Raw genomic sequence first — 72,089 nt, 5'->3', positions numbered from 1 at the left:
TTTTTAAGGCATTGCACTAATTATAGTCTGCAATAGTTGTCATAACAATTATGTAATAAACATATGCTGAGCATTTAATAGAGAAAAATGTTTTAGTTGGTTGAATTTAGGAGAAACGTGTTCACGTCCTTATTGTGCAGTTTTATAACTATCTTTTTTCCCCCACAAAGTCAGATTCCTCATGGGAAAAAATATGATAAGGGTTGGTTAATGGGTCTCATACAAGGTGCCTGCACGCTGCCATTCACTCCTGTAGAGGTAAGTTGTTGTCTTTTTTTAACAATAGATTGAATAGTAAGAAATGTCTTTTTCATTTTATTTTCCTTTATAGTATCATTGTGATCATTCTCAAGCTCACTTCTATGTGGAAGATACTGCAGTTGCAAAAGCAATAAGACGGATCTCGCGGACATTCACTGACCGAGAAAACTACAAGGTATATATAGTGTAATAGGCAGCAAGAATTACATGGTGTGTCAAGCCTGTTGGGGGAAAAGGGACGGGGATGTAGATTTACCTATGGCAACCAAACTGCCCCAACGCTCCCTTAGCGCTAGTTTTGCTAAAACCCACCCAGTGTCAATATGTGCATAAGTAACTAGTTTTTGCACTTGCTGTGTATACTTTTGTGTGACAGGCATAGGACAGATACCTGTGATGTCATGCAGCTGTAGAAGTACAAATATGTATTTCTGTATGTACATAGTTTTCAGTATGCTCCGAAACTCATGAAAATACTTATGCATATAGAGACTGCTAGATCTAGGCTATCTCTTAAAGGGCCACTCCAGTGCTTTTTATTTCTTTTCTTCATTATGCTGTATCCCCCCTGTATATATAAGTGGGTTAGTGTTACCTTGGTTGTTTCTTTTTCTTAAAACGCCCAGCTTGTTTTTCCTCAGATGGTCTTGTGATCTCCGTTTTGACCTGCTCAGATCTATTTGTGGGTTATGGATTCATTTTCTAGTCCATTTCTCAGCAACTATGTTGAAGGGGAGACATGCACTCCAGTTACTATTACTGATGATGGTCACAGTTATAATAGAGGAGATCACCATTCATCATCCTGACTATATCTATGGGCTGTAGATTATTTAGGTGACTATAAATGGTAATGATTAAATTGTCCCCCCTGGGGTAGAATGATATAACCCTCGCTAATGCTGGCTCATTGCATCATTGGATAGAGGTGAAACAAAGTAAAAAAAAAATCTAACTCTCAAGATGGTAGCTGACAGAGGGCTACACTACATGAAAGTGGTTGGAATACATATAAGGCAGGCAACCTGTGGAGAGGGCAGGTATGGAAAAATGTGTTTTCGCCGCAGTGGCCCTTTAATTTTCTTACTAATTCAAGCTCTTCTTGTCATTTTTTTGTGACTAGGCTGCCATTCACAGTGTTGAGAGAGCTACGCTCCTATGCGGCAGGAGTCGGGACGGCTGAGAGAGCTGGGGACAGTGGCAGAGAGATGAGGAGTGTCAGCACGGTGGCCCCTGTTGGTGAAGTGCCGGCCAGGGGGCGGACCGGGATTAGGAGCAGAGGTGCAGTGGGTTCCAGGCAGCGGGATACAAGTGACAGTCATCGACAGATCCAAGTAGGATCCGCTGGGACTGGCGCTGGCAGGCTGAGGTCAGCTGTTGCCGTTCCGCAGCGGGAGCAAAGATGCCTGGAACAAGAAGATTCGGAGGGGACCGGGAGCGACGCGGATGTCCAAGATCTCGGAGGTCCGGCTGGCGGTGGCACAGCTTCCACACAGCCAGGTGAGCATGGCTCATTGTCTTGTTTTTCTAATGATGCATTTGTGGGTCAGTTAGGGGGAACAAGTGTTAATGTGGGGGAGGATAGTGTTTTAAGGGGGACAATTGGGGGTGAGTTAAGGGAATTAATGGGTAATGTACGGGAATTGTTACAGTGGTGTGAAGGGGGCCTGGGGGCGGGAGTTGGGGTCCTGTCTCCGGTGGCGTCGTGGGCACCGCAGGCCGTTAGACATGAGGTGGGGGTCGGCGGTAGCTCGGGAGTTACAGAAGGGTCAGATAGCGTGCGGAATACAGGGGTTACCGTAGCGGTCCAGACTGAAAAGGATGGGGAGGCTATTCGTCTTGACGATAAAGCGAGGGGAGAGGTTTATGTTTGCTTTGAGGGTCCTTTGGGGGCGCACCTAAAAAAAGAGGTTAGGGAAAAAATCTGGAGGGACGAATATGTTGAGATTTTTTCCTTATTCCCTTTAGAGAAGTTTAACTTGGAGAAGGGGAAGCGGACAGAGTCCAAGAAAGATGAAGAGGAGAAGAAGCGCTTGCGGTTTATTCCTCAGACATTTGCAAACTGGCTACAAGCGTTTCCAATTTTAGCAGGGGTGATTAGGGAGAAGGCGCCGGAAAATTGTTCCACGCTGTTTTGTTATTTGGACTCGATTGGGGAGGCGCATAGGACATATGGCTGTCAGGCATGGTTGAGATATGATGAGCAGTTTCGTCAACGAAAAGCGGTGCGTCCCAGAATCCGTTGGGATTATAAGGATATTGGGTTATGGCTGAAGGTTATGGCGCCAACGCGTCTCGGGCAGTCCTTTCCCGGGGCTGCCGGGTCATCCGGCTGAGCTAGTGGAGGAAGTTCTGCCGGAGGCAGAGGGACATCGGGGCAAAGAAAGGCAGATTTTTGCTGGCAATACAACGAAGGCCAGTGCAAGTTTGGGGCAAGTTGTTGCTTCAAACACAATTGCTCCATTTGCAGTGGGTCGTCCCATGGGACGTCCAAGTGTTTCCCGACAGATTGTCTCGTGTAAAAGCACCCTAAGAGTAGCATTTTAACCCTTTCCAATCCACTGTTAGACGTCTTTTCCGACATAAACACTGTGAAGCCTGTACAGCTCAGATGACGAAAGATGTCAGACAGTGTATACTTACTCTATTCTGCTGGCCGCTCTCGATGCATCCCATCATATAGCTACTGGCTATATCCAGCAGATGGCGCCGTTGGATAGTGGCAGAAACGGCAAGTTCCCCAGAAAACCATAAATCCAAAAATGTTTAAAGTGATAGGTTAGCTCTCCCATTAGCCAAAACAGTGCAATGAAATTGTGCTAATAGGTGCCATAGGATAAATAGTTGTGAGTCTGGTGCGTTAATGGGGGAGCGCTGCACTCATGAATACACTGGCTTGCTAAGTGTCTGCTGTAGTCTGCAATATCTTCTATTAACCTTCCCCCAGCATTATCAGCTGTTTGCTGAGTATGTGCTTCTATTATGACTGGTTGTCAGAATTCAAAATCAATTACCAGTGAAAGAAACCCATATGTGTACTTTATTTTTAATACCCACCCCATGTTAAACCTCTAGCAATCCTTATAGCCGTGGAGAGAAACAAGCAGGAGACAAAGGAAATCCCCATGGAAACACTTCTAGAGACTCTCTAAATCAGACTAAGAATGAGCCAAGAAAGGCTGGTTTAAGGTCACGGTAAGTCATTTTTTTTAAGGCCTTGCACATTATAGTCTGCAATAGTTTTCATAACAATTATGTAATAAACATATGCTGAGCATTTAATAGAGAAAAATGTTTTAGTTGGTTGAATTTAGGAGAAACGTGTTCACGTCCTTATTGTGCAGTTTTATAACTATCTTTTTTTCCCCCACAAAATCAGATTCTTCATGGGAAAAAATATGATAAGGGTTGGTTAATGGGTCTCATACAAGGTGCCTGCACGCTGCCATTCACTCCTGTAGAGGTAAGTTGTTGTCTTTTTTTAACAATAGATTGAATAGTAAGAAATGTCTTTTTCATTTTATTTTCCTTTATAGTATCATTGTGATCATTCTCGAGCTCACTTCTATGTGGAAGATACTGCAGTTGCAAAACCAATAAGACGCATCTCACAGACATTCACTGACCGAGAAAACTACAAGGTATATATAGTGTAATAAGCAGCAAGAATTACATGGTGTGTCAAGCCTGTTGGGGAAAAAGGGACGGGGATGTAGATTTACCTATGGCAACCAAACTGCCCCAACGCTCTCTTAGCGCTAGATTTGCTAAAACCCACCCAGTGACAATATGTGCATAAGTAACTATTTTTTGCACATGCTGAGTATTCTTTTGTGTGACAGGCATAGGACTGATACCTGTGATGTCACGTAGCCCTAGAAGTACAAATATGTATTTCTGTATGTACATAGTTTTCAGTATGCTCCGAAACGCATGAAAATACTTATGCATATAGAGACTGCTAGATCTAGGCTATCTCTTAAAGGGCCACTCCAGTGCTTTTTATTTCTTTTCTTCATTATGCTGTATCCCCCCTGTATATATAAGTGGGTTAGTGTTACCTCGGTTGTTTCTTTTTCTTAAAACTCCCAGCTTGTTTTTCCTCAGATGGTCTTGTGATCTCTGTTTTGACCTGCTCAGATCTACTTGTGGGTTATGGATTCATTTTCTAGTCCATTTCTCAGCAACTATGTTGAAGGGGAGACATGCACTCCAGTTACTATTACTGATGATGGTCACAGTTATAATAGAGGAGATCACCATTCATCATCCTGATTGTATATTTATGGGCTGTAGATTATTTAGGGGACTATAAAAGGTAATGATTAAATTGTCCCCCCTGGGGTAGAATGATATAACCCTCGCTAATGCTGGCTCATTGCATCATTGGATAGAGGTGAAACAAAGTAAAAAAAAAATCTAACTCTCAAGATGGTAGCTGACAGAGGGCTACACTACATGAAAGTGGTTGGAATACATATAAGACAGGCAACCTGTGGAGAGGGCAAGTATGGAAAAATGTGTTTTCGCCACAGTGGCCCTTTAATTTTCTTACTAATTCAAGCTCTTCTTGTCATTTTTTTGTGACTAGGCTGCCATTCACAGTGTTGAGAGAGCTACGCTCCTATGCGGCAGGAGTCGGGACGGCTGAGAGAGCTGGGGACAGTGGCAGAGAGATGAGGAGTGTCAGCACGGTGGCCCCTGTTGGTGAAGTGCCGGCCAGGGGGCGGACCGGGATTAGGAGCAGAGGTGCAGTGGGTTCCAGGCAGCGGGATACAAGTGACAGTCATCGACAGATCCAAGTAGGATCCGCTGGGACTGGCGCTGGCAGGCTGAGGTCAGCTGTTGCCGTTCCGCAGCGGGAGCAAAGATGCCTGGAACAAGAAGATTCGGAGGGGACCGGGAGCGACGCGGATGTCCAAGATCTCGGAGGTCCGGCTGGCGGTGACACAGCTTCCACGCAGCCAGGTGAGCATGGCTCATTGTCTTGTTTGTCTAATGATGCATTTGTGGGTCAGTTAGGGGGAACAAGTGTTAATGTGGGGGAGGATAGTGTTTTAAGGGGGCCAATTGGGGGTGAGTTAAGGGAATTAATGGGTAATGTACGGGAATTGTTACAGCGGTGTGAAGGGGGCCTGGGGGCGGGAGTTGGGGTCCTGTCTCCGGTGGCGTCGTGGGCACCGCAGGCCGTTAGACATGAGGTGGGGGTCGGCGGTAGCTCGGGAGTTACAGAAGGGTCAGATAGCGTGCGGAATACAGGGGTTACCGTAGCGGTCCAGACTGAAAAGGATGGGGAGGCTATTCGTCTTGACGATAAAGCGAGGGGAGAGGTTTATGTTTGCTTTGAGGGTCCTTTGGGGGCGCACCTAAAAAAAGAGGTTAGGGAAAAAATCTGGAGGGACGAATATGTTGAGATTTTTTCCTTATTCCCTTTAGAGAAGTTTAACTTGGAGAAGGGGAAGCGGACAAAGTCCAAGAAAGATGAAGAGGAGAAGAAGCGCTTGCGGTTTATTCCTCAGACATTTGCAAACTGGCTACAAGCGTTTCCAATTTTAGCAGGGGTGATTAGGGAGAAGGCGCCGGAAAATTGTTCCACGCTGTTTTGTTATTTGGACTCGATTGGGGAGGCGCATAGGACATATGGCTGTCAGGCATGGTTGAGATATGATGAGCAGTTTCGTCAACGAAAAGCGGTGCGTCGCAGAATCCGTTGGGATTATAAGGATATTGGGTTATGGCTGAAGGTTATGGCGCCAACGCGTCTCGGGCAGTCCTTTCCCGGGGCTGCCGGGTCATCCGGCTGAGCTAGTGGAGGAAGTTCTGCCGGAGGCAGAGGGACATCGGGGCAAAGAAAGGCAGGTTTTTGCTGGCAATACAACGAAGGCCAGTGCAAGTTTGGGGCAAGTTGTCGCTTCAAACACAATTGCTCCATTTGCAGTGGGTCGTCCCATGGGACGTCCATGTGTTTCCGGACAGATTGTCTCGTGTAAAAGCACCTAAGAGTAGCATTTTAACCCTTTCCAATCCACTGTTAGACGTCTTTTCCGACATAAACACTGTGAAGCCTGTACAGCTCAGATGACGAAAGATGTCAGACAGTGTATACTTACTCTATTCTGCTGGCCGCTCTCGACGCATCCCATCATATAGCTACTGGCTATATCCAGCAGATGGCGCCGTTGGATAGTGGCAGAAACGGCAAGTTCCCCAGAAAACCATAAATCCAAAAATGTTTAAAGTGATAGGTTAGCTCTCCCATAGCCAAAACAGTGCAATGAAATTGTGCTAATAGGTGCCATAGGATAAATAGTTGTGAGTCTGGTGCGTTAATGGGGGAGCGCTGCACTCATGAATTCACTGGCTTGCTAAGTGTCTGCTGTAGTCTGCAATATCTTCTATTAACCTTCCCCCAGCATTATCAGCTGTTTGCTGAGTATGTGCTTCTATTATGACTGGTTGTCAGAATTCAAAATCAATTACCAGTGAAAGAAACCCATATGTGTACTTTATTTTTAATACCCACCCCATGTTAAACCTCTAGCAATCCTTATAGCCGTGGAGAGAAACAAGCAGGAGACAAAGGAAATCCCCATGGAAACACTTCTAGAGACTCTCTAAATCAGACTAAGAATGAGCCAAGAAAGGCTGGTTTAAGGTCACGGTAAGTCATTTTTTTTAAGGCCTTGCACATTATAGTCTGCAATAGTTTTCATAACAATTATGTAATAAACATATGCTGAGCATTTAATAGAGAAAAATGTTTTAGTTGGTTGAATTTAGGAGAAACGTGTTCACGTCCTTATTGTGCAGTTTTATAACTATCTTTTTTTCCCCCACAAAATCAGATTCTTCATGGGAAAAAATATGATAAGGGTTGGTTAATGGGTCTCATACAAGGTGCCTGCACGCTGCCATTCACTCCTGTAGAGGTAAGTTGTTGTCTTTTTTTAACAATAGATTGAATAGTAAGAAATGTCTTTTTCATTTTATTTTCCTTTATAGTATCATTGTGATCATTCTCAAGCTCACTTCTATGTGGAAGATACTGCAGTTGCAAAACCAATAAGACGGATCTCACGGACATTCACTGACCGAGAAAACTACAAGGTATATATAGTGTAATAAGCAGCAAAAATTACATGGTGTGTCAAGCCTGTTGGGGAAAAAGGGACGGGGATGTAGATTTACCTATGGCAACCAAACTGCCCCAACGCTCTCTTAGCGCTAGATTTGCTAAAACCCACCCAGTGACAATATGTGCATAAGTAACTAGTTTTTGCACATGCTGTGTATACTTTTGTGTGACAGGCATAGGACAGATACCTGTGATGTCAGGTAGCCCTAGAAGTACAAATATGTATTTCTGTATGTACATAGTTTTCAGTATGCTCCGAAACTCATGAAAATACTTATGCATATAGAGACTGCTAGATCTAGGCTATCTCTTAAAGGGCCACTCCAGTGCTTTTTATTTCTTTTCTTCATTCTGCTGCTATTCCCCTTGTATATATAAGTGGGTTAGTGTTACCTCGGTTGTTTCTTTTTCTTAAAACTCCCAGCTTGTTTTTCCTCAGATGGTCTTGTGATCTCCGTTTTGACCTGCTCAGATCTACTTGTGGGTTATAGATTCATTTTCTAGTCCATTTCTCAGCAACTATGTTGAAGGGGAGACATGCACTCCAGTTACTATTACTGATGATGGTCACAGTTATAATAGAGGAGATCACCATTCATCATCCTGACTGTATATTTATGGGCTGTAGATTATTTAGGGGACTATAAAAGGTAATGATTAAATTGTCCCCCCTGGGGTAGAATGATATAACCCTTGCTAATGCTGGCTCATTGCATCATTGGATAGAGGTGAAACAAAGTAAAAAAAAAATCTAACTCTCAAGATGGTAGCTGACAGAGGGCTACACTACATGAAAGTGGTTGGAATACATATAAGACAGGCAACCTGTGGAGAGGGCAGGTATGGAAAAATGTGTTTTCGCCGCAGTGGCCCTTTAATTTTCTTACTAATTCAAGCTCTTCTTGTCAAAAATCTGGAGGGACGAATATGTTGAGATTTTTTCCTTATTCCCTTTAGAGAAGTTTAACTTGGAGAATGGGAAGCGCACAGAGTCCAAGAAAGATGAAGAGGAGAAGAAGCGCTTGCGGTTTATTCCTCAGACATTTGCAAACTGGCTACAAGCGTTTCCAATTTTAGCAGGGGTGATTGGGGAGAAGGCGCCGGAAAATTGTTCCGCGCTGTTTTGTTATTTGGACTCGATTGGGGAGGCGCATAGGACATATGGCTGTCAGGCATGGTTGAGATATGATGAGCAGTTTCGTCAACGAAAAGCGGTGCGTCGCAGAATCCGTTGGGATTATAAGGATATTGGGTTATGGCTGAAGGTTATGGCGCCAACGCGTCTCGGGCAGTCCTTTCCCGGGGCTGCCGGGTCATCCGGCTGAGCTAGTAGAGGAAGTTCTGCCGGAGGCAGAGGGACATCGGGGCAAAGAAAGGCAGGTTTTTGCTGGCAATACAACGAAGGCCAGTGCAAGTTTGGGGCAAGTTGTCGCTTCAAACACAATTGCTCCATTTGCAGTGGGTCGTCCCATGGGAGGTCCAAGTGTTTCCCGACAGATTGTCTCGTGTAAAAGCACCTAAGAGTAGCATTTTAACCCTTTCCAATCCACTGTTAGACATCTTTCCCGACATAAACACTGTGAAGCCTGTAAAGCTCAGATGACGAAAGATGTCAGACAGTGTATACTTACTCTATTCTGCTGGCCGCTCTCGACGCATCCCATCATATAGCTACTGGCTATATCCAGCAGATGGCGCCGTTGGATAGTGGCAGAAACGGCAAGTTCCCCAGAAAACCATAAATCCAAAAATGTTTAAAGTGATAGGTTAGCTCTCCCATTAGCCAAAACAGTGCAATGAAATTGTGCTAATAGGTGCCATAGGATAAATAGTTGTGAGTCTGGTGCGTTAATGGGGGAGCGCTGCACTCATGAATACACTGGCTTGCTAAGTGTCTGCTGTAGTCTGCAATATCTTCTATTAACCTTCCCCCAGCATTATCAGCTGTTTGCTGAGTATGTGCTTCTATTATGACTGGTTGTCAGAATTCAAAATCAATTACCAGTGAAAGAAACCCATATGTGTACTTTATTTTTAATACCCACCCCATGTTAAACCTCTAGCAATCCTTATAGCCGTGGAGAGAAACAAGCAGGAGACAAAGGAAATCCCCATGGAAACACTTCTAGAGACTCTCTAAATCAGACTAAGAATGAGCCAAGAGAGAAAGGCTGGTTTAAGGTCACGGTAAGTCATTTTTTTTAAGGCCCTGCACATTATAGTCTGCAATAGTTTTCATAACAATTATGTAATAAACATATGCTGAGCATTTAATAGAGAAAAATGTTTTAGTTGGTTGAATTTAGGAGAAACGTGTTCACGTCCTTATTGTGCAGTTTTATAACTATCTTTTTTTTCCCCACAAAATCAGATTCTTCATGGGAAAAAATATGATAAGGGTTGGTTAATGGGTCTCATACAAGGTGCCTGCACGCTGCCATTCACTCCTGTAGAGGTAAGTTGTTGTCTTTTTTTAACAATAGATTGAATAGTAAGAAATGTCTTTTTCATTTTATTTTCCTTTATAGTATCATTGTGATCATTCTCGAGCTCACTTCTAAGTGGAAGATACTGCAGTTGCAAAACCAATAAGACGCATCTCACGGACATTCACTGACCGAGAAAACTACAAGGTATACACTACCGTTCAAAAGTTTGGGGTCACATTGAAATGTCCTTATTTTTGAAGGAAAAGCACTGTACTTTTCAATGAAGATAACTTTAAACTAGTCCTAACTTTAAACAAATGCACTCTATACATTGCTAATGTGGTAAATGACTATTCTAGCTGCAAATGTCTGGTTTTTTGTGCAATATCTACAAAGGTGTATAGAGGCCCATTTCCAGCAACTATCACTCCAGTGTTCTAATGGTACAATGTGTTTGCTCATTGGCTCAGAAGGCTAATTGATGATTAGAAAACCCTTGTGCAATCATGTTCACACATCTGAAAACAGTCTAGCTCGTTACAGAAGCTACAAAACTGACCTTCCTGTGAGCAGATTGAGTTTCTGGAGCATCACATTTGTGGGGTCAATTAAACGCTCAAAATGGCCAGAAAAAGAGAACTTTCATCTGAAACTCGACAGTCTATTCTTGTTCTTAGAAATGAAGGCTATTCCATGCGAGAAATTGCTAAGAAATTGAAGATTTCCTACAACGGTGTGTACTACTCCCTTTAGAGGACAGCACAAACAGGCTCTAACCAGGGTAGAAAAAGAAGTGGGAGGCCGCGTTGCATAACTAAGCAAGAAGATAAGCACATTAGAGTCTCTAGTTTGAGAAACAGACGCCTCACAGGTACCCAACTGGCATCTTCATTAACTAGTACCCGCAAAACACCAGTGTCAACATCTACAGTGAAGAGGCGGCTGCGGGATTTTGGGCTTCAGGGCAGAGTGGCAAAGAAAAAGCCATATCTGAGACTGGCCAATAAAAGAAAAAGATTAAGATGGGCAAAAGAACACAGACATTGGACAGAGGAAGACTGGAAAAAAGTGTTGTGGACGGATGAATCCAAGTTGGAGGTGTTTGGATCACAAAGAAGAACGTTTGTGAGACGCAGAACAAATGAAAAGATGCTGGAAGAATGCCTGACGCCATCTGTTAAGCATGGTGGAGGTAATGTGATGGTCTGGGGTTGCTTTGGTGCTGGTAAGGTGGGAGATTTGTACAGGGTAAAAGGGATTCTGAATAAGGAAGGCTATCACTCCATTTTGCAACGCCATGCCATACCCAGTGGACAGCGCTTGATTGGAACCAATTTCATCCTACAACAGGACAATGACCCTAAACACACCTCCAAATTGTGCAAGAACTATTTACAGCAGAAGCAGGCAGCTGGTATTCTATCGGTAATGGAGTGGCCAGCGCAGTCACCAGATCTGAACCCCATTGAGCTGTTGTGGGAGCAGCTTGACCGTATGGTACGCCAGAAGTGCCCATCCAACCAATCCAACTTGTGGGAGAGGCTTCTAGAAGCGTGGGGTGCAATTTCACAAGCTTACCTCAACAAATTAACAGCTAGAATGTCAAAGGTGTGCAATGCTGGAATTGCTGCAAAAGGAGGATTCTTTGACGAAAGCAAAGTTTGATGTAAAAACAATGCTATTTCAAATAAAAATCATTATTTCTAACCTTGTCAATGTCTTGACTCTATTTTCTATTCATTTCACAACGCATGGTGGTGAATAAGTGTGACTTTTCATGGAAAACACAAAATTGTTTGGGTGACCCCAAACTTTTGAACGGTAGTGTATATAGTGTAATAAGCAGCAAAAATTACATGGTGTGTCAAGCCTGTTGGGGAAAAAGGGACGGGGATGTAGATTTACCTATGGCAACCAAACTGCCCCAACGCTCTCTTAGCGCTAGATTTGCTAAAACCCACCCAGTGACATTATGTGCATAAGTAACTAGTTTTTGCACATGCTGTGTATACTTTTGTGTGACAGGCATAGGACAGATACCTGTGATGTCATGTAGCCCTGGAAGTACAAATATGTATTTCTGTATGTACATAGTTTTCAGTATGCTCCGAAACTCATGAAAATACTTATGCATATAGAGACTGCTAGATCTAGGCTATCTCTTAAAGGGCCACTCCAGTGCTTTTTATTTCTTTTCTTCATTCTGCTGCTATTCCCCTTGTATATATAAGTGGGTTAGTGTTACCTTGGTTGTTTCTTTTTCCTAAAACTCTCAGCTTGTTTTTCCTCAGATGGTCTTGTGATCTCCGTTTTGACCTGCTCAGATCTACTTGTGGGTTATGGATTCATTTTCTAGTCCATTTCTCAGCAACTATGTTGAAGGGGAGACATGCACTCCAGTTACTATTACTGATGATGGTCACAGTTATAATAGAGGAGATCACCATTCATCATCCTGACTGTATATTTATGGGCTGTAGATTATTTAGGGGACTATAAAAGGTAATGATTAAATTGTCCCCCCTGGGGTAGAATGATATAACCCTCGCTAATGCTGGCTCATTGCATCATTGGATAGAGGTGAAACAAAGTAAAAAAAAAATCTAACTCTCAAGATGGTAGCTGACAGAGGGCTACACTACATGAAAGTGGTTAGAATACATATAAGACAGGCAACCTGTGGAGAGGGCAGGTATGGAAACATGTGTTTTCGCCGCAGTGGCCCTTTAATTTTCTTACTAATTCAAGCTCTTCTTGTCACTTTTTTGTGACTAGGCTGCCATTCACAGTGTTGAGAGAGCTACGCTCCTATGCGGCAGGAGTCGGGACGGCTGAGAGAGCTGGGGACAGTGGCAGAGAGATGAGGAGTGTCAGCACGGTGGCCCCTGTTGGTGACGTGCCGGCCAGGGGGCGGACCGGGATTAGGAGCAGAGGTGCAGTGGGTTCCAGGCAGCGGGATACAAGTGACAGTCATCGACAGATCCAAGTAGGATCCGCTGGGACTGCCGCTGGCAGGCTGAGGTCAGCTGTTGCCGTTCCGCAGCGGGAGCAAAGATGCCTGGAACAAGAAGATTCGGAGGGGACCGGGAGCGACGCGGATGTCCAAGATCTCGGAGGTCCGGCTGGCGGTGACACAGCTTCCACGCAGCCAGGTGAGCATGGCTCATTGTCTTGTTTTTCTAATGATGCATTTGTGGGTCAGTTAGGGGGAACAAGTGTTAATGTGGGGGAGGATAGTGTTTTAAGGGGGACAATTGGGGGTGAGTTAAGGGAATTAATGGGTAATGTACGGGAATTGTTACAGCGGTGTGAAGGGGGCCTGGGGGCGGGAGTTGGGGTGCTGTCTGCGGTGGCGCCGTGGGCACCGCAGGCCGTTAGACATGAGGTGGGGGTCGGCGGTAGCTCGGGAGTTACAGAAGGGTCAGATAGCGTGCGGAATACAGGGGTTACCGTAGCGGTCCAGACTGAAAAGGATGGGGAGGCTATTCGTCTTGACGATAAAGCGAGGGGAGAGGTTTATGTTTGCTTTGAGGGTCCTTTGGGGGCGCACCTAAAAAAAGAGGTTAGGGAAAAAATCTGGAGGGACGAATATGTTGAGATTTTTTCCTTATTCCCTTTAGAGAAGTTTAACTTGGAGAAGGGGAAGCGGACAGAGTCCAAGAAAGATGAAGAGGAGAAGAAGCGCTTACGGTTTATTCCTCAGACATTTGCAAACTGGCTACAAGCGTTTCCAATTTTAGCAGGGGTGATTAGGGAGAAGGCGCTGGAAAATTGTTCCGCGCTGTTTTGTTATTTGGACTCGATTGGGGAGGCGCATAGGACATATGGCTGTCAGGCATGGTTGAGATATGATGAGCAGTTTCGTCAACGAAAAGCGGTGCGTCCCAGAATCCGTTGGGATTATAAGGATATTGGGTTATGGCTGAAGGTTATGGCGCCAACGCGTCTCGGGCAGTCCTTTCCCGGGGCTGCAGGGTCATCCGGCTGAGTTAGTGGAGGAAGTTCTGCCGGAGGCAGAGGGACATCGGGGCAAAGAAAGGCAGGTTTTTGCTGGCAATACAACGAAGGCCAGTGCAAGTTTGGGGCAAGTTGTCGCTTCAAACACAATTGCTCCATTTGCAGTGGGTCGTCCCATGGGGCGTCCAAGTGTTTTCAGCGAAGTAAGGGAAAGGGTGTGGGTACTGAAGGAAAAACGGAGGACACCAGTGAAAGTTCACAAGATGGCCCCCTTTCTAAGTAGGTATCCGGACGCAGAAAAGGGGCGTTTGTTATTTCTGGGGTTTTCTGAGGGTTTTCGGATACCAGAGCCAGAGCATCGGGTCCCCCCTTCAGTTAGGAATTTGCGTTCAGCTAGGAAATTCCCATCAGTTTTAAGGGAGAAGTTGTGGAAAGAGGTTTCTTTGGGGCGTATGGCTGGGCCGTTTGCTGCTCTGCCGGTCCTTAGTGGTTTCCCCTTTGGTGGTGGTTCCAAAATGGGAGCCGGATAAGTTTCGGTTGATTCACCATCTTTCGTATCCAAGAGGTGAGTCGGTTAATGATGGAATAGCGCCCGAGTTGTGTTCAGTGGTTTACACAGCGTTTGATGCAGCTGTCAAGTGGGTTCAGAGGTGTGGACAAGGGGCATTGCTGGCCAAGACGGATGTGGAATCTGCATTCCGATTATTACCGGTTCACCCGGATAGCATTCACCTGTTGGGATGCATTTGGGAAGGTGAATATTTTGTTGACCAATGTTTGCCGATGGGGTGTTCAATTTCATGTGTTTATTTTGAAGCGTTTAGTTCCTTTTTGGAGTGGGTGGTTACGGACATGTCCGGATTGCAATCTATTTTGCATTAGCTGGACGACTTTTTGTGTGTGAGTCCGGCAGGTTCCAGAGTTTGTAGTTTACTTTTGTCAACGGTGCAATGGATCGCCAACAAATTTGGCGTACCATTGGCATCGGAAAAGACGGAAGGTCCGGTGACTTGTCTGAGTTTTTTAGGAATTGTCATAGATACGGACAGAATGAATGCCGGTTGCCCGAGGACAAGTTGCTTTCGCTGTGGCATGATTTGTGGAAGGCGAGTCAGGCAAAAAAGATTACCCTGCGCGACTTGCAGTCGTTATTGGGAAAGTTGAATTTTGCCTGCAGAATCATGCCAATGGGTCATTTTTTTGTAGGAAAATGGCGGAAGCAACTGCGGGAGTAAAAGCTGGACATCACTTTATGCGAGTTACTACTGAGATCTGGGCAGATTTAGCCGTTTGGGTTTCCTTTTTGGCACGGTACAACGGTCGGTCTTTGTTTATTGACTAGGAGGTGGATAATTTCGATTGGGAGCTGTTTACAGACGCAGCAGGGGCGACAGGTTTTGGAGTTTATTTTAAGGGACAATGGTGCGCTGGTTCTTGGCCTGAGGAATGGCGGCAAAGTGGAGCGGTATAAAATCTAGTTTTGTTAGAGTTGTTCCCTATAGTGGTTGCAGTCTCAATATGGGGAGAAAGTTTTAAGAACAGGAAGGTGCGCTTCCATTGTGACAACATGGGAGTAGTACAAGCGATTAATGGGGTGACAGCTCGATCACCGCCGGTGGTGAATTTGCTGCGGTATCTGGTGTTGTCCTGCTTGTCATTGAATGCGTTGATTGTGGCTGTGCATGTTCCCGGGACGGACAATGGTATAGCAGATGCTCTTTCTCGTTTCCAGTGGGAGCGTTTTCAGGCATTGGTGCCGGAGGCGGAGGAGGAGGGCCTGAATTGTCCATTGGAACTATGGAACGTGGCAGATGTGCGGCGCAACACCTGATTGAGAGGTCGCTGGCACAGGGTACGTGGAAAGCGTATGAGTTGGCCTGGGGTCAATGGCAGCAATGGGTAACCAAGTTGGGAGGAGTGGATTCAGAGAGTGTCAAGGTGGAAGCTTTGCTGTCATTTTTAGGTAACGCAATAGAAATTGGCTGGTCAGTGTCGAAGGTGGACCGTTTTATCGCTGGTTTGGTTTTTGGCTTGAAGCTTCGGGGGATGAAAGATATAACCAAGAGTTTTTTGGTTCGGCAAGCCCTACGGGGTTTTCGAAAGGGTCATGTGGTGAAGGATAGGAGGCGTCCAGTGACATTTTCTATTTTGGAAAGTATGGGTGCAGTTTTGGGTGAGATTTGTAGAGATGGCTTTGAAGAGTCTTTGTTCCGGTGCGTTTTTGCACTAGCATTTTATGGGGCATTTAAGTTGGGGGAAATGGTGTCACCCAATAGGGTGGTGCAAGGGAGTTTGGATTTCGGGGCTGTGTCTTTGTGCAAGAGGGTTTTGCAAATAGTGCTCAGGCAGTCAAAGACGGACCAGTATGGCAGAGGTAAAAGGGTCCATTTGGTTCGAGTGCCATGGGCAATTTTATGTCCAGTACAGTGTTTTGAGTTTTATAGCAAATTGAGAACGAATAAGCCGGGCCCGTTGTTTATTCATGGGAATGGGTCCTTTTTGTCAAAATATCAGTTTAACGGTGTGTTTAAGAAAGTCATGGTGAAGTTGGGTTTGGTGTGAGGGTATTCTTCCCACTCGTTCAGGATTGGGGCCGCGACAGAGGCGGCAGGTAGGGGTCTGGGTTCTGACATGGTGAAAAAAATAGGGAGATGGGACTCAAGGCGGTTCCAGCTTTATATTCAGCCTGAGTTAGTTGAATTAAAAAAAAAATATATATATATATATATATATAATTTTGAATAAGTATTACAATTTCGGTTACATAATGAGTTAAGAGTGGGGTGTAGAACTGGGATTGATACGTGGTTCTTTCTATCCTTTTACAGGACAGGAGCTACCGGCTCTGGTTTGGCTGCTGGGACACTCATACGTGTACTGGGCAGCGGAGCGTGCCAAGGTCTGACCAAACGGGAGGCAGTTGGGCTTTAGGAGGGAGGTTGCAGTTCTCCGTTGGTTGGGAATTAGGGGCATGAAGTGGGGGCATTTGCTGCAGGAAGTTGAGAGGTTTGGGCGCTTAGACAGGAGTCCTGATATCCTGGTATTACACGGGGGGTGGGGGGGAATGATCTGGGGAGTCGTCCTGCTCGGAAATTAAGGCAGGACATTCAGTATGATTTCCTGCGGCTTCGTAAAATGTACCCAAACATGGTTATTGTTTGGTCTGAAATTATCCCGCGTAAACAGTGGCGATTTGCCAAATCATTGGTAGGCATTAACAGGGCTAGGGTGAAGTTGAATAGGCACATCTCAGCTTTTGTTGCACGGAACGGGGGGGGGGGGGGGGGGTTGTGTGAGACATGTGGATTTAGAAAAGGGGGATGGAGAGTATTGGGCAGACGATGGAGTGCATTTGAATGATGTGGGCATTAATATTTGGGCAGTGGGGGTACAAGAAGGTATTGAAAGGGTATTGAGTTTGTTGGGGGCGGCGCTGGCTGTGGCGGGTCCTTGGAGTCATTGGAAATTGTGTAGGGGGGAGTTGGGTGGGCACGGTCTCACCCGTTAAGACTCCCTCCTGGGTAATCAGTATCGTGTCTGGTGCGGTGACTTGGCTGGTGGTGGGGGGCAGTAGACCCTCCTCCGGCCGTAAGTTGCAATAGTGGTAGCCACCTAAGGGCGGCTTGTAGTGCCCCTGAGCCTGTTTGCCGGCGGTGGGGCAGTGTTATTAGTTCGGTTGTGGTGGCACCAGATTTTTGTGGCTCCAAGGACTCCCCCCTCGTAATTTTGTTATAGCTTGTTAATAAATAGGCTGCTGTGCCCAATGTTATCCAAATTAGAAGTGTTTGTCTTTTTATTGGGAGACAGGGATGGTTACAGGAAAGGGGCATTCTGGCCTCCATGGGTCATGTTTTATCAGGCTGTTTCAGGTTACCATTTTGATAACTTCATGTCCTCCACCAGAGCTGTCAAATGATATGTCACAGGAAGAAATTGTACATTTAAAGGTATTTCAGACATACAGTATCATTGCTTTTGGTATTCCCTTTATTCAAAAGTATAAAGGTAGTCAAGATATTGGGTTTACTTTGTGCCATAGAAGTTTTTCCATTCTCATTTGGTTATTTGTCCCATAGAGCTGTATGCAGAAACGATATGACGGAGCTCAACAAGCTCTTAACATGAAGTCCATATGTTCAGATCCAGGTAAAAATGTGTTGATTTCTTCTTGTAGAAACATGGAAAATTAATGTCAGAAAAAGGCCACATGGTACATCCAGTCTGCCATTATATTATGTACTTTTTATCTGAGAATACGTATATGCTTCTTCTGGAGAGGAGAGAGGAGAAGACCCGCAGGGGATCGGGATTTCCCCATAGCGGGTGAGAGCGGGGCTATGGGAGATTCCCCCATAGCCCCGCTCTGTCTCTCCCTGCTATAGGTTATTCCCCCATAGCCCCGCACTCTCTTCCTACTATGGGGAATTAATACATAGCCCGGCTCTCTCTACCTGCTACGGAGATCCCCGAGGAATATACCCATAGTGCAGAGAGAGAGGGGGCACGGCTACAGGGGATCCCACAAGGGATATCTCCGTAGCCGACAGGGTGGGGCCAGAAAGGGGGCCAGGCTATAGATCTCCTCCCTGGGATTTTCCCCATTGCAAATTGAGAGGGGGTGCTCTCAGGGAAACCCTCAGAGAAGCCCTGTAACCCCGCCCCACCTCTCTCTCCCAACTATAGGGAAATCCCTTGGAATTCCCAAGCTGGGGGGGAGAGGTAGAGGAAGTCTCCTACTACGCCTTGCTGCTGGGAAATTGCCCAGCAGTGGGGTTGGAGGAAGTCACCACTGCTTACAGCGGGACATTTAAAACTTGCAGTCCAGAAGCACGTTTTAAATGTCCCGAGGTAAACTCCTGTTAGTTCTCGCGGGTATTGAGGGAACCCCAGGGGAGATGAATGGAACCCCCGGGGAGTCCCCTTATCCCACATTTAAAATGTGCTTCTGGGCTGCAAGTTTTAAATGTCCCGGTGTAATCCTCCTAATGACTTCTAATCTTCTTTTCATGCGCAGGAGTTTCCATAGACTCCTGCTCTCATAGGAGTGTATGGAAACTCCTGCGTAGCTCGCACCATAGATAGGTCAGGTCCTATCTTTACTTGCAGCACAGACTTTAGATGTGTGCATTGTAGCAATGCATGTTCTATCTTTGCTATGTGCGAGTATTTTGCGCATCTTATATTCTTTCATGTGAATGCTTCTATAGGAAACCATTGGTTCCTATAGAAGTGCTTTCTGTGCGCGCCAACAGCGCTCGTGTGAACAAGTCCTGAAGGTGAGTGCTCCAGAACTGTACACAGTATTCTGGATGTGGTTTCACTGGAGCTCTGTACAGTGGGATCACAATCTCCAGCTATGCAATGGAGCATCCTATTTGCTTTCCCTGCTATATGACCGCATTGTTGACTTATTTTCAAAGCTGTCAGAAATCATAAACACTAATTCCTTCTCTTATGAAGTCCTGGCTAACACAGCACAGCCGAGTGACACGAGGCGGGAGGGCCGATGATGGACACCCATTCTCCTGCCCAGTCAATCAAGTTGTGGGTGTTGGTTGTGGGTGTGCATTTTGTCTCCACCCATTCTTCCATTGGTGATGATACACTAGTACCATATGTACCTGTAAGGAGAGCGGGGTTTCCCTGGCCTCCATTTGGCAAGTCTTGGTGTGTGTATAAATAAATTAAAAATATACCTTTTTTCTATAGCGCCAACTTATTCTGCGATTTCAGGTAATTTACTTATTACCCCCCACCAAATTAGGTGCTCATTTTACCAACTTCAGAAGGATGGAACGCTGCTGAGTTAACCTTGAGCCGGCTACCTGAACTCGCAACCTTCAGGTCATGAGCGAGAGTTTAGGACTGCATTCCTGCTGCCTTAACACTCTGCGCCACACGGGCCTCTACATATATGTTCTACTGTTTCTATAAGTCCACTTCCACATGGCCGCGAAAATCGCGTGAAATTCTGACTTTGGTTTCTGTATTATGCTCTGTTACAACACAATAGCCTAATGATTACATGGACACTATGCAGGTATTTGAACAACTCCGAACAATAATCGTCTCATGTAAATGCACGCACTGACTGAACGACAAACAAGTAATTGTTCACTTCTCGTTCATTGTTCAGTTTATGCATGCATTTATGAGCGACTGCCTTCTTAAGGCACATTTAGACACGACCATTATCACTCAAAAGATGTCTTTTGAGCGATAATCGTCATTTACAGCACAATATGATCGCTCAAATGTTGAGCAATCACCTTGCACGTCGAGCGGAGGATGCAGAAGACAAGTGGGGCCGCTAGTCTTCTGCATCCAGCTGTACCCAGCTCGTAGCACATCGCTGTTATACAGCCGAGCGTTCCCAGTGGAGGATGCGAAAGACAAGCGGAGTGTCCCCGCTTGTCTTCTGCATCCAGCTATTCCTCGCTCAGAGCGCCCGGCTGTTATACAGCTGAGCAGGGTATGGAGAACAGAGCTGGACCGCTCTGTTCTTCATACCCAGTCTGTCATCATGGAGCGGGATACAGCTTAAACAATAGTATCAGCTGTATCCCACTGTGAATCCCTGATAAGGCTGATCATTGCATGCTGCTGAAAGACAACGATGAGCGACGGCATAACAAAAACTGCAAGATGTCCGTGCATTTACACACAACGATTATCGCTCAAAAGACGGCTTTTGAGCGAATTTTGAGCGATAATCGTTGAGACTAAATGGGCCTTTAGTGTGAATACGATTCCGTCCCGCTCTGAGTCCATTCACTTGAGATGATCGTTTCTCACGTAAAAACACAGGAGGTATCATCGCTGGTTATCCTGTGTGAAAGGGCCCTAACTGTATAATTGTAATCTGCCTCTGTTGTGTTTAGTTGCCATAGTGATGAGTGCAAGCAACCTTGGGTGATAACTGGCAAGGGTTTGGATGTGGAAAGTTGAGCGTTACAGAGACTAGCTGACGCGGAGTGGACAGTAAAGCACAAGGGGGATAGAGTGGGAGCACAGCGTTAACGAAAGGAAAGTATATAGACCATAATAGTCTTCTTCATGCATTGCCATACACAGCAGGACACATATGTCTGTAAAGAATGGGTGCAGGCACATCTTGGCACAGCGCCCTCTACTAGTATGCAGTTAGGTGAAGATGGATTTCTCACCCCTGTCTTCACTTAGCTGCTTAGCAGAAGAGGGTTTTTTTTGTTGTTTTTTTTTTAGGAAAAATGTACAAAATAGGCTGATAAAACATTGCAAAAATGCTTAGAATCACCTGTTCTGCACATTTACAGAAGAAAAGTTTGGGTACTCTTTAACCCCTTATTGCTATAGGACGTACCGTTACATCCTGCTGCGTTCGGGTATGTATGAAGGGAGATCGCGCGGAGGAAGTCGTGTGTGTGTCATGGCAGCCAGGGGCCTTCTGAAAGCCATGCCTGTGGGGTGGCTTGATAGAATGCCTGCCCGATCGCAGTATGATATAATGCTATGGCATTACCCCATACTGCAGGAGCAATTGAAGCATCGCAATTGTTGTCTCCTTTGGGGACTAAGAAAAAAAGTAAAAATAAGATTATTAAAGTTTTACTAACTATTAAAAAAAAGTAATGTTTAAAAAAAAAAAAAAATAAAAAAAAAAAAAAAACTTGTGCCATATTTATAATAAAAGAGTCTAAATGATAAAACACAAAGGCATGTTTGATATCACTGTGTCTGTAAAAGTCTGAGCTATTAAAGTAATGCATTATTTATCCCACACGATGAACGTCGTCAGAAAAAAAAGACGTCAGAAATGCGCTCTTTTGGTCACCCTGGTACCAAGAAACAATACAATAAAAAAGTAGTACAGAGCCCAGGCTATTGATCACATGATGGTGACATCGTCACAGGTCCTGTAAGCACACACAGCTCTGCCACACGCATGTCACAGATACACACAGCTCTGCCACATACATTGTTCATACCATAGAACAGAGAGCTCAACCAGCACAGTCCTGCACACACTGATCACCCCCTGGTCATGTCACCCAGGACTCCTCCCACACAGGTGACTGATCACATGACAGTGGCATCATCACGGGTCCTGTAAACACATGCACATGGATTAAGTACCTGTTATGACGTCACCGTCATGTGATCAGGGGCGGAGCTCAAAGCCCCGGTGACTGACCACATGATGTTACATCATCACATGGAAATCACACAGTCACTCATGGACAGACGGTTGTTAGTATTTTGATTAGGGAATCCATTGTGTCCTGCTGTGACCTGTGCAGGGTATGGGAGGGAAGTTGGTACGTGATCACCATCCTGCCTATGTCAGCAGAAACTGCATCATGTGGATAACTAGAATCTTAATTTGAGCTCTCTGGGCAGGATCAGTGGGGACGAACAACAAATATGTACATCATGTCACACCAGATAAGAACCCCTATCAGCTCTTCTGTGTACGCTTTAGTGTTTGCAGGGTAACAAAACAGCTGCTGCCTCCTTGCCTGGATGCAGCCAGAAGTGTTGGAAGGTCTAGTCAGCCAGTGGAAGTGCTGCTGTTAAAATTAAGGAATACTGTATAATCAATAGTCAATACGTGCTACAAAATCATCGCTACAATATGCATGTATGTGAAGCCTATGGTTTCCAATGGGATGTTTTGGTTAACAAAGTTTTTATTAGTTTTTTGGAAAGGTCAAAACATATTAAACATGGCTTTCAATATTACATTCATTTAAATAGTCAGGGGGTTACAAGGTTGGGCAAAATGCCCAAAATTACATCTCAGGTATTACTTCTTACAGAGTAGAATAAAGTAAAATTCAAAGTTTTATTCCTTTTATTAGATAAACCCCTACTGAATCAAAATATAATCGTCCCGAAGAGACCTGAACCAAGAGTAACATTAAGGGAGAAACAAGAACAGTAAACCCTTGAGTAGCATTGCTCTTAAGTAACACTGTTTTCAACTTAAGTCGATGTGTCAGGGCAGTGGCGGTCCCTCAAATAAAGTTGCATTCCTCAGATAAGGGCGCCGACCGCTCCATGACCCCGGGCGCCACTCAGTGAGCTGGCGCGCAGCTGATGCCAGGCACTTCCTGCTTTTTCTGCACCAGGGCGCGCCTACTCCTCCCCCCCCTCTCCACAGTGCACAGTGCCGGCTGAACGTTGCTGTCTTTGCCTGCCTCCAGACACAGTACAGCAGCTGACTCCCCAAAGTGCGGGCTGAACGCTGCCTGCCTCCTGAATCCCCACTGTACTGCAAAATGTAAGTACTGTACAGATGAGTACAGTAAAGAAACGTTTGCAAATAAATACAGTACTGCAGTCCTATGTCAAAGCAGAGATAACACAGTGATACATACTGCTAATGATGTCCCTGCAGTCCTATGTCAAACCACAAATAACACAGTGATATGTACTGCTATAATGATGTCCCTGCAGACTGTCAAAACTCTGTATGCTAAATGTCCAAAAACCTGTTAAATTTTAATTTATTCTTTACAGTTGTGTTTTATATTCATTCAGTATTGTTATTGTTTTTGGTATTAAAGACCAGAGTTATTATCTATTAAATGGGGTTTGGTGTGTTTTTTGGAACGTCTAGAACCAATTAATTGGATTTACATTAATTCCTATGGAAATAATGTCCTCAGCTAACATTGATTTCTACTAAAGTCCATTGCTTCCGGACGGATTAATGACATTAATTGAGGTTCTACTGTATAAAGACAGTAGGGAAAATACATAAGGGGAGGATCAAGGGGTGGGGGGTTAGGCTATGCTTGTAGCTTGTCATAAGGCCTCCTTCCCACGAGCGTGACGGGGTCCGCCGCGTAATATTACGCAGTGAAGCCCGTCACGGCGCCCCCCAGAGCCCCTATACTTACCTGCGGGAGATAGCGTGAAATCGCTTCCCCGCCCACCACCGCCGCGTCACCGCCCGTCACCGCCCACCGCCGCCACGTCACCGGCTGTGTCACGTGCACGGCCGGCCGTGTCACGTGACGCGGCCGGCCGCGTCATATGGCGTCATATGACGCGCGGCGGTGGGCGGGAAAGCGTTTTTTCACACTATCTCCCGCTGGTTACAGCGGGAGATAGCGTGAACGGACGGCTTCCATTGACTGCAATGGAAGCCGTCAGTGCGTACAGCCCGTCCTTACCCGCAGAAAATAGAGCATGCTGCGGGTGAGGACGGGAGAAATCGCGGTGCGTAATTCCGCGGTGGAATTACGCATCGTGAGCATTGTGCTATTAGGTTCAATAGAACCTAATAGCTGCGGGCAACGCAGCGGATTTTCGCCGCGAATTACGCGGCGGAAATCCGTTCGTGGGAAGGAGGCCTAATGGTGCACCTGAGTTGAAAGGGTACAAAAAACTCTTCTGTTGATTTAGCTCCATTAATATATACCCCATATATTTATTGGGGGAGCAGAGGATATACTTGAAGGTGAGCTAGAGACCCCTGGGAGGGTCACAGATCTAGCTGTTGGGTTCCATAGACACATAGTGAGCGATTATTGGTACCAAGGTGCCCAGATTCTTTCATATACCACTTCACGGTCTGCAAGAATAGCCATCAGTTTCTCATTAACCATAATCCATGACTGTTTTATTTTACCAACTCAACACTAACTGATATTTACCTCCAAGAGCGAGCGATTGCTGTACGTGCAGCTAGGAAACGATAAGATACTAGAGATGAGCGAGCACCAAAATGCTCGGGTGCTCGTTACTCGGGACGAAATTATCGCGATGCTCGAGGGTTCGTTTCGAGTAACGAACCCCATTGAAGTCAATGGGCGACCCGAGCATTTTTGTATTTCGCCGATGCTCGCTAAGGTTTTCATGTGTGAAAATCTGGGCAATTCAAGAAAGTGATGGGGACGACACAGCAACGGATAGGGCAGGCGAGGGGCTACATGTTGGGCTGCATCTCAAGTTCACAGGTCCCAATTTTAAGCCACAATACCGGCAAGAGTGGGCCCCCCCCCCCTCCCAACAACTTTTACTTCTGAAAAGCCCTCATTAGCAATGCATACCTTAGCTAAGCACCACACTACCTCCAACAAAGCACAATCACTGCCTGCATGACACTCCGCTGCCACTTCTCCTGGGTTACATGCTGCCCAACCCCCCCGCACGACCCAGTGTCCACAGCGCACACCAAAGTGTCCCTGCGCAGCCTTCAGCTGCCCTCATGCCACACCACCCTCATGTCTATTTATAAGTGCGTCTGCCATGAGGAGGAACCGCAGGCATACACTGCAGAGGGTTGGCACGGCTAGGCAGCGACCCTCTTTAAAAGGGGCGGGGCGATAGCCCACAATGCTGTACAGAAGCAATGAGAAATATAATCCTGTGCCACCGCCATCAGGAGCTGCACACGTGGGCATAGCAATGGGGAACCTATGTGCCACACACTATTCATTCTGTCAAGGTGTCTGCATGCCCCAGTCAGACCGCGGTTTTTAATTTATAGACACAGGCAGGTACAACTCCCTATTGTGAAGTCCCTGTGGACCGACAGCATGGGTGGCTCCCTGGAACCCACCGGCGGTACATAAAAATATCCCATTGCATTGCCCAACACAGCTGAGGTAGTAATGTCGTGCTTAATACAGGTGGGCTTCGGCCCACACTGCATGCCCCAGTCAGACTGGGGTTCTTTAGAAGTGGAAACAGATGCATTCATAATTCCCTGTGGACCCACAGCAAGGGTGGCTCCCTGGAACCCACCGGCGGTACATAAAAATATCCCATTGCATTGCCCAACACAGCTGAGGTAGTAATGTCGTGCTTAATGCAGGTGGGTTTCGGCCCACACTGCATGCCCCAGTCTGACTGGGGTTCTTTAGAAGTGGAAACAGATGCATTTATAATTCCCTGTGGACCCACAGCATGGGTGGGTGCCAGGAAGCCACCGGCGGTACATAAAAATATCCCATTGCATTGCCCAACACAGCTGAGGTAGTAATGTCGTGCTTAATACAGGTGGGCTTCGGCCCACACTGCATGCCCCAGTCAGACTGGGGTTCTTTAGAAGTGGAAACAGATGCATTTATAATTCCCTGTGGACCCACAGCATGGGTGGCTCCCTGGAACCCACCGGCGGTACATACAAATATCCCATTGCATTGCCCAACACAGCTGAGGTAGTAATGTCGTGCTTAATGCAGGTGGGTTTCGGCCCACACTGCATGCCCCAGTCTGACTGGTAATATATACCTTAACAGTAACCTCGTTGGTGGTAATGTGGTGGTGACTGCGGACCTGGTAGCGCGGTTTTATGTAGTTGGTTTTCGGAATGTGGCCAGGATTAAGTGGGCCGTGGTGGGGGGATGGTGGTGGTGCTCTCTTGTTGTGTCGTTAAAGGTGAAATTCTTGGACTGCCACCAGACGGACCAATGCAAAGGTATTTGCCAAGAATGTTTTCATTGTTGGAGGAGGAGGGGGATGTTTTGGAGGCACTATGTGTCCTCTACACGTGTCCGTGGTTATATGCACCTTAACAGTAACAGCGTTGGTGGGAAATGGCCTCGCCGCTATCATGTCTTTGTGAAGCCTCTGTTTCCACACCCCAGTGACATACCATTAGCAGCGGTATAGGCAGAGCCCACAATTATTAACATTTCAGCGGTAGCATTAGGGACAGGCCCCACTAACATATCACTAGCAGCAGTATAGGGGGAGCGCAGTCTTAGTTCCATTTCAGTAATAGTAGCACTCAAGACAGGCCCCAGTAACATTCCCATTGCAGCAGTTTAGGGAGATAACAGTCTCTTTCACATTTCAGTAGCTGCAGTATAGACAAGGCCCCAGTTACATTTATGTAGCTAAAGTGTAGGCCAACCCCACACACCTTTCTGTACCATGAGTGCAGGCGAAGAACATAGAAATTACTATGATTACACTGTAGGTGAGGGCCCAAAAAAATTGGTGTACCAACAGTACTAATGTACCTCAGAAAAAATTGGCCATGCCCAACCAAGATGGCAGGTGAAACCCATTAATCGCTTTGGTTAATGTGGCTTAAGTGGTAACTAGGCCTGGAGGCAGCCCAGTTGAACGAAAAATTGGTTCAAGTTAAAGTTTCAACGATTTTAAGAGCATTGAAACGTATAAAAATTGTTTAGAAAAATTATATGAGTGAGCCTTGTGGCCCTAAGAAAAATTGCCCGTTCGGCGTGATTACGTGAGGTTTCAGGAGGAGGAGCAGGAGGAGGAGGAGGAATATTATACACAGATTGATGAAGCAGAAATGTCCCCGTTTTGGATGGTGAGAGAGAACGATGCTTCCATCCGCGGGTGCAGCCTACGTATTGCTTAGGTATCGCTGCTGTCCGCTGGTGGAGAAGAGAAGTCTGGGGAAATCCAGGCTTTGTTCATCTTGATGAGTGTAAGCCTGTCGGCACTGTCGGTTGACAGGTGGGTACGCTTATCCGTGATGATTCCCCCAGCCACACTAAACACACTCTCTGACAAGACGCTAGCCGCAGGACAAGCAAGCACCTCCAGGGCATACAGCGCGAGTTCAGGCCACGTGTCCAGCTTCAACACCCAGTAGTTGTAGGGGGCAGAGGCGTCACCGAGGACGGTGCTGCAATCGGCTACGTACTGTTACCATACAGTGCGGCATGGGGTCCCGCGGTCGGCGCGCGTCGCTCCGGCTCCAGCAGCCTGGAGTCCTGTGTCGAGGTCATCCCAGCAGCTTGGGTTGGCCAGTGGGCGGCGGCGGCGTGGGCATGCCCGCCCGCACTCCTCTGTGCTTCTTATACAGCAGTGGGTGGAGTTGCCTCCTCCCACTCTCCGCCCCTGGGCGGAACCTTGTGGTTAAAAGACTGGCAGTGAACTGAGCTCATTGCCAGTTATTGGTTCTGCATGCACCTAGCCAGTCTGTCTGTGGTTCCCCTCAGTCAGTCCCTAGTTGTCGGTCAGCTCCCTCTGGTCCCCTATCACTCTGTCTGTTTTGGTTGGTTCTGTTTGCCTCTAATCTAGTCTGGCCCAGTCAGCACTAGTTGCTATCCAGCACCCTGCCAGTTTGCCTGTGAGTTCCATCTCCAGCCTTGTCAGTTTTGTTGGTCTGATTCATCTGCCTCCTCTGTCGGCACTCTGTTCCCCCCATTAGGTAGTTTCCTGCTTGTCAGCCGCCAGGTCCCTAGCCAGAGCAGGGACCGCCGTCCAGTTGTCCGCCTGGGGTTAGCCAGGGCCGAGGCAAGTAGGCAGGGACAGTGGGGTGCGGGAAGATCAGGGCATCCCACTTGGCGCTCGGGGGGCAGAGTGCCGTAACATAATAACTGGCCCTTAAAATATTGTTTTTCTTTTCATGGCGGCGATCAGCGCCCTTGCAAACCAGCTGCAAGACCTGGTGCTGGTGATCCGGGATTTGTCAGCTCGCATGGTGGCCCAGGAGCAGTGGGCGTTGTCGCAGGAGCAGAACGCCTCTACCTGTCCCGAACCCAAGTGCCCTCTTCCCGAGGTGTTCTCTGGGGAGAGGAACAAGTTTTTCGTTTTCCAACAGGCGTGTCGCCTGTTTTTTCGGATGCGTCCCCGTTCTTCCGGCTCGGAGGTCCAGAGGGTCGGGCTTATAATGTCCCTGCTGCGGGGCTCTGCCCAGACTTGGGCCTTTTCCATTCCCGAGGGTTCCCCCTCCCTGCAGTCGGTGGACTCCTTTTTTCAGGAACTCGGGGGTATCTTCGATGAACCGGACCGAGTGGGGTTGGCGGTTGCACGGTTGCTGGCGCTGCATCAGGGGTCGCTTTGTGTGGAGGATTATTGCTCCAATTTCAGACGCTATGCGGGTGATACTGCATGGAACGATAGTGCCCTGAAAGATGTTTTTATGCAAGGTCTCTCCGACGCGGTCAAAGAACTGTTGATCTCCCATCCCGTTCCCGGGTCCTTAAAGGAGGCTATGGAGTTAGCAGTGAAGGCAGATAGGAGGCTCAGGGCTGGGAAGCAAGATAGACCGACCCATAGAGTCAGGGAGTTCATTTGTCCTGTTCCCTCCCCGTCCGTACCAGTCTCTGTTCCCGAACCTATGGAACTGGACCCGCTGGACCCCAAGGAGCGACGCCGGATTCGGTTATTACATAATCTCTGTCTCTACTGCGGGAAAGCTGGACATCGGGTGATAACTTTCCCCTGGAGGCCTCAGCGCCCACAGTCTGAATCGGCAGAAAGACTTCCAGTCCTAGGCGACTGCAAGGAGAGTCGCCTAGGACCTCAGGTACGTCCTAGACTTCTGATACCTTGCCAGGTTAGATTCCGGAACTTCTCCCGCCTAGGGCAGGCGTTTATTGATTCCGGAGCAGCTGCTAACCTGATAAGCATGCGTCTCGTTGAGCCCCTGAGGGCTGAATTTGTGGCGCTGAAGACGCCAATTCGTTTTGCTAGCATTGATGCTACTCCTCTTGCTTCGGGCTTGGTACGATGGAGGACCCCAGTTTTACAACTCATGGTGGGGGGTCGCCATTCGGAAGGTCTATCATTCCTGGTGATGGAGAAAATGTCGGTAGACATGCTACTAGGGATGCCGTGGCTGGCGTTGCACAACCCCCAATTCGATTGGGCCACTGGGGAGCTAACCCAGTGGAGGCCGTCCTGCCATAGCCATCGTGCTCCCCCTCCCCCCTGCTCAGTCGAACAGAAGGGGTACCGGTCCTCTGGAAATCGCAAAAGGAGGGGTCGCACGGGGTGCCGTAAGTCTTTGTCGAAACCTGTTGTCTCTTCGGTGACACGTACTATCTCACCATCCTTTTACAGTGCTCCTGCCAACTCAGCCTTGACTGGGGACCGGTGACACAGTCTTGCTGGGGAGCCATAAAGCTGGCAAAGGCCTTGGAGAATGTTCCCCTGCCTGCGCTGTACATGCTGCCTGATCTCTGCGCCTCCCCTGCTACATGGCCCTCGGAACTGCGCCTTCTGCCACTAGCGCTGTCGGATGGGAAGTTTACCATCAGTTTGTCCACAAGCGCCCTGTGGTATAGCATCATTCTCGAACCCCTTTCCTCTTCGGGAATGAGAGTGCAAAGGCTCTCCTTATACCGTGGATCGAGCAGTGTGTACACCCAGTAATCCGTAGTGGCCAGAATGCGTGTAACGCGAGGGTCACGAGAAAGGCATCCTAACATGAAGTCAGCCATGTGTGCCAGGGTACCTGTACGCAACACATGGCTGTCCTCACTAGGAAGATCACTTTCAGGATCCTCCTCCTCCTCCTCCTCTGGCCATACACGCTGAAAGGATGACAGGCAAGCAGCATCTGTCCCCTCAGCAGTGGGCCAAGCTGTCTCTTCCCCCTCCTCCTCATGCTCCTCCCCCTCCTCCTCAACACGCTGAGATATAGACATGAGGTTGCTCTGACTATCCAGCGACATACTGTCTTCCCCCGGCTCTGTTTCCGAGTGCAAAGCGTCTGCCTTTATGCTTTGCAGGTAACTTCTCAAGAGGCATAGCAGAGGAATGGTGACGCTAATGATTGCAGCATCCCCGCTCACCATCTGGGTAGACTCCTCAAATTTTCCAAGGACCTGGCAGATGGCTGCCAACCAGGCCCACTCTTCTGTAAATAATTGAGGAGGCTGACTCCCACTGCGCCGCGGAAGTTGGAGTTGGTATTCCACTATAGCTCTACGCTGCTCATAGAGTCTGGCCAACATGTGGAGCGTAGAGTTCCACTGTGTGGGCACGTCGCACAGCAGTCGGTGCACTGGCAGATTAAACCGATGTTGCAGGGTCCGCAGGGTGGCAGCGTGCGTGTGGGATTTGCGGAAATGTGCGCAGAGCTGGCGCACCTTTCCAAGCAGGTATGACAAGTGGGGGTAGCTTTTCAGAAAGCGCTGAACCACCAAATTAAACACATGGGCCAGGCATGGCACGTGCGTGAGGCTGCCGAGCTGCAGAGCCGCCACCAGGTTACGGCCATTGTCACACATGACCATGCCCGGTTGGAGGCTCAGCGGCGCAAGCCAGCGGTCGGTCTGCTCTGTCAGACCCTGCAGCAGTTCGTGGGCCGTGTGCCTCTTATCTCCTAAGCTGAGTAGTTTCAGCACGGCCTGCTGACGCTTGCCCACCGCTGTGCTGCCACTCCGCGTGACAACGACTGCTGGTGACGTGCTGCTGCTGACACATCTTGATTGCGAGACAGAGGTTGCGTAGGAGGAGGAGGGTGGTTTAGTGGAGGAAGCATACACCCCCGCAGATACCACCACCGAGCTGGGGCACGCAATTCGGGGGGTGGGTAGGACGTGAGCGGTCCCAGGCTCTGACTCTGTCCCAGCCTCCACTAAATTCACCCAATGTGCCGTTAGGGAGATATAGTGGCCCTGCCCACCTGTGCTTGTCCACGTGTCTGTTGTTAAGTGGACTTTGGTAGTAACCGCGTTGGTGAGGGCGCGTACAATGTTGCGGGAGATGTGGTCGTGCAGGCCTGGGACGGCAGATCGGGAAAAGTAGTGGCGACTGGGAACCGAGTAGCGCGGGGCCGCTGCCGCCATCATGCTTTTGAAAGCCTCCGTTTCCACAAGCCTATACGGCAGCATCTCTAGGCTGATCAATTTTGCAATGTGCACGTTTAACGCTTGAGCGTGCGGGTGCGTGGCGTCGTACTTGCGCTTGCGCTCAAACTGTGGCGCTAGCAACGTCTGGACGCTACGCTGAGAGACATTGCTGGATGGGGCCGAGGACAGCGGAGGTGAGGGTGTGGGTGCAGGCCAGGAGACGGTAGTGCCTGTGTCCTCAGAGGGGGGTTGGATCTCAGTGGCAGGTTGGGGCACAGGGGGAGAGGCAGCGGTGCAAACCGGAGGCGGTGAACGGGCATCGTCCCACCTTGTGGGGTGCTTGGCCCTCATATGCTTTCGCATGCTGTTGGTGGTGCCTCCCCAGCTGATCTTGGCGCGACAAAGGTTGCACACCACTGTTCGTCGGTCGTCAGGCGTCTCTGTGAAAAACTGCCACACCGTAGAGCACCTTGACCTCTGCAGGGTGGCATGGCGCGAGGGGGCGCTTTGGGAACCAGTTGGTGGATTATTCGGTCTGGCCCTGCCTCTACCCCTGGCCACCGCACTGGCTCGGCCTGTGCCCACACCCTGACTTGGGCCTCCGCGTCCTCGCCCGCATCCACGTCCTATAGGCCTGCCCCTACCCCTCAGCATGGTGTATTACCAGTGATTTGATTTCCCAGGCAGGAAATAAATTGGTGCAAGCCTGCTGTTAAACGTAGCTGGCTGTGTATGATTTTTGTTTACGTTCTCCACCCACCACACACGTACCCAGAACGCTGAGGACTGTCAGAGGCAGGCCAAATAGAATGTTTCCTTTTTTTTTTTTAAAGAAAAGGCCCACTGCGTATATTCAATCAATAATAAATATGTCTTCTGGCCCTGCAAATGTGTCACAGAACTGCAGGGTTGCAGAGTTATTAACTACAGCAGAGCGGTGATTTTTCCCAGGCAGGAAATAAATTGGCGCAAGCCTGCTGTTAAACATAGCTGGCTGCGTATGATTTCTTTACGTTCTGCACCCACCACACACGTACCCAGAACGCTGAGGACTGTCAGAGGCAGGCCAAATAGAATGTTTCCCTTTTTTTTTTAAAGAAAAGGCCCACTGACTATATTCAATCAATAATATATGTCTTCTGGCCCTGCCTACACAATTCTGTCCCTGTAGTATTACTGCAGGGCGCAATGCTCTGCACAGCCGATTTAAAAAAAAATAAAAAAATGCAACACTGCTAACAGCAGCCTGCACAGTTCTGCACACGGTTAAATGTGGCCCTAAGAAGGACCATTGGGGTTCTTGAAGCCTACAATCACTCCTAACACTCTCCCTCCCTAACCACCACTTCTGTCCCTGTAGTATTACTGCAGGGCGCAATGCTCTGCACAGCCGATTTAAAAAAAAATAAAAAAATGCAACACTGCTAACAGCAGCCTGCACAGTTCTGCACACGGTTAAATGTGGCCCTAAGAAGGACCGTTGGGGTTCTTGAAGCCTACACTCACTACTAACACTCTCCCTACAGCAGCTCCAACACTATAGCACTGTCCCTCAGCTAACTCACAAGGCATCTGAGGCGAGCCGCGGGAGGGGCCGACTTTTATACTCGGGTGACATCTGATCTCCCCAGCCACTCACAGCAGGGGGGTGGTGTAGGGCTTGACCGTCACAGGGGGAAGTTGTAATGCCTTCCCTGTCTTTCAATTGGCCAGAAAAGCGCGCTAACGTCTCAGAGAGGAAACTGAAAGTAACCCGAACATCGCGTGGTACTCGTTAAGAGTAACGAGCATCCCGAACACGCTAATATTCGCCCGAGCATCAAGCTCGGACGAGTACGTTCGCTCATCTCTATAAGATACCCATTTATGAGTGTGTTTGGGGATGTTAAGAATACGTTTGCCAAGTAATGCTTCCCAGGATGATTTTTGTAACAGGATATTAGTAATGGAATATATATGGGTGTATACCTGAATGCAGAACCTGCGGAGCCTAGGGCAGTTCCACCAGATATGTAGGAAGGTTTCTTCCCCTCTGCCTCCCCTAGAACATAGGCCTGACGTCCCTGGAAACATGCTGGAGATTCTTTTAGGAACGAGATACCAACGCATAAGAAGTTTATAAGAGGCTTCTGTTATTGATACATTGATAGCTTAGCAGTTGATGTTGTGATTTTATGCCACTCAGAAATTGGTAGTTCCTCACCTACTTTCCCTTCCCATCTCCTCATGTAGGGGAGTTTGTCCTTGGGTGTTATAAAGTTGGAGTATAATTTGGCAATTAATTCAGGGCCCCTGGCATTTGTGTTAACAAGGCTTTCAAAGATGGATAATTCAGCCAGATTTCGTCTATTTTCAGTATAAGTCAATACATAATGCTTAATTTGCTGTAGACAAAAAATCTCCTCATTTGGAATGGAGTGAATAGCCTGAAAGAACTCAAATTGTCTGAAGCCTAATCTATATCATTCTGGTAAGATTTCTGGCTATCCACCATCCAAAGTCGGTTTTATTCATACCAGGGAGGAAGGCCGGATTACCAAATATACTGGATATGGGAAGATGTTTAGATATCAGGTTATATCTTTTGGATAATCTATCCCAAAGTGCTAAGGAAGAAGACTGGGTCAGATTCAGGACTGCTTTTTTATATTCCGCTCTGTGCCAAAATATATCTTCCAAAGATTGGGGGAAAACTGCCTATGTCTCAATAGATACCCGTTGAGGTTTATCATGACGGGAGAAAATGGAGGTTAATCGTGCTATCTATCTATCTATCTATCTATCTATCTATCTATCTATCTATCTATCTATCTATCTATCTATCTATCATAGATATACATTATATCTAGATGACGGATTTTATGTATATAGATCAAAGATATCTTTTAGATTATTTATATATATGTAGATTCTACAGGCAATACATCTATTATATAATCAGCATAAATTATAGAATCTACATATGTATATATAATACATCTATATATATATATATATATATATATATATATATATATATATATATATATATATATATATATACTAGCTGATATACCCGAATTCGCCTGAGTTAATTTGGTATAGGTGTTTATCTGGTGTTCACACGAAAAATCTTATGAAGTCATGGTTTCTTTAGAGATACCGAGGAAAAAAATATGTTCACCATTTTGCATGGTTCTTTGCGTTACTCAGGAAACACTATTTTAGATTACGTAAATAAAATTTGGACGCTAATTCTTTTGCGCTTAGTATTGAATAAGCAAGTTGAGACTAGAGATGAGCGAGCGTACTCGGATAAGCACTACTCGCTCGAGTAATTGGCTTTATCCGAGTATCGCTGTGCTCGGGGCTAAAGATTCGCGTGCCGGCACGGAGCGGGGAGCTGCAGGGGAGAGCGGGGAGGAACGGAGGTAAGATCTTTCTCTCCTTCTCTCCCGCCTGCTCTCCCCTGCTCCCTGCTGCGACTCACCTGTCAGCCGCAGCGGCACCTGAATCTTTAGCCCCGAGTACAGCGATACTCGGATAAAGCAAATTACTCGAGCGAGTAGTGCTTATCCGAGTACGCTCGCTCATCTCTAGTTGAGACCCATTAACTTTTCCTATTTATGACATAATCATGCTCATGCCAAATTTTAAGTTTCTATGACATCGTGAAGTGAGAGAATTAGATTCCGTACATAAAATTTGGACGCTAATTCTTTTGCACTAGAATTGAATAATCGAGTTGGGACTCATTAACTTTTCCTATTTATGACATAATCAATGCTCGTGCCAAATTTCAACATCGGGAAGTGAGAGAATTAGATTCCGTACATAAAATTTGGATGCTAATTCTTTTGCGCTTATAATTGAATAATCGAGTTGGGACTAGAGATGAGCGAACGTGTCCGTTACGGACACATCCGCACCCGGACACCGGCTTTGCCGAACACTGCAGTGTTCGCGCGTAAAGGTCCGGGTGCCGCCGGGGGGCGGGGAGATGCGCGGCGGCGCGGGCGGCAGTAGCGGGGAACAGGGGGGAGCCCTCTCTCTCTCCCTCTCCCCCCCCACTCCCCGCCGCACCCCCCCCCGCGCTGCCACGGCGGCCCCCGAACTTTTTCGCCCGAACACTGAAGTGTTCGCAAAGTTCGGTGTTCGGGCGAAAAAGGGGCGGGGCCGAACGTGTTCGCTCATCTCTAGTTGGGACCCATTAACTTTTTCGGCCGTGAATACGCGGCCGATATACGGCGTTTCACTCTGCAGGCGAGGAGGCTGGAGAGGCCAATTGCTCACTTGTAGAGCCCTTGAGCTGCCAAAATGTTAGAGCACCCTCACAAATGACCCCATTTTAAAAACTAGACCCCTTATCTAATTCATCAAAGGGTGTACTGTGTATTTTGACCCCACAGTTTTTGAATGAATCTAAGCAAAGCAGAAGGAAAAATATACAATTTAAATGTTTTTAGCAATACGTATGAATGAAGACTTGCACCAAAAATGGATACCCCAGTATGTCCTGTGTTCAGAAACATAACAATTGTAGCCCCAATCCACTTACAGGACACATGGCTAGGCCTGTACTGGAGGGAACAGCCTTTGGCTTTCAGGGCACAACTGAATAAATTCCAGGCCACATTGCTCACTTGTAGAGCCAAACCGTTAGAACGCTCCACCCACAAGTGACCCCATTTTGTAATCTTGACCCCTAAGCCCATTTATCTAGGTGCGTACTGAGCACTCTGACCCCACAGTTTTTTTTCCAAAAATTATTATAAAGCATGTGAAAAATAAATAAAATGTAATTAATTTTAGGTATTACTAATAATGTAAGACTGTGTGGTATGTCTCAAAACGGGTAATTACAAAGGCCTGGTTGGTGTAGTGTCCTAGAGTTAATGGGGCCCCTCTGTAATGTTCTATGTCCGTCTTGTGCCATTGTCATGTTTGTGGAGTGCATTTGATTTATGTGGATTGAATGGTTGCAGGACTGAAAGGGTTAACGTCTGGCATGTTCTCTCCTATCTGGAAAATGTATCATTGTCTATGATTATTGTTTGTATGTGGTCACATGAGGGTGATCTATCTCTAATCTCTAATCTCTAATCTCTAATCTCTAATCTCTAATCTCTAATCTCTAATCTCTAATCTCTAATCTCTAATCTCTAATCTCTAATCTCTAATCTCTAATCTCTAATCTCTAATCTCTAATCTCTAATCTCTGCCGAGCAACTTCCTTGGGCTCAGCCTGGGCCTGTTCAACACCCAGGAATCCTTGGTTCTTCTGTTGAATGCTGAGAGAGAGAGAAACCGCTTCATAACAAAGAGAGAATGTGAGTGGCTTGCCGATGTAGAGAGAAAGTGAGTACCAGGAGTAATGGAGCCTACAGATAACTTGGACTGTGAATTATACAATTACCCCACAAACCCTACAGAGAGATTTTAACTGTGAACTGTGATTTCTACAGCTGTCACCACCGGACGCAAGGGGTTTGACCGGGCTTGCGTGGAGGAATGCCCCTGTCACGCCCCTAGCTCCCGATTGGCTGTCAAGGTCCTAGCAGCGTGTCTATGGATTTTTTGCCTGGCCTGGACGGTTAAGGTTAGGGTTAGTTTTCTTGTTAGGCTCACATTCTTAGCTGTTAGAGCTAATAATGTAAGCCAAACTGGAATATTAACCCTAACCATCTAAGCCAAACACAACACACCCCTGAAGCAGCCGTTGCCCTATTATCTACCCTGCCGAAGCGCTCCTTCCCAGCTCCTGTGCTACTGGCGCGGCACCAGCAATCTCCTTGCTCTCTGCCTCTGCTCTGGTAGGTCCCCTGCCGAAGACCTGCCGCTGTCACTTACGAAGCCCACGAGCATCTTTGCTGGTGATCCGCTCCCTCACAGCTCATGACACTGTGCTACTACCGCCTCACAGCTCCGTCCTCCGCCTCACCACCTGCAGCGGAGATTGCGGGGCTCCTGGTGCGCTGTGTCCGCTGACAGCTGTGTCCCTAGCCGTGTCTCTGCCGATGTACTGTGCAGGCTCAGTGCTCCATCCAGCTCCGTCCCTCGCAGTGCTGCTGCTCACTGCTGTGTCCCCGGCGTCGCCTCTCAGGGCTCCCGGTTGAGTGACAGCCGGCCCATGATGCATGCGGGGACACTGAGCAAATACATCACCCAATCAGCTCCTTGAGGCATCACCAGCCTTTCAAGCTGCTTGTATCTTGTCTGCATCTATACTTCCGGTGGTGACAAGATACAATAGTACGCAGCAACTATTATACAACTGTTAGTGACTTTTTACAAACGTTTAAGAAAATGGACAAGATTGACCGTTCCCGGTTTTGTTCCAAAATATAACCCTCTGGTGTTGGACTGCTTTATTCATTTGCAAGATCCAGCCCTGGAGAAGGAACAGTGGTGTGACGAGTAACAACTGGACTTCAGGTAACCCCCGGTTACTACCCCTGTGATCTTCCCCAGCGGTAACGTGGTCGGATCCTGAGCTACCCTTAGGCCTCATGTCCACGGGGAAAATAAGATCCGCTGCAGATTCTCCATGTAGAATCTGCAGCGGGTCCCTCCTGCCCCGCGGACATGAGCGCTGAAAATAAGAATTTAAAAGCATTTACCTATCCGGCGCGGGCGGGGAAGGTCAGCTGTTCCTCACGGCCGGATCTTCTTTTTCGGCCGGCGGATGAATTCGTCACGCCGGCGGCACGTCGCCGGCACGTCGTCGACGTGCCGCGCGCATGCGCCGGGCACATCCGCCGAGCCGAAGCAACAAAGATGCGGCCGTGAGGAAGAGAAGACCTTCGCGGTCCGCTCCGGATGGGTAAATACTTTTAAATTCCTATTTTAGGTCTCCCGCGGATCCGGACGGCTTCCATAGGCTTCAATAGAAGCCCGCGGGAGCTGTCCCCGCGGGAGACCCGCACGAAAATGGAGCATGGTCCAGATTTTTTCATGCTCCATTTTTTTAAAAATCCCTTTTATTGACCATCCGCGGGTATTTATCTACCCGCGGGTGGTCAATGCATCCCTATGGGATGCGGATCCGCATGCGGGAGATCCGCTGCGGATCTTAAATCATATTTTGCCCGTGGACATGAGCCCTTAGAGGGAGTTTACCAGTACAACTGGTGTTTCCTGTTGTGAGGTTTATTCTGGTTATGCTTTTAAATAGAGAAAGATAAGTGTATTTCACAGAATAATTATGTGTTTATAATTTGCGTCTTCTTCTGCTAAAGGTTTAAGCTTAACCGCAAATACGTGTAAGGGCTGACGCTTTAAAAATGGACTACAAAGACTCCATTTTGTCTCTTTGCTTGTCTGCTATAATACACATATATTTGTATTAATTTTAACTTTCACTTGAGAAAAATGTTAGATTTCAGTTAGAATGATCCACCTGGAAATATTAATTGGATTACCGCTAGGTTTCTGTGGTGTTCTTATCTTTAAATAATTCTAGTTGAAACTTACTAACAAGCTTACAGGAATTAAGAGGACATACTGATAAGGGGAGGACATACTGATAAGAGGCCGAGATGTTTTAAAACAATATATGTGCTTATTAATTTTAATTGTATCTGGCATAAAGCCACTCGCTCCATAGAACTGTATAAAGATTGAATACATTGTACATTAAACAGGCATTTCTTTGGTTAACACATACGGTGTGGTGTCCATTGAACTCCTCAGAGTATACTCGCAAGATTCAAACAGATTGGGAAGCAGACAGCATCAGCTGACGGGTCACCTCGTGACCCCCCCTATCACTGTATGTAATGATAAATCAGGGTATACCACCATGGTCGGTATAACTACATACAGGGATGTATAACATATAGCAGCTGTACATATATAATTATATACAGGGGATATTCATGTTATATCAGGATGCTCCATATCACTGTGTACAGGGAGATATACATCCTGCATATAGGGATATGGAGCATGCTAGTATAACCTGGATATCCCCTGTATATAATTATATATGTACAGCTGCTATATGTTATACATCCCCATATACCAGCTATACATACAAATTTGCAGACCTCGTTGCACTGCATTTACTCCTCCTCCGCTCCCCGACACTGCCAGTGCACCGCCGGCAGTACCAATCACACAGCCGGCAGTGCACTGATAGACTACAGTTGTGACCGATCATAACTGTAGTCTCTCAGGGGTAGAAGAACCGCGCGCTTGGGAAGTTGGCAGCCAGTAATTGGTTAGGAATGTTCAGAAGTGGTTATTGCAGGTATTTCTCTGTTAGCAAAAAAATTAGCATTGCATGTTTGTTTTTGTTCCCAGTAATGGCACCACAGAACTGCCGGATCCAGCAAGTGGGGTCATTTCCCATGAGTGAGTAGCGTGGGCTTCTCTGCACATAGGTGCGGCTAGCACTTATGAGCATAATTGGAAAAAAGGCGTTGCGCTGAACAGCTCATGTGCGGGTACTGACCATATTCACCCAGTGGATAAAGTTATCATGTCCCTTTTGCCACAGTGTGTACGCCGTAGAAACAAGACCCCGGAAAGATAGCGGAATTGTGCTTTTTTTTCCAGTTCTCTTCACTTAGAATTTGGTTTTCATTTTTTCAGTACATTATATGGTACATTAAATGGTACCCATGAAAAATACAACTCGTCCTGCGAAAAAAAAGCCCTCATACAGCGATGTCGATGGATAAATAAAGGAGTTATAATTCTTTAAAAACAGGGAGGAAAAAAGAAAACAAAAAAAGGCCGCTTTGTTATGGAGTTAATGACAGGAAGAGCTAACTAAGGGGCTCTTCATACTAGGATCTTACCATCATTTAGCATACACGATTTCTTTAAAAAAAAAAGTATTAAAACGCATTGCTTGATGAACCCATTAACTAGAATTGGTCAAGTGCAGTTCAAAAGTTAATATATTTGACCTCCTTTATGTTCACGTTTTTTTGTTTTTTTTGGGGTGGGGGCGGGGGGTCAGAAGACCTTGGCACGCTTTTCAGTGCCAGAAAAATACATGGAAACGTAGATTATTCTAACATGAGAGTCAATGAAAAATATAGCAATGTCAGTACATTTCCATACGTTTAACATGTACATTTTATGTTATTAAATGTCGTGAATACAAAAAAATGTACAACTTCAAAACTATTAAGAAAGAGTTTATTTACAGTGGAAAAACAGACACAATCGTATTAAAACATATGGATATCCATTTAAGGCCCGGCTCACGTGGGCGGAATTTAATAGCGTATTATGCGTGTGATATAAGTGCGCATGATACGCGGTGAATGGAGTCACTAAAAATACATTGATTCATTCACAGCTGTGTATAATTCACACGTAAAAAAGGACGCAGCGCGCTCTATTTTACCGCGTAATACATGAGATAAAGCCCTATTATTCTCTATGGGAGCATTAAAAATGCTGTACAGATGCAATTACATTTGTATGTGCGGCGTATATACGCAACGCCGCTAGGTAGCAGAGCAGGAAGTTTATAAACAAAAACAGGCAGACTGCGCATGGCGGCGTGCGTGAGATACGCTGTCACGCGCAGTGAAAATTTGCTGCCATAAGCAGCGATAGGCTGGCTCTAACAGCGGTAATATGCTGCTTTAGGCCTCATGTTCACGGGCAGGTTGGATTCCGCATGTGGTAAGCTGCGGTGTAATCCGACCCTGCCCGCAGCCAGCGACTCTGCCTACTTGTCGGGGTCTTCTTTTTTCTGTACTGCAGATGCGTGCAAAAGTGCTGGTCACTGCACATGCGCAATAGTCTGTTTTTAAAAACACCTGCTTTCCCGCAAAATCCGTTGCCTGTCCACAATGTCAACTGCGAATAGGCTGCGGATCGGGCGGCTTTCATTGACTTCAATGGAAGCCGTCCGCATGGAATTCGCACTAAAATGAAGCATGCTGCGATTTGTTTTCCGCACGCGGAATCCAGAAAAGAAATCCGCAAGTGTAAATTGAAGTGCGGACACCCATGTTTCACAATGGGTGGCTTGAACCGCGGATCTTCTGTGCGGGTGACCGACGCAGATTCCACAAATTAAATCTTTGGGCCTTAGGGCGGTTTTGCACAGCCATATGCGCAACTACGTTCACGACTCATAGTGGCGCATGATCGAGGCCACGCCATAGCACAGGAGTTTGAAAAAAAAAATGCAGGAAGATAGGTGCTGCGCCATCTTTGCCGCATGTAGTTGATACTATGCATAGGAAAGGTAGATCAGGTCCGATTATTTTTCTCGCACGCACAATTAACGGGCGAGAATCCTGCTAGTCAAAGCAAAACCACTGAAATCAATTAAAATCAGTGGTTTTGTACCGTTATGATTATTACACGGCTGAATAACCGGAGAACAAAATGTACAGATATATGAAAAATGGCATGCATCTGTATACAGCTCTACATGTACAGGAAAATCCTAATCTGGAACCTACATCTATGAAATAACGTCTGCACGCTCTGTGAGGAACAGATGACCCTGTTCATTCTGTCATACATGGCATTGGTTTTATTTCCTTTCTTGCTGTAAACTGTATCAGATCAAATCATCTGTAAGCAGGGGGAAAAAATCCCCCTCCCCAAAACCTGGATGGACTGAACCAGCAAGGCAGCAAGCATACGTTTGTGTCGCGTGGGTCATACTATTCTGCCACGGATGAGGGCGTGGGGGAGCTCTGGGGCTGACAGACCCGTTTGACCGCTCCACAACGCCGTACACCTCTGCTTGCACATCACTTCCGGTGAGAAGGCCCGTTGCTACGGCGATTGGCAGAGAGTTGTAGGCGGCTCCTCCAGGGGGAAGTGACGTGAAATGGCGGATAGCGGTCGCTCCTCTTTCTGTAAGTTTATTAGACATGAGTAGGGGGCGCTGCGCTGAGGTAACTCCGGCGGGTGTTATTACCGGGAGTTTAGCTCACAGTGTTTGGCGGCTCAGGCAGAGTGAGACATCTGGTTAACCCCTTAAGGACCAGATACCTTTTAGGGGTTTTACCCATTTTGTGCTTATACTGCCCCATTGTTTTTGCTGCCTATCTCCCCCCATGATATATAGAGCTGTATTGTAATATTTTGTAAGGGGTGCAAAGTTCATATTACAGTTTATTTTTAAAACCAGTATATTTACTAGTCCAGGAATGGGTTTCTCATGTTGTTTCGTGTAGTGATAGTAGTCACTGGCATAGTTGCTCTGGGTCTGCTAGGACCCTGCAGCTCTGTTGTGGTCATGTGATCACTGGGTTCAATAATGGAAAGTTACACTTCTGCTTTCTCTATTCACTCCTAGCTTTTCTCCTCCGGGTCCTTGACTGTGACTAACAGCCCAGGACCCAACCTGCACCTACTAGATTGCAGGAGCTTCAATCCCGCACCATATTTATACAATTTTTGGGGAGGATAAAATCTTGGTCCTTAACAGGTTAGGCCGGCTGCACAAGGGAGAGCCTGCTTCCACATGTGGGATCCCACGGCGGACTTCGGCTGTGACCCTGGCCGGCGACCCCGCGTACCTTCATAATCTATATTGTGGATGACCGCGGAGGCTCACCGTCGATCATCCACAGTATAGATTATGTAGGTTTTTTTTCAATATTTGTATTTACAGCGATGACGCGGTTACCCGTAGCCTGTGCACAATGTTAATTGCGTATGGGCTGTGGGTTGGACGGCCTCCATTCACTTCAGTGGAGGCTGTCTTCATGGAGTCTGAATCAAAACAGAGCATGCTGTGATTTATTTTATTTACCGTATATACTCGAGTATAAGCCGAGACAATAATTTTCACAAAAAAGTGGGAAAACTTATTGACTCAAATATAAGCCGAGCTATACTCGAGTATATACTAGGTAAAAAAAAACCCTCCATACGCGCCTCCCAGCCAACGTCTGTGTCTGTGCGACAAGCTGCTTAAATCCACCCTGCTGTCATCCCCCGCCGTCCTCTCTGCGTGGCTCTGTCAGTGCTGTGTAAATAAGCAATGTGATTGGATAGAGCGCCAGTCAATCACAGCTGGCGCTTGATCCAATCACAGCGCTTACTTACACAGCACTGACGGCAGGGGATTTGAAAGCCGAGCAGAGAGAATTCTAAAGCTGCTGGATTGACTGTGAGTAATCGAGCACCGGCTGTGATTGGCCTGCGCTCGATCCAATCACAGCTCTTACTTACACAGCGCTGATGGCAGGGGATGACAGAACCAAGCAAAGAGAACAGCGGAGGATGATACCGGAGAGAATTGAAGCAGCCTGCTACACCGCCGCCGGAGACACAGACACCCGCTGGGAGGTGAGTATGGAGATTTTTTTTTTTTAAGCCTTCACTGTCACTTACGAAGCCCATGAGCATCTCTGCTGGTGACCCGCTCCCTCACAGCTCGTGACACTGTGCTACTACTGCCTCACAGCTCCGTCCTCCGCCTCATCACCGGCAGCGGAGATTGCAGGGCTCCTGGTGCGCTGTGGCCGCTGACAGCTGTGTCCCCAGCCATGTCTCTGCCGATGTGCCGTGCAGGGTCAGTGCTCCGTCCAGCTCCGTTCCCCGCTGTGCTGCTGCTCACTGCTGTATCCCAGGCGCCGCCTCTCAGGGCTCCCGGTTGAGTGACAGCCGGCCCATGATGCATGCGGGGACACTGAGCAAATACATCACCCAATCAGCTCCTTGGGGCGTCACCAGCCTTTCAAGCTGCTTGTATCTTGTCTCCATCCATACTTCCGGTGGTGACAAGATACAATAGTACCCAGCAACTGTTATACAATTGTTAGTGACTTTTTACAAACGTTTAAGAAAATGGACAAGATTGACCGTTCCCGGTTTTGTTCCAAACTATAACCCTCTGGTGTTGGACTGCTTTATTCATTTGCAAGATCCTGCCCTGGAGAAGGAACAGTGGCGTCATGAGTAACAACTGGACTTCAGGTAACCCCCGGTTACTACCCCTGTGATCTTCCCCAGCGGTAACGTGGTCGGGTCCTGAGCTACCCTTAGAGGGAGTGTACCAGTACAACTGGTGTTTCCTGTATATAATGATAAATCAGGGTATACCACCACGGTCGGTATCACTACATACAGGGATGTATAACATATAGCAGCTGTACATATATAATTATATACAGGGGATATTCATGTTATATCAGGATGCTCCATATCACTGTATACAGGGAGATATACATCCTGCATATAGGGATATGGAGCATGCTAGTATAACCTGGATATCCCCTGTATATAATTATATATGTACAGCTGCTATATGTTATAGATCCTCGTATACCAGCTATACATTCAAAATTGCATACCTAGTTGCACCGCATTTACTCTTCCTCCGCTCCCCGACACTGCCAGTGCACCGCCGGCAGTACCAATCACATAGCCGGCAGTGCACTGATAGACTACAGTTGTGACCGATCATAACTGTAGTCTCTCAGGGGTAGAAGAACCGCGCGCTTGGGAAGTTGGCAGCCAGTAATTGGTTAGGAATGTTCAGAAGTGGTTATTGCAGGTATTTCTCTGTTAGCAAAAAAATTAGCATTGCATGTTTGTTTTTGTTCCCAGTAATGGCACCACAGAACTGCCGGATCCAGCAAGTGGGGTCATTTCCCATGAGTGAGTAGCGTGGGCTTCTCTGCACATAGCTGCGGCTAGCACTTATGAGCATGCTTGGAAAAAAGGCGTTGCGCTGAACAGCTCATGTGCGGGTACTGACCATATTCACCCAGTGGATAAAGTTATCATGTCACTTTTGCCACAGTGTGTACACCATAGAAACAAGACCCTGGAAAGATAGCGGAATTGTGCTTTTTTCCCAGTTCTCTCCACTTAGAATTTGGTTTTCATTTTTTCAGTACATTATATGGTACATTAAATGGTACCCATGAAAAATACAACTCCTCCCGCGAAAAAAAAGCCCTCATACAGCGAGGTCGATGGATAAATAAAGGAGTTATAATTCTTTAAAAGCGGGGAGGAAAAAACAAAAAAAAAGGCCGCTTTGTTATGGAGTTAAAGGGGTTGTCCCGCGGCAGCAAGTGGGTCTATACACTTCTGTATGGCCATAATAATGCACTTTGTAATGTACATTGTGCATTAATTATGAGCCATACAGAAGTTATCAAAAGTTTTATACTTACCTGTTCCGTTGCTGGCGTCCTCGTCTCCATGGTGCCGACTAATTTTCGGCCTCCGATGGCCAAATTAGCCGCGCTTGCGCAGTCCGGGTCTTCTCCTGTCTTCAATGGGGCCGCTCGTGCAGAATGCCGACTCCGTGTAGCTCCGCCCCGTCACGTGCCGATTCCAGCCAATCAGGAGGCTGGAATCGGCAATGGACCGCACAGAAGAGCTGCGGTCCACGGAGGAAGAGGATCCCGGCGGCCATCTTCACCGGTAAGTATAGAAGTCACCGGAGCGCGGGGATTCAGGTAAGCGCTGAGCGTTTTTTTTTTTACGTCCCTGCATCGGGGTTGTCTCGTGCCGAACGGGGGGGGGGGTTAAAAAAAAAAAAAAAAAACCCGTTTCGGCGCGGGACAACCCCTTTAATGACAGGAAGAGCTAACTTAGGGGCTCTTCATACTAGGATCTTACCATCATTTAGCATTCACGATTTATGTTTAAAAAAAGTATTAAAACGCATTGCTTGATGAACCCATTAACTAGAATTGGTCAAGTGCAGTTCAAAAGTTAATATATTTAAGCGCTGCGGAATAAGTTGGCGCTATACAAATAAAGATTATTATTATTATTATTATATTTGACCTCCTTTATGTTCACGTTTTTTTTTGGAAGGGAAGGGGGGGATGGGGCAGTAGACCTTGGCACGCTTTTCAGTGCCAGAAAAATACATGGAAACGTAGATTATTCTAATATGACAGTCAATGGAAAAATATAGCAATGTCAGTACATTTCCATACGTTTAACATGTACATTTTATGTTATCAAATGTCGTGTATACAAAAAAATGTACAACTACAAAACTATTAAGAAAGAGTTTATTTACAGTGGAAAAACAGACACAATCGTATTAAAACATATGGATATCCATTTAAGGCCCGGCTCATGTGGGCGGAATTTAATAGCGTATTATGCGTGTGATATAAGGGCGCATAATACGCGGTGAATGGAGTCACTAAAAATACATTGATTCATTCACAGCTGTGTATAATTCACACGTAAAAAAGGACGCAGCGCGCTCTATTTTACCGCGTAATACGTGAGATAAAGCCCTATTGTTCTCTATGGGAGCATTAAAAACGCTGTACAGACGCAATTACATTTGTATGTACGGCATATATACGCAACGCCGCTAGGTAGCAGAGCAGGAAGTTTGTAAACAAAAACAGGCAGACTGCGTATGGCGGCGTGCGTGAGATACGCTGTTATGCGCAGTGAAAATTCGCTGCCATAAGCAGCGATAGGCTGGCTCTAACAGCGGTAATATGCTGCTTTAGGCCTCATGTTCACGGGCAGGTTGGATTCCGCATGTGGGAAGCCGTGGTGGAAGCCGACCCTGCCCGCAGCCGGCGATCCTGCCCACCTGTCCGGGTCTTCTTTTTTCTGTACTGCAGATGCGTGCAAAAGTGCTGGCCACTGCACATGCGCAATAGTTTGTTTTTTTAAAAACACCTGCTTTCCCGCAGAATCCGTTGCCTGTCCACAATGTCAATTGCGAATAGGCTGCGGATCGGGCGGCTTTCATTGACTTCAATGGAAGCCGTCCGCATGGAATTCGCACTAAAATGAAGCATGCTGCGATTTGTTTTCCGCACGCGGAATCCGGAAAAGAAATCCGCAAGTGTAAATTGAAGTGCGGACACCCATGTTTCACTATGGGCGGCTTGAACCGCGGATCTTCTGTGCGGGTGACCGACGCAGATTCCACAAATTAAATCTTTGGGCCTTAGGGCGGTTTTGCACAGCCATATGCGCAACTACGTTCACGACACATAGTGGCGCATGATCGAGGCCGCGCCATAGCACAGGAGTTTGAAAAAAAAATGCAGGAAGATAGGTGCTGCCCCATCTTTCCCGCACGTAGTTGATACTATGCATAAGAAAGGTAGATCAGGTCCGATTTTTTTTTTTTTTTTTTTTTTTTTTTTTTTTTTTTTTCTCGCACGCACAATTAACGGTCGAGAATCCTGCTAGTCAAAACGAAACACTGAAATCAATTAAAATCAGTGGTTTTGTCCCGTTATGATTATTACACGGCCGCATGACCGGAGAACAAAATGTACAGATATATGAAAAATGGCATGCATCTGTATACAGCTCTACATGTACAGAAAAATCCTAATCTGGACCCTACATCTATGAAATAACGTCTGCACGCTCTGTGAGGAACAGATGACCCTGTTCATTCTGTCATACATGGCATTGGTTTTATTTCCTTTCTTGCTGTAAACTGTATCAGATCAAATCATCTGTAAGCAGGGGGAAAAAATCCCCCCCCCAAAAAAAAACCTGGATGGACTGAACCAGCAAGGCACCAAGCATACGTTTGTGTCATGTGGGTCATACTATTCTGCCACGGATGAGGGCGTGGGGGAGCTCTGGGGCTGACAGACCGCATGTTAACACTAACTGCTTCGGTTATGCACGCTGCCGATCCAGCCAATGAGGTGGCTGGAATCAGCACCATGTGACTTCACATCGTGCACGAGCAGTACAGTTCAGCAGCCGTGCACGATGAGAGCTGTGCCCGCGCGTCACGTGACCCGTGACGTCATCGAGCCTTGAATTTGCCCGCGGATTCCGAGCCCTATTCACCTACATAGGAAGTTGATGGTTGGAGCCTTTTATACAACTTACAAGGAGGGAGAGGAAGATTTGTGCGCTACGTGTGGTGAGTACCCACCTGAGATTTGTGCGCTGTGCGCTACATGTGGAGACGAGGCCACCTGAGATTTGTGTGCTGTGCGCTACATGTGGAGACGCGGCCACCTGAGATTTGTGCGCTGTGCGCTACGTGTGGTGAGTACCCACCTGAGATTTGTGCGCTGTGCGCTACATGTGGAGACGCGGCCACCTGAGATTTCTGCGCTGTGCGCTATGTGTGGTGAGTACCCACCTGAGATTTGTGTGCTGTGCGCTACGTGTGGAGACGCGGCCACCTGAGATTTCTGCGCTGTGCGCTATGTGTGGTGAGTACCCACCTGAGATTTGTGTGCTGTGCGCTACGTGTGGAGACGTGGCCACCTGAGATTTGTGCGCTGTGGTGGAGACGCGGCCACCTGAGATTTGTGCGCTACGTGTGGTGAGTACCCACCTAAGATTTGTGCGCTACGTGTGGTGAGTACCCACCTGAGATTTGTGCGCTGTGCGCTACGTGTGGAGACGCGGTCACCTGAGATTTGTGCGCTGTGCGCTACGTGTGGAGACGCGGCCACCTGAGATTTCTGCGCTGTGCGCTATGTGTGGTGAGTACCCACCTGAGATTTGTGTGCTGTGCGCTACGTGTGGAGACGCGGCCACCTGAGATTTCTGCGCTGTGCGCTATGTGTGGTGAGTACCCACCTGAGATTTGTGTGCTGTGCGCTACGTGTGGAGACGTGGCCACCTGAGATTTGTGCGCTGTGGTGGAGACGCGGCCACCTGAGATTTGTGCGCTACGTGTGGTGAGTACCCACCTAAGATTTGTGCGCTACGTGTGGTGAGTACCCACCTGAGATTTGTGCGCTGTGCGCTACGTGTGGAGACGCGGTCACCTGAGATTTGTGCGCTGTGCGCTACGTGTGGAGACGCGGCCACCTGAGATTTGTGCGTTGTGCGCTACGTGTGGTGAGTACCCACCTGAGATTTGTGTGCTGTGCGCTACATGTGGAGACGCGGTCACCTGAGATTAGTGCGCTACATGTGGAGACGCCGTCACCAGAGAGTTGTGCGCTGTGTGCTACGTGTGTAGACGCGGCCACCTGAGATTTGTGCGCTGTGGTGGAGACGCGGCCACCTGAGATTTGTGCGCTACGTGTGGAGACGCGGCCACCTGAGATTTGTGCGCTGTGCGCAACATGTGGAGACGCCGTCACCTGAGATTCGTGCGCTACGTGTGGAGACGCCGTCACCTGAGATTTGTGCGCTGTGTGCTACGTGTGGAGACGCCGTCACCTGAGTACGTCACCTGAGATTTGCGCAACGCCACCTGACGCAACCTGACTTTTTTTGCAGATTCGTGCGCTTTGTGTGGAGATGCGGCCACCTGAGATTTGTGCGCCTTTTTGCAAACTTACGTGTGGAGAGGATCCTGATGTTTGGACGCGTTTTAAGAAAAATTTCGCTTCGCTCGGACACCAGCTGACATAACTCGGCGAGGTAAGCTGCTGCATCTGCCAAAATTTTCATCACGTGCATCTGCTCATACGTGCATATTTGCGCATATTAGCAGGTTTTTGCTTGCATCTGCTCATATGTGCATATTTTGCGCATATTTGCTGGTTTTCGCTTGCATCTGCTCATATGTGCATATTTGGCGCATATTTGCAGGTTTTCGCTTGCATCTGCTTATATGTGCATATTTTGCGCATATTTGCAGGTTTTCGCTTGCATCTGCTCATATGCGCATATTTGCATGTTTTCGCTTGCATCTGCTCATATGCGCATATTTGCAGGTTTTCCCTTGCATCTGCACATATGCGCATCTTTGCAGGTTTTCACTTGCATCTGCTCATATGCGCATATTTTGCGCATATTTGCAGGTTTTCGCTTGCATCTCCTCATACAGTATGTGCACATTTTAATGTTTTCGCTTCCATGTGCTGAATTGCTCTCCGTTTTCCACAGGACGACTGTTGTGGAGAGGAACCTGACATGTGGCTGCGTTTTGTACAACGTTCGGAACCGGAGATTGTCGTTTTAGGTGCTGATTTCACATTTGCCCACCTTTTGGAGAGGACTACTCGTGTGGAGAGGAATTTCGCTTCGCTCGGACACCACCTGACATCACTCAGCGAGGTAAGCTGCTGCATCTGACAAATTTTTCATTGCTTACATCTGCTCATATGTGCATATATGTATATATATTACTATACATACGTATGTATATATACATACGTATGTATGCATACATATATACATACATATATATACATACACATATACACATACATATACACATATATATACACACACACATATATATACATACATATATATATATATATACACACATATACATATATATATATATATATATATATATATATATATATATATATATATATATATATATATATATACATATACATATACATATACATACACATACATACATATATATATATATGTATATATATATATATATATATTGTGAGAAGGTGACCGGCAAAGTGCTGGAGGGCATATATATTTCGCCTAGGATGCTCTCCTATGAGGCTTTGGGGAGCGCTTGGGCGGATACGTGCCACCGAGCAGCCTGGGCTCGGTGGAGGAAGCCGGCAGTATAGTGTTAGTAGCATTAAGCTACTAACACGTTGTAGCAAGTAGGTGGCTCCAAGCCGCATAATCCGGGCCGGCTTTTCCTGGAGTGACCAAAGTGAAGGGTGGGATGGTCACTCCCACGTACCAGGTGGGGCTGGTACCAGGCCTTAAAAAGCCTGGGCCTACAGGGCCAGGAGGAGAGCGGAGACCTCTGCAGGTCTGGGAGTCCTGGCTGGCTGTGTGCAGGAGCCATTTGTGTTACCAGTGTGTAGACAGGGACGCTACATGTATAGTAAGTGCTCAGACGAGCAGGATTTACTTTATGTTTGCCTGATGTAAAGGCCTGTATTTTGCTTTGTTTGCTTGGAAATAAACCCAGGCAAAGCCTGGACTAAAGACTTTATCGCAAGTGTCACTGTCTCTGACTGCTTATGCCCAGGTTGCTACCGATCCTAAACGCTAATCCCTCACATATGGTGTTTGGATGCGGGCAGCGGTCTTAAAGAGACATACACCAATTAATGGACATTTTGCTGCAGCAGCTGGTGAACCGTTGCTAAGGGCAGCCGCCCAAGAGAGATTGACTGGAGAGTGCTGTGACCCCCATGTCCTGGGTGAAAGCTGCAATGGCGCAGAAATCAGACACTGCCAAGATGGAAGAACTGATAAAGCAGCTGGTGCAAATGAACGTACAGCAGCAACAAACGTTGGCTCAGCAGCAACAAATGAACATGCAGCAACAACAAACGTTTGCTCAGCAGCAACAAATGCACGTGCAGCAACAGCAAGCGTTGGCCCAGCAGCAACAAGTGACGGCGACCCAGCAAAAGATCCATGAGGAGGCCATGAGAGCTCAGGCCGAGACTAATGCTCTCCTGGCGCAAGGTGTGCAGAGATCGGCTGGTTCGCTCCCCACCACCCGTACCGCAGTACAGGCGGCCTTACAAAAGATAACACCCACCGATGACATCGAGGCCTATCTCGCGGCCTTTGAGAGAGTGGCCGAGAGGGAGAAGTTACCGGCGCCTCAGTGGGCTGAGGTAGTAGCGCCTTTCCTGACGGGAGAACCCCAAAAGGCCTGCTTTGACCTCGGTGAGCAGGATGCCAAGGACTATAATAAGCTCAAAGGTGAGATCCTGGCACGCTTGGGTGTGGACACCCATATGCGGGCCCGACGCGTACATGCCTGGACTTTTGCTGACCACCTGCCAGCTCGCTCCCAGATGTACGACCTATTCCACCTGGTGAGAAAGTGGCTGCAGCCGGAGGAGTCGTCCCTGGCGGAGATCGTACAAAGAGTGGTTCTGGACAAGTTCATCCGCTCGTTGCCCCCCGCAATCCAGCGCTGGGTGGGACAAGGGGGTCCCCAGGATGTGGGCCAACTCGTGAGCCTCGTCGAGAGGTATAAAGCCACGGAGGACTTACTGCAAGCTGTGCCTCCTCGACGTTCCAACCCCGGGAACAGCAAGTCGGCCGGAGCACCTGGTAAGACTGTTCCGTATGTAAGGGGTGTCAAAAGTGTCCCAAAGGGAGGCGGCTCAGAGGGGGATCATGTGGGACAGAAGAGGAGTCCCAACTGGACAGTCCGGTCCCGGGTAGAACCCCAAGGGGATCGGGGCCCCATACTATGTTGGCGCTGTCGTGAGCTCGGGCATATTGCCGCCAACTGCCCACTTACCGTGGAACCCATGGACTGTGACTCTGCCCGGCGGAGGTCGATGTTCGCACGGCCAGTACGTTCTGCAGAGACTGTGTCAGAGACGGATCGAACATTATGTCACCTAAAGGTGAATGACTTTGCGGTGACAGCTCTACTGGACTCAGGGAGCTTGGTTACGCTGGTGCACTCCAGCCTGGTCGATCCCACAACCTTCACCGGCCATCGCATGGGGGTTGTTTGTGTGCATGGGGACACCAAGGAGTATCCTATTGCCCTTGTACGACTTGATACTCCGTATGGACTTGCCACCCATGAGGTGGGCGTCGTAAAATCCTTAATGCACACCGTGATCCTCGGGAGAGACTTTCCCCTATTTTGGGACTTGTGGCGACACCGAGGGTCATCTGCAAATAAGGTTCATGATAATGCAAATGTGTATGATGTGTGTCCAGAACTGTTTGACCCTGAGGGTACGGTTCCAGCAGTAGGGGTGACCCAAGAGAATGGGGATAACTTTCCCTTAACAGTACTAGCGGGTGAGACAGAGGTACAGGACGAAGTGGTTGCTATGCCTGACTTAGAGGTCTCACGTGCCAATTTCGGAACTGAGCAGCTCCGAGTCCCCACCTTAGTAAAGGCCAGGGAAAAGTACTAAATGGGGAGCCTCAATTCCCGGGGGCTGATACTGTGTTTCCACACATGGCAGTCAATCAAGAGTTGTTGTATCAGGTTGACAAGGTCCGTGGGGAGGTTGTGGAACAGCTGGTGGTACCTCAGTCCTATCGTAGGATGGTCTTAGACCTGGCGCACAAGCACGTGCTGGGAGGTCATCTCGGGAGCGAAAAGACTAAGGAGCGCATCCTTCAGCGTTTTTTCTGGCCTGGGGTACATGGTGATGTAAAACGTTACTGTGAGTCGTGCCCGGAGTGTCAAATAACAGCTCCTATGCCCCATTACCGGAGCCCCTTAGTGCCCTTGCCCATCATAGAGGTGCCGTTTGAGCGGATCGCTATGGACCTAGTTGGGCCCTTGGTAAAGTCTGCCCGGGGTCACAAACATATATTAGTGGTTGTAGACTATGCCACCCGTTACCCCGAAGCCGTTCCTTTACGCAATACGTCATCCAAGGGTATTGCAAAGGAACTACTTCACATGTTCTCCTGCACGGGCATACCAAAGGAGATCCTGATGGACCAAGGAACCCCCTTTATGTCAAAGGTCATGAAGGAATTGTGTAAGCTGCTGAATATTAAGCACTTACGGACCTCTGTGTACCACCCACAGACGGATGGTCTGTTTGAGAGATTTAATAAGACCCTAAAAAGCATGCTAAAAAAGGTAGTCAATAAGGATGGGAAGGACTGGGACTGTCTGCTGCCATATTTAATGTTCTCAGTCCGTGAAGTCCCACAATCCTCCACTGGGTTCTCTCCCTTTGAATTAGTTTATGGTAGATATCCCCGAGGGCTCCTTGATGTAGTTAAGGAGACCTGGGAGCACGAGTCCACTCCCTACAGGAGTGTTATTGAACACATATCCCTCATGCAAGATCGAATTGCGGCGGTCATGCCCATTGTTAGAGAACATTTACAGCAGGCTCAAGAAGCCCAAAGCCGGGTATATAACCGGTCCGCCAAGGTGAGAACCTTCAACCCTGGGGATCGGGTACTAGTGTTGGTGCCCACCCTGGAAAGTAAATTCCTAGCAAAATGGCAAGGGCCCTATGAAATAATTGAGAAAGTCGGAGAGGTAAATTATAAGGTATACCAGCCAGGTAGGCGGAAGCCAGAACAGTTGTACCATGTAAACCTAATTAAGCCATGGAAGGACAGAGAAGCCCTGACCTGCAGTGAGCACCCCCCATGGTGAGGTCCCAGAGGTGTGTGTATCAAGGTCCCTGTCCAAATCCCAACAACAAGAGTCGAGGGAATTTATACAACGTAACTCAGATGTGTTCTCTGATATACCAGGGCGTACTTGTGTCATAAAACACGACATTATAACTGAACCAGGGGTAAAGGTTCAGTTGAAACCGTACAGGGTTCCAGAAGCCCACAGACGAGCCATCTCAGAGGAGGTCAAGAAAATGCTAGACCTCGGAGTAATTGAGGAGTCGAAAAGCGAATGGTCCAGCCCTATCGTGCTGATACCAAAACTTGATGGCTCTCTGCGCTTCTGTAACGACTTCCGGAAGCTAAATGACGTGTCAAAATTTGACGCATACCCAATGCCGAGAGTGGACGAGTTAATTGAGAGACTGGGTCATGCCAGGTACTTTTCCACTCTCGACCTTACTAAAGGCTACTGGCAGATTCCCCTTACAGAGAGCGCGAAAGAAAAGACTGCGTTTGCCACACCAGAAGGGTTGTTTCAGTACATCTGCCTACCCTTCGGGTTGCATGGAGCCCCAGCAACCTTCCAAAGATTGATGGATATCATACTCAAACCCCATCGTCAATATGCGTCAGCATATTTAGATGATATCATCATCTTTAGCGAAGACTGGGACAGCCATCTACCAAAGGTACAGGCAGTACTGAACTCCCTTAGAAAAGCAGGGCTCACAGCAAACTCAAAGAAGTGCGCCCTGGGTCTTGAAGAAGCACGATACCTGGGGTATATAATAGGTAGGGGTATTAAAAAACCCCAGGTCAATAAAGTTGAAGCCGTTCAGAACGGGCCACAACCCACAACTAAAAAGCAGGTGGGAGCCTTTTTAGGCATTGTAGGCTACTATAGGCGGTTCGTGCAAAACTTTGCTAGCATAGCAGTGCCCCTAACAGACTTGACCAAGAACAGTAAGTCAGTCATGGTCAAGTGGAACCCTGACGCAGAAAAGGCGTTCCAAGAGTTAAAACGGGCACTCTGTAGACGTCCAGTGTTAGTCACACCCAATTTCAAAAGAGAATTTATTGTCCAAACGGACGCGTCCGATGTGGGACTGGGAGCAGTTCTGTCCCAGGAAGTAGAGGGAGAGGAACATCCCGTGATATATCTGAGCAGGAAGCTCACGCCACCGGAGAAAAATTTTAGTATCGTTGAGGGGGGGGGGGGGGGGGGTGCCTAGCCATCAAGTGGGCCCTTGAAGCCCTAAAATACTACCTTCTAGGTCGGCACTTCAGGCTGATCACAGACCACTCTCCCTTAACCTGGATGTCACAGGCAACAGAAAGAAATGCCAGAGTCACTAGGTGGTTCCTGACACTACAAAACTTCAGTTTTTCGGTAGAACACAGGGCCGGAAAGCTACAGGGCAATGCCGATGCCTTATCAAGGACGCATTGCATGGCGGCTAAAGGTGTCCGACCCCACAGGCTCGAACAGAGGGGGAGGGTATGTGAGAAGGTGACCGGCAAAGTGCTGGAGGGCATATATATTTCGCCTAGGATGCTCTCCTATGAGGCTTTGGGGAGCGCTTGGGCGGATACGTGCCACCGAGCAGCCTGGGCTCGGTGGAGGAAGCCGGCAGTATAGTGTTAGTAGCATTAAGCTACTAACATGATGTAGCAAGTAGGTGGCTCCAAGCCGCATAATTCGGGCCGGCTTTTCCTGGAGTGACCAAAGTGAAGGGTGGGATGGTCACTCCCATGTACCAGGTGGGGCTGGTACCAGGCCTTAAAAAGCCTGGGCCTACAGGGCCAGGAGGAGAGCGGAGACCTCTGCAGGTCTGGGAGTCCTGGCTGGCTGTGTGCAGGAACCATTTGTGTTACCAGTGTGTAGACAGGGACGCTACATGTATAGTAAGTGCTCAGACGAGCAGGATTTCCTTTATGTTTGCCTGATGTAAAGGCCTGTATTTTGCTTTGTTTGCTTGGAAATAAACCCAGGCAAAGCCTGGACTAAAGACTTTATCGCAAGTGTCACTGTCTCTGACTGCTTATGCCCAGGTTGCTACCGATCCTAAACGCTAATCCCTCACAATATATATATGTGTGTGTGTGTGTGTGTGTGTGTGTGTGTGTATATATATATATATAGTAATATATATATATACACATACACATATATATATATATATATATATAGTAATATATATACACATACACATATATATATATATATATATATATATATATATATATATAGTAATATATATGCACATATATGCACATATGAGCAGATGTAAGCAAAGAAAAATTTGTCAGATGCAGCAGCTTACCTCGCTGAGTGATGTCAGGTGGTGTCCGAGCGAAGCGAAATTCCTCTCCACACGAGTAGTCCTCTCCAAAAGGTGGGCAAATGTGAAATCAGCACCTAAAACGACAATCTCCGGTTCCGAACGTTGTACAAAACGCAGCCACATGTCAGGTTCCTCTCCACAACAGTCGTCCTGTGGAAAACGGAGAGCAATTCAGCACATGGAAGCGAAAACATTAAAATGTGCACATACTGTATGAGGAGATGCAAGCGAAAACCTGCAAATATGCGCAAAATATGCACATATGAGCAGATGCAAGCGAAAACCTGCAAATTTGTGCAAAATATGCGCATATGAGCAGATGCAAGCAAAAACCTGCAAATATGCGCATATGAGCAGATGCAAGCAAAAACCTGCAAATATGCGCATATGAGCAGATGCAAGCGAAAACATGCGCATATGAGCAGATGCAAGTGAAAACCTGCAAATATGCGCAAAATATGCACATATGAGCAGATGCAAGCGAAACCCTGCAAATATGCGCATATGAGCAGATGCAAGCAAAAACCTGCTAATATGCGCAAATATGCACGTATGAGCAGATGCACGTGATGAAAATTTTGGCAGATGCAGCAGCTTACCTCGCCGAGTTATGTCAGCTGGTGTCCGAGCGAAGCGAAATTTTTCTCAAAACGCGTCCAAACGTCAGGATCCTCTCCACACGTAAGTTTGCAAAAAGGCGCACAAATCTCAGGTGGCCGCATCTCCACACGTAGCGCACGAATCTGCAAAAAAAGTCAGGTTGCGTCAGGTGGCGTCGCGCAAATCTCAGGTGACGTACTCACCACACGTAGCGCACGAATCTCAGGTGGCCGCGTCTCCACCACAGTGCACAAATCTCAGGTGGCCGCGTCTCCACACGTAGCGCACAGCGCCCAACTCTCTGGTGACGGCGTCTCCACACGTAGCGCACAAATCTCAGGTGGCCGCGTCTCCACACGTAGCGCACAGCGCACAAATCTCAGGTGGCCGCGTCTCCACACGTAGCGCACAAATCTCAGGTGACCGCGTCTCCACACTTAGCGCACAGCACACAAATCTCAGGTGGCCGCGTCTCCACACGTAGCGCACAAATCTCAGGTGACCGCGTCTCCACACGTAGCGCACAGCGCCCAAATCTCAGCTGGCCGCGTCTCCACGTGTAGCGCACAGTGCCCAAATCTCAGGTGGCCGCGTCTCCACACGTAGCGCACAGCGCCCAACTCTCTGGTGACCGCGTCTCTACGCGTAGCGCACAAATCTCAGGTGGCCGCGTCTCCACACGTAGCGCACAAATCTCAGGTGGCCGCGTGTCCACACGTAGCGCACAGCACCCAAATCTCAGGTGACCGCGTCGCCACACGTAGCGCACAAATCTCAGGTGACCGCGTCTCCACACGTAGCGCACAGCACACAAATCTCAGGTGACCGTGTCTCCACACGTAGCGCACAGCACACAAATCTCAGGTGACCGCGTCTCCACACGTAGCGCACAGCGCACAAATCGCAGGTGATGGCGTCTCCACACGTAGCGCACAGCGCACAAATCTCAGGTGGGTACTCACCACACGTAGCGCAGAAATCTCAGGTGACGGCGTCTCCACACGTAGCGCACAAATCTCGGGTGACGGCGTCTCCACACGTAGCGCACAGCGCACAAATCTCAGGTGGGTACTCACCACACGTAGCGCACAAATCTCAGGTGGCCGCGTCTCCACATGTAGCGCACAGCGCACAAATCTCAGGTGGCCGCGTCTCCACACGTAGCGCACAGCGCACAAATCTCAGGTGGCCGCGTCTCCACACGTAGCGCACAGCGCACAAATCTCAGGTGGCCGCGTCTCCACACGTAGCGCACAGCGCACAAATCTCAGGTGGCCGCGTCTCCACACGTAGCGCACAGCGCACAAATCTCAGGTGGTGGCATCTCCACACGTAGCGCACAGCACCCAACTCTCTGGTGACGGCGTCTCCACACGTAGCGCACAGCACACAAATCTCAGGTGACCGCGTCTCCACACGTAGCGCACAGCGCACAAATCTCAGGTGGGTACTCACCACGCGTAGCGCACAAATCTCAGGTGGGTACTCACCACACGTAGCGCACAGCGCACAAATCTCAGGTGGCCGCGTCTCCACCACAGCGCACAAATCTCAGGTGGCCGCGTCTCCACACGTAGCGCACAGCACACAAATCTCAGGTGGGTACTCACCACGTAGCGCATAGCGCACAAATCTCAGGTGGCCGCGTCTCCACACGTAGCGCACAGCGCACAAATCTCAGGTGGGTACTCACCACACATAGCGCACAGCGCACAAATCTCAGGTGACCGCGTCTCCACACGTAGCGCACAGCGCACAAATCTCAGGTGGGTACTCACCACACGTAGCGCACAGCACACAAATCTCAGGTGGGTACTCACCACACGTAGCGCACAAATCTCAGGTGGGTACTCACCACACGTAGCGCACAAATCTCAGGTGGCCGCGTCTCCACGCGTAGCACACAGCGCACAAATCTCAGGTGGGTACTCACCACACGTAGCGCACAGCACACAAATCTCAGGTGGCCTCGTCTCCACATGTAGCGCACAGCGCGCAAATCTCAGGTAGGTACTCACCACACGTAGCACACAAATCTTCCTCTCCCTCCTTGTAAGTTGTATAAAAGGCTCCAACCATCAGCTTCCTATGTAGGTGAATAGGGCTCGGAATCCGTCAAGGCTCGATGACGTCATGGGTCACGTGACGCGCAGGCACAGCTCTCACCGTGCACGGCTGCTGAACTGTACTGCTCGTGCACGATGTGAAGTCACGTGGTGCCGATTCCAGACACCTCATTGGCTGCATAACCGAAGCAGTTAGTGTTAATATGCTGACAGACCCGTTTGACCGCTCCGCAATGCCTTACACCTCTGCTTCCTACGTCACTTCCGGTGAGAAGGTTCGTTGCTACGGCGATTTGCAGAGAGTTGTAGGCGGCTCCTCCAGGGGGAAGTGACGTGAAATGGCAGATAGCGGTCGGTCCTCTGTCTGTAAGTTTATTAGACATGAGTAGGGGGCGCTGCGCTGAGGTAACTCCGGCAGGTGTTATTACCGGGAGTTTAGCTCACAGTGTTTGGCGGCTCAGGCAGAGAGAGACATCTGGTTAACACCTTAAGGACCAGGTACCTTTTAGGGGTTTTACCCATGTTGTGCTTATACTGCCCCATTGTTTTTGCTGCCTGTCTCCCCCCATGATATATAGAGCTGTATTGTAATATTTTGTAAGGGGTGCAGAGTTAATATTACAGTTTATTTTTACAACTAGTATATTTACTAGTCCAGGATGGGTTCATGTTGTTTCAGACGTCTTGCTATGTACTTTGTGTAGTCTTGGAATACATGGCGACGGTTTAGGTTGGCGTTGGGTCATTTTATTTAATTTTTTATATAAATTGCAGAGTAAGATTAAATATATTTTTTACTTCTCTTTGTAACGTCTATGTTCCTGCATGATGTCATTTAGGACCTCTGGGGGTCATTCACACTTGTCCACTGTAGCGGCAACCGTAGTTAGAGGAATACACCCCCTCCCCTCCTTCCTGTAGTGATAGTAGTCACTGGCATAGTTGCTCTAGGTCTGCTAAGACCCTGCAGCTCTGTTGTGGTCATGTGATCACTGGGTTCAGTAATGGGAAGTTGCACTTCTGCTTTCTCTATTCACTCCTAGCTCTTCTCCTCCGGGCCCTTGACTGTGACTAACAGCCCAGGACCCAACCTGTACCTACTAGATTGCAGGAGCTTCAATCCCACACCATATTTATACAATTTTCAGGGGGGAATTAAAGGGGTTGTCCCACCGTGACAAATGGCCCTATATACCAAAGCACTTTGTAATATAATGTGTGCTTTGTAAATACGCCATACAAAAGATATATACTTACCTGATCCGCCCCCCCCCCCCCCCCCCCCCCCCCCTCTATATTGACCTGTCCGTTGCCTTGGCTCCGACCATTCCCTGGCTCTTCTCCCATCAGCCGGTCTTCTCCCATCAGTCGCGCAGGCGCTCTTCTTCTGGCTGCTCAGGTCCCTGTGAATGCGCCTGATGAGCCAGGTGAAGAGGCGCATGCGCAGTCTTCACCTGGCTTCCCCTTGCCTCCGGCAGACAGAAGAGGAGTAGCTTCCTCCGGCGGACCTTCCTTCTGGGCTGGGTAAGTCAATGGGGTGGGGGGTTTGCGGGAGTCGGCGGTTGGGCTGTCACTTTGCGGGGGGGTGGGGGGTGGGGTTGGGTGCGAGAGTCAGCGGGCCGGCTGTCACTTTGCGGTGGGCGGCTATCTTGTGGGGTGGGTATGCGGTCGCATAGACTTCTGGCGGAGGTCGGTGTGCGGTCGCATAGACTTCTGGCGGAGGTCGGTGTGCGGTCGCATAGACTTCTGGCGGTGTGCGGTGTGCGGTCGCATAGACTTCTGGCGGAGGGCGGTGTGCGGTCGCATAGACTTCTGGCGGAGGGCGGTGTGCGGTCGCATAGACTTCTGGCGGAGGGCGGTGTGCGGTCGCATAGACTTCTGGCGGAGGGCGGTGTGCGGTCGCATAGACTTCTGGCGGAGGGCGGTGTGCGGTCGCATAGACTTCTGGCGGAGGGCGGTGCGCGGTCGCATAGACTTCTGGCGGAGGGCGGTGCGCGGTCGCATAGACTTCTGGCGGAGGGCGGTGCGCGGTCGCATAGACTTCTGGCGGAGGGCGGTGCGCGGTCGCATAGACTTCTGGCGGAGGGCGGTGCGCGGTCGCATAGACTTCTGGCGGAGGGCGGTGCGCGGTCGCATAGACTTCTGGCGGAGGGCGGTGCGCGGTCGCATAGACTTCTGGCGGAGGGCGGTGCGCGGTCGCATAGACTTCTGGCGGAGGGCGGTGCGCGGTCGCATAGACTTCTGGCGGAGGGCGGTGCGCGGTCGCATAGACTTCTGGCGGAGGGCGGTGCGCGGTCGCATAGACTTCTGGCGGAGGGCGGTGCGCGGTCGCATAGACTTCTGGCGGAGGGCGGTGCGCGGTCGCATAGACTTCTGGCGGAGGGCGGTGCGCGGTCGCATAGACTTCTGGCGGAGGGCGGTGCGCGGTCGCATAGACTTCTGGCGGAGGGCGGTGCGCGGTCGCATAGACTTCTGGCGGAGGGCGGTGCGCGGTCGCATAGACTTCTGGCGGAGGGCGGTGCGCGGTCGCATAGACTTCTGGCGGAGGGCGGTGCGCGGTCGCATAGACTTCTGGCGGAGGGCGGTGCGCGGTCGCATAGACTTCTGGCGGAGGGCGGTGCGCGGTCGCATAGACTTCTGGCGGAGGGCGGTGCGCGGTCGCATCGACTTCTGGCGGAGGGCGGTGCGCGGTCGCATCGACTTCTGGCGGAGGGCGGTGCGCGGTCGCATAGACTTCTGGCGGAGGGCGGTGCGCGGTCGCATAGACTTCTGGCGGGGGTCGGTGCGCGGTCGCATAGACTTCTGGCGGGGGTCGGTGCGCGGTCGCATAGACTTCTGGCGGGGGTCGGTGCGCGGTCGCATAGACTTCTGGCGGGGGTCTGTGCGCGGTCGCATAGACTTCTGGCGGGGGTCTGTGCGCGGTCGCATAGACTTCTGGCGGGGGTCGGTGCGCGGTCGCATAGACTTCTGGCGGGGGTGGGTGCAAGAGTGCACTTTGGGGGGGGGCTGTGGGGGGGCATTGTGGCGGGGGACTGTGGGAGGGCATTGTGACGGGTGACGCTGGAGGGGGGTGCACTGTGGTGGGGGCATTGTGGGGGGTGCACTGTGGAGGGGCATGTGTGTGGTGGGGGCACTGTGGGGGTGTACTGGGGAGGTCATTGTGGGGGGGTGCACTGTGTGTGGGCACTGGAGGGGGCACTGTGTGTGGGCACTGTGAGGGGGGGGCATATGTGTGTGGATACTGAAGGGGGGACTGTGGGGGGGCAGAGTGGAGGGGGCACTGAGGGGGGGCATGTGTGTGGGCATTGGAGGGGGCACTGTGTGTGGGCACTGTGAGGGGGGGGGGGCGTGTGTGTGTGTGTCATGCTTGGTGCTACTTTCACTTTCAATAAGGAGAGGATCGCGATCTTCTGCTTATTGAAAGTGCTGCTGCAGATCAGGATCTCTTGCTACTGCTCTGACAGCTGTAGCAGGAGATTCCTTCATCTCCCCAGCATGTCCCCTCATCACTGGACACTGGGACACTGTTGTCACAGTGTCCAGTGATGAGGAGACATGCCGGGGAGATGAAGGAATCTCCTGCTAACAGCTGTCAGAGCAGTAGCAAGAGATCGCACTGCCCTCTCGTTGCTTTGAATGGAGCCACCGGCTGCCGGCTCCATTCAAAGCAGTGAAGCGTGCGTCTCCATGACACCGGTCCTCCAGTCATGTGACCGGCATCATCAGGAGTGCGCACGCTGAGGAGAGAGAGGCAGCAGTGCATGATAGGAACTACCCAGTGGCGCCATCTTTAAAAAGTTCAGGCAAGCTTTTTATAAGGGGAAGAAAAGGAATAAAAAGGTGAGGAAAATATCGTTTTTTATGGGAAAGGCTGTTGTGTGTGATGCTTCTCCTCTACAGGGCATTCATGGGGAAAAAAAATAGTTTTGGGGGCGGGACAACCCCTTTAAATCTTAGTCCTTACCAGGTTAGGCCGGCTGCACAAGGGAGAGCCGGCTTCCACATGTGGGATTGCGCGACGGACTTCGGCTGTGACCCTGGCCGGCGATCTCGCGTACCTACATAATCTATATCGTGGATGACCGCGGAGGCTCACCGTCGGTCATCCGCAATATAGATTATGTAGGTTTTTTTCTTTTTCAATATATGCATTTACAGCGATGACGCGGGTGCCCGTAGTCTGTGCGCAATGTTAATTGCGTATGGGCTGCGGGTTGGATGGCCTCCATTCACTTCATTGGAGGCCGTCTTCATGGAGCCTGAATCAAAACATGCTGTGATTTTTTTATTTATTTATTTTTACTAATTTTTTTTCCCCCTCTACTCGCAGAATACTCAATTCGTATTCATGCGTGCGATTTGCTGCACAATAGGAATCCGGTGGTGTGAGGCCAGCCTATCTAGGATGAGGCTAGTGCTGTGGGAACGTGCGGTGATACCTGGCTGTAGTCGGCGGCTGAGCACGGGTGCAAACCTGACCTGGACAAATTATTCAAGAATCATGGACAAACAACATTTTTTGACGAACCTATTGGAAAACCACAATGAATGGTCATATAATAATTTACTGTGAGCTGTAACCTAATTAGTCATAACGAGCTGCTCAAGGAAACACCGACCTCATTAAAAATATTAAATGCATCCGTGATATTTTTCTAAGCCCTTTATTTTTACAGACTCTCCAGAAATTTCTGGACGGTTGGCAACCCTGTGGCTGAGCATCATGTGATAAATTTTCATATAGGACACACGTTACCCCAAAGGGGAGCGGACACTGCACCCCTGCTTTTTTTTTTTTTTTAAGAGCATGTCTCCAGTACTATCTCAGAGGAAGCTGCTGTCCAGCTGTGCCTGACTACTGCCTGCCACTTTTCTGTGATGGACAACCTAAGGGTGCCTCCATACTTGTGATAAAATCGTGCAATGCAAGAGTAAGAACACAGAATTCTGAAACTAATGATTTTCTTCACATTTACGATGTTTTTTACTCATGCGATGTTGTGAGGAAATAAAAATCGCGGCATGTCCTTTCTTTCTGCGATGTGCACATTTTTTTTCTCTCCCATGTCTCCCTATGGAGTCTCCTTAATATCGCATCTCAAAGTCCGAACGTGCGATTAGAAAGTCCTATTGACTTTCGCGTTACAAATTTGTGGCAAAATCATGTGGGGAAAAAACGTGAGCAATAGCAATGTTTTAGCAAGAAAAAGCAATGCTAACGCTCAAAGATCGCTGGGAAAAAGGCGCAATTTTGCCGTGATTTTCTCATGGTAATATCGCGATCCCCCACTGTGAAGGAGCCCTAAAGGGGTTGTTTGTTTGTTTTTGTTTTTTTTTCCCCAAAAACATATACTCACCTCTCCCAAATCTCTGCGTCTCCTGTGCCGCTGCTCTGCACCTGTTTGTTTACAGGCTGCAGTCATGCATGGGATGTCACAGGCTGCTGCAGCCAATGACAGAGCTTGGGCGATTGACTGCTGCCATTGATTGCAACAGCCTGCGACATCCCATAAACAGGCTGCTGTATACATGACGTCACAGGAGAAACCTGGAGCTGAGGGGTGGGACACAGCGGGGAAGTGATGTTAGTTATATTACTGCATGGGGCACGTGTCTGCAAAAAAACTCTGACAACCCCTTTAATACATCAGTTGCCCTCGGTGTGAGTGAAACCTCTTTTACTGATACAAATAGGAATTGTGGTATTGTTGGCTTTGGTAAGTATGGTGTCGGCGTGACAGGCGTAAGTGCATTAGGAAATCTCAAGATCAGTTTCATAAAGAACCATTTTATTTAATGCCCAGTGATGAGCACTGTTACTGCGGACCACCAATGATGGAAAACCTCTGCATGGAGTTTGTTTCTCCTCACTGTTTGTGTGGGCTTTCTCCTTGTCCTTCAGCTTTCTCTCTCAATCCAAAAAATCTACTGATTGGGTAATTAGATTGTGAGCCCAGATAGGTACAGCAATATAGACTATGTTGGTGCCATATAACCAGTAGGAAGTAATGCATAGCTCATAATGAATGTATCCTGTTTCCGTTGGGGGACCTACCTATGCAATAGATACCGGTATTGGTGTATCTTGTCTCCACCAGAAGAATGGGTGGAGACAAAATGCACGCCCACAACCAACACCCACAACTTGATTGGTTGGGCAAGAGAATATGTGCCCATCATTTTCCCGGCTGAGACATCCCATCTCCGCTCCTGCGGACCCCGTCACTCTCCTTCCGCCGTGGTGCAATGAGTGCTGTCGCTGCTGGCGATCCTGTAAGTGACTTTTCTTGCTGCTCTCCTATTATTCCTTGCCGGCTTCAGCTGTCCCTTGCGCTCTGCCATCTCTCCTCCCGCCTCTGGTGTTGTCATGTTCTCCACCTGCCATTTCATCTCTGCCACTGTAACGTCATCTTAACTCCTGGAAGTTGTCGTCTACCGTCTCCGGCGCACTGCGTCCCCTGTGGAGACTCTCACCGCCAGCCTCCCATCAGCGCTGCAATGTGTCCGCTGCTTACAGACTTCCATCCCCTCACCTGTCACTGGCTCCGGCACTCTGCCTTCTCCCCTCTCTGCTCCTGCGCAGTCGGTTAAACGCTGTCAGTCTCCTTACCGGCCTGCCTCGCGTAACCGCTGCAATGTGTGATGGCAGCGAGGAGACTGACAGCACAGGAACTGGGAAGGGGACGAAGGAGAGCGACAGAGGGGTGAGCGACACGAGGCGGGAGGGGAGCTGATGGACACCCATTCTCCTGCCCAGCCAATCAAGTTGTGGGTGTGCATTTTGTCTTCACCCATTCTTCTGGTGGTGATGGTACACTAGTACCATATATACCTATAAGGAGAGCGGGGTTTCTCTGGCCTCCATTTGGCAAGTCTTGGTGTGTATAAATAAATAAAAAATAAATCTTGTTATTTCTATAGCGTTAACTTATTCTGCGATTTCAGGTAATTTACTTATTACCCCCCACCAAGTTAGGTGCTCATTTTACCGACTTCGGAAGGATGGAACGCTGTTGAGTTAACCTTGAGCCGGCTACCTGAACTCGCAACCTTCAGGTCATGAGCGAGAGTTTAGGACTGCATTCCTGCTGCCTTAACACTGCGCCACACGGGCCTCTACATATATGTTCTACTGTTTCTATAAGTCCACTTCCACATGGCCGTGAAAATCGCGTGAAATCCTGACTTTGGTTTCTGTATTATGCTCTGTTACAACACAATAGCCTAATGATTACATGGACACTATGCAGGTATTTGAACAACTCTGAACAATAATTGTCTCATGTAAATGCACGCACTGACTGAACGACAAACAAGTAATTGTTCACTTCTCGTTCATTGTTCAGTTTATGCATGCGTTTATGAGCGACTGCCTTCTTAAGGCCCGTTTAGACGCGACCATTATCGCTCAAAAGATCGCTGTTATACAGCCGAGCGCTCCGAGTGGAGGATGCGAAAGACAAGCAGAGTGTCCCCGCTTGTCTTCTGCATCCAGCTGTCCCTCGCTCAGAGCGCCCGGCTGTTATACAAATGAGCGGGGTATGGAGAACAGAGCTGGACCCCTCTGTTCTTTATACCCAGCCTGTCATCATGGAGCGGGATACAGCTTAAACAATAGTATCAGCTGTATCCCACTGTGAGTCCCTGATAAGGCTCATCGTCGTCTTTCAGCATGCTGAAAGACAACGATGAGCGACGGCTTAACGAAAACTGCACAATGTCAGTGCAGATACACACAATGATTATAGCTCAAAAGACGGCTTTTGAGCGATAATCGTTGAGACTAAATGAGCCTTTAGTGTGAATACGATTCCGTCCCGCTCCGAGTCCATTCACTTGAGATGATCGTTTCTCACGTAAAAACACAGGAGGTATCACCGCTGGTTATCCTGTGTGAAAGGGCCCTAACTGTATAATTGTAATCTGCCTCTGTTGTGTTTAGTTGCCATAGTGATGAGTGCAAGCAACCTTGGGTAATAACTAGCAAGGGTTTGGATGTGGAAAGTTGAGCGTTACAGAGACTAGCTGACGCGGGGTGGACAGTAAAGCACAAGGGGGATAGAGTGGGAGCACAGCGTTAACGAAAGGAAAGTATATAGACCGTAATAGTCTTCTTCATGCATTGCCATACACAGAAGGACACATATGTCTGTAAAGAATGGGTGCAGGCACATCTTGGCGCAGCGCCCTCTACTAGTATGCAGTTAGGTGAAGATGGATTTCTCACCCCTGTCTTAGCTGCTTAGCAGAAGAGGGGTTTTTTTTTTTTTTTTTTTTTTTTAGGAAAAATGGACAGAATAGGCTGATAAAACATTGCAAAAATGCTTAGAATCGCCTGTTCTGCACATTTACAGAAAAAAAGTGTGGGTACTCTTTAACCCCTTATTGTTTACTGTGAATGGAGGCGAGTGGGGAGAGAGCTCCTCGATCTGCTCTGCCTCCGTTCCGGCAGCCCTGTGAGCAATGCTAGCGGTTCTCGCTCCTGTACTGTTACATCACTGGGATGAGCTGTGGGGCATCGTTTTCCCAACAGCTCGTCCCGTGTAAAAGGACCATAACTCTTTGATGTTTCAGGTTACTTTATTAATAACAGAAACCTGCTTGTAACCCCCAGGCTTCTCTTAGTGAATGATGAACAGTTCATACGGAATGCCACTACAAAGGAGATTCGGAAAGCATTTGCCAAACCAGCACCTACACCTTCCAGCAGTCAAGTACCTGTTCTTGAACCAGCTCACCAAGATATGGTGCAAGCATTTTCCCTGTTTTCTGGAATGAATACAGAATGGTCTCAAAAGTAAGAACTTTATTTGTACAAAACATAGAGCTTCTTTAAAGAACCGTATTGGAGCTCTCTGAATGTGCCATTGAGGGGTTAATTGGTACTATACCACTTTTTATAACTATACATCTTTCTCAGGTGTCTTCAGGACAACAGCTGGGACTTTGAACAGGCAGCAAAGATTTTTATGAAGCTAAAGGTGAGAGACAGCACGTGATAATATATTGTGTTTTGTGCCAATTAAAATGGACTAGAACATAAACCACATAGGAAATGTAAGCCCCCCACCCGGGCACGCGATCGCCGGTAACCATAAATCTGATTGGTGAGGGTCTGACCTTCTGGTATCCTACTTGATCCATAGAATACAGGAACTAAGGTTAAATTATGTACTGAGAGACTTTCATAATAGCAGTAAAGTATTGAAATTGGGGAGGGGTTGTAGTGTGTACCCTTGTTTATAGCAACTATCCAGATCATTAATTCCATGTTACGATTTTTCTTTTTGCAGGCAGAGAGTAAAATCCCAGAAGTTGCCTTCATCACATGACTGTTCACTTCCATCTTTGTATCAAGTTTTTTAATTTTTATGGTTCAATCATTTTTTATTAGGTTTTAATGTGTTTAATATACATAATATGTTGCTTGCCAGCAGATGAGAGAAAATTAAATAAAATTAAATAAGATAGTATGGGATCTGGAGTCTCAGCTAAAATGTAACGATTTAACCATACCACAGCTTATCATCCTAATAAAGAACATCTGAGAGCTTGCCATGCATAGCCAGATATAAATGTAACTACAAGAGAAGAAAAGAACAAAAAGAATTGGTAAAATAATGTAACAAGAAAAACCAGAGAGAAAAGAAAAAACGCACGTCCTAACTCCTAGGACATGTTTAAAAATAAAAAAACAAAGGGCAGGGAAATTGGGGTGGGGGGAAGGATGATAGGGGAGGATGGCCTCCGCTCGTCTCTGTGGACCCCGTCTCGGTGGGTCCCGTGACACCTAGTAAATCCACCACACTCTGACATTGTAGACATTCTCTCCCAGGACTACACTATAATTATTTAAGAGCTCGGCGACCCGTCTCCAGCCATCTCTTAAAGGGGTCGGATGCCCTCATCGAGATCCATGGACTCCAGATATCGTGTATCCTGCTCCGCTCTGTCTCATGCTCCCCCCTCCTTCCTCTTCGAACTTCATTAACATGTTGATTTTTTTTCAACCCAGTTAATCCTCGTGGGCGGAGAAGCAGAGCGCCATAGGCCAGGGATGGTCATCCTCACTGCAAGAATGAAGAGCCTTAACAGCTGAGACTTAATCTTGGCCATAGGGCCCAGGAGCAACAGAAGGAGAGCCATCTCTGCAGTAAAGGACATCTCTGTCCTGGTCATAGTTATATAGTCGCTCAATACTGTGCCAGAGGTCTCTTATCAGGGTAGACTCCCACCATATGTGTAACATATCTCCCGGGCTCCCCTGGCATCTCCAGCACAGAGGGGAGATCTGGGCATCTATTTGCTGTAGCCTCACCGGATTCCTGTACCAGCGGGAGAGCACTTTAAAATTTTTTTTTTTAATTTGTTTTATTTATTAATAATAATCAGTTTGTGAAATACAGAGTAAAGAGAAATTTGTTCAATACATAGTGATATGAATATGATCAGAGTCATGCTTTAAATTAACACGGATTTTGTTACTGTATTTCTTAAACTATTTGATTATACATTTGTAACAAACTTTTGAACTTATAGAAACAATAAGATCGAATCCTGCTCTTCCTTATTCTGGATCCTGAGGTTTGAAAGTTACAGGTTTTCAGGCGCTTGTCAGTGGGAGGGGGGGGGTGTGTTAGGAGGTGGGGAGGGGGAGGGAGGGGTTAGCGTAGGATAAGTTTAGATTTCAATCAGTGATCAAAGTAGAGTGAGAGTCTAGCCAGGCTCCCCATACTTTTTGGAATTTAGTCGGGCAGCCTCTGTTTTGGTATATGATTTTTTCATATGTGGTTACAGTATTTACAGTTTGGATCCAGTGTGGGACCGAGGGGGGCTCTGTTGCCATCCACTTTATGGCTATCTCTTTACGGGCCAGGAATAGTGTCCTTTCAAGAAAAACGCGAGTGTGGTATGGCCACACCTCCTCCTCCAGCAAGCCGAACAACGCCACCTTAGGGTCCAATTCGATGGATAATGGGGGCTGTAAAAGTGAGTTCACGAGGTCTGTCACTTTTGACCAGAACTCATTAACGAAATGACACTCCCAGATCAGGTGCCAGAAGTCCGCCTTCGGTTGGCGGCATCTCTGGCATGAATCTGAGGTGGTATCACGCATTTTATGTAGACGGTTGGGAGTAAGGTAGGCTTGATGTATAATGTATAGTTGGATTAGTTTATTGTTTACGGCCGGTGACCCTGACAAATGGGATTCAGAGACGTCCTGCCACTCTTCAGGTGTGAGGGATGTGATGGCGAGTTTCCATTTATCGTATGCTGGGAGTGGGTTGAGATCTATTTTAGCTGAGAGGAGGTGTGTATATAGGGCTGATATTAGGCCTTTGGGTCCTTGGGATTTGAGGACGCCTATTGTGGGGAACTTGGATATATGGGCCAAGGAGGGAGGGAATTGGGAGTTTAGTGCATGTCTTAGTTGGAAAAATCTGAATAGTTGGAGGTGCGGGGCCTGCAGCTTATCGCGCAGTTGCGTGAATGTGGGGAGTGTTCCGTCTATATATATATATATATCTTTTAGTGCTTGTACCCCCTGGGTGATCCAGTACTGTGGGTCTGGAACAGACTGTAGTGCGGTAAGGCCGGGGTTATTCCAGAGGGGGAGTTCTGGTACCACACCCTGGTAACTCTGCAGTGTCTTTACTTCTTTCCATACGCTGAGAGGCAATTTATGAAGCGGGGTTAGTTCAGTGGTTTTGGTACATTCCGGAAATTCTAAAAAACTCAGAAGGCTATGTCCTGTTACTTGTTTTGCAAGTTGTTTATCTGCTATAGGCAGTTCTTTGTCTAGGACCCAAGCTCTGATATTTCGCAGTTGCCCTGCCAGGTAATAGAGCCGGAGGTCCGGAAGGGCCATTCCGGCTTGTTCTTTGGGTCTTTGTAAGGTTGATAGGCTCAGCTTGGAACGAGAGGAATTCCAAATAAATGTTATAATTAGGGAATTTAGAGACTTGAAAAAGCGTTTGGGGATACTCACTAGCATGTGTTATAATATGTATAGGCATTTGGGTTGGATGACCATTTTGATGAGATTTATACGCCCAGCCACAGAGAGTGGCAGCTTAGCCCATCGTTTCAATTTATGTTTTATGTTCTCTAAAAGTGGGTTTATGTTGTCTGCTATTGCATTGTTATGGTCATATGACATGAGCATCCCCAGGTATTTGAATGTTGAGACTGGTTTTAGTCCATATCTTGCGACGCAGGGGTCGTTTTTTGGGCTAGTCTCTGTATAAAGGATTGTTGATTTGGACCAGTTAACATATAATCCGGAAAAGTGGGAGAATCTATCTATGTGTGTCATAGCTTGGGCAAAGGAGTTTGATGGGTTCGATAGGAATAGGATTGTGTCATCTGCATACAGTCCCAGTTTGCTTTCAAGGTCTGACCATTTAATGCCGGTCACGCTGGGGGCGCTTCTTAGTCGGATTGCCAATGCCTCAATGGCTATAGCAAATAGGGCCGGAGATAGAGGGCATCCCTGTCGAGTGCCTCTTGTCAATTGGAATTCTGCCGATGGGATGCCATTGACGACTACATTTGCGCTCGGGGACTTATATACAGTTTTGACCCATTGTTGGAAGTTAGGTCCGAATCCAAAACGGATCAGACAGGCTTCTAGAAAAGCCCACTCCACAGAATCAAAAGCTTTTGCCATGTCAAGTGAGACCAGAGCCCAAGGCATGTTATATTGCTTACCTAATTGGATAGCTGTTTGGACTCTGCGGATATTTATGGTCGTGGATTTTCCTGGCATGAAGCCCGTCTGATCGGGGTGTATGATGGAAAGGATCACCTGTTTCAGTCTAGTGGCCAGGATTTTGGTTAGGATCTTGTAATCTGTGTTTACCAGTGATATAGGCCGATAAGAGCCACAGTCTGTAGGGTCCTTCCCAGGTTTCAGGATCACTACT

At 48.0% G+C, this 72,089-nt stretch overlaps 1 protein-coding gene across 6 annotated transcripts; it reads left to right on the top strand.

Moving 5' to 3' along the window:
* Positions 1–17,628: 17,628 nt before the first annotated feature.
* On the top strand, positions 17,629–69,705 carry LOC136582010 (nuclear RNA export factor 1-like). 6 transcript variants are annotated; one of them, XM_066582737.1, is made up of 5 exons: positions 17,629–17,729; positions 17,859–17,928; positions 67,778–67,960; positions 68,084–68,144; positions 68,457–69,705. In XM_066582737.1, exons 2-5 carry the CDS (start codon positions 17,915–17,917, stop codon positions 68,493–68,495), a joined length of 297 nt encoding a protein of 98 aa, XP_066438834.1. In that variant the 5' UTR covers positions 17,629–17,729; positions 17,859–17,914; the 3' UTR covers positions 68,496–69,705. The 6 variants fall into 6 exon arrangements, 2 of the variants coding, with proteins under 2 accessions (XP_066438834.1, XP_066438835.1); XR_010787119.1 differs by lacking the exons at positions 17,629–17,729; positions 17,859–17,928 and adding exons at positions 49,403–49,553; positions 50,022–50,192; XM_066582738.1 differs by lacking the exons at positions 17,629–17,729; positions 17,859–17,928 and adding an exon at positions 22,943–23,044.
* Positions 69,706–72,089: the final 2,384 nt, after the last annotated feature.

The sequence above is a fragment of the Eleutherodactylus coqui genome, chromosome 11, assembly GCF_035609145.1.
Source record: "Eleutherodactylus coqui strain aEleCoq1 chromosome 11, aEleCoq1.hap1, whole genome shotgun sequence".
NCBI lineage: Eukaryota > Metazoa > Chordata > Amphibia > Anura > Eleutherodactylidae > Eleutherodactylus > Eleutherodactylus coqui.
This window is presented reverse-complemented; position numbering and strand designations above follow the sequence as displayed.

Excerpts from the sequence above, each read along its gene's own strand:
- LOC136582010 (XM_066582737.1), top strand. Across the intron at positions 67,961-68,083 it reads AATACAGAATGGTCTCAAAA|GTGTCTTCAGGACAACAGCT; the intron begins GTAAGAACTTTA and ends CATCTTTCTCAG. Across the intron at positions 68,145-68,456 it reads AGATTTTTATGAAGCTAAAG|GCAGAGAGTAAAATCCCAGA; the intron begins GTGAGAGACAGC and ends TTCTTTTTGCAG.